Source organism: Tachypleus tridentatus, chromosome 5 (genome assembly GCF_004210375.1).
Source record: "Tachypleus tridentatus isolate NWPU-2018 chromosome 5, ASM421037v1, whole genome shotgun sequence".
NCBI lineage: Eukaryota > Metazoa > Arthropoda > Merostomata > Xiphosura > Limulidae > Tachypleus > Tachypleus tridentatus.
In genome coordinates this window covers 50,193,031-50,254,435 of record NC_134829.1, presented here as the reverse complement: position 1 = coordinate 50,254,435, position 61,405 = coordinate 50,193,031, and the positions used below count along the sequence as shown (strand labels likewise).

The 61,405-nt window shown below is 35.5% G+C and overlaps 1 protein-coding gene across 1 annotated transcript; it reads left to right on the top strand.

Moving 5' to 3' along the window:
• The first annotated feature begins 28,039 nt into the window (after positions 1 to 28,039).
• LOC143250357 (plexin-B-like) lies at positions 28,040 to 56,104 on the top strand. Its single transcript, XM_076500802.1, has 9 exons — positions 28,040 to 28,180; positions 35,710 to 36,995; positions 44,263 to 44,439; positions 48,458 to 48,586; positions 49,693 to 49,793; positions 52,281 to 52,422; positions 53,534 to 53,693; positions 55,141 to 55,237; positions 56,014 to 56,104. The coding sequence occupies exons 2-9, from the start codon at positions 35,766 to 35,768 to the stop codon at positions 56,102 to 56,104; spliced, it is 2,127 nt and encodes a 708-aa protein (XP_076356917.1). The 5' UTR covers positions 28,040 to 28,180; positions 35,710 to 35,765.
• The last annotated feature ends 5,301 nt before the right edge of the window (positions 56,105 to 61,405 follow it).

Here is a 61,405-nt window from a genome sequence, read left to right as displayed (position 1 = left end):
GAAGGCAGCTAGCCATCACTACCCACCGCCAACTCTTGGGCTACTCTTTTTACCAACAAATAGTGGGATTGACTCTCACATTATAACGCCTCTACGTGTGGGTGAGCATGTTTTGGTGTGATGAGGATTCTGAACCCACGACCATCGGATTACGAGTCAGTGCCTTAACCGCCTAACCATCTCGAACCACACCTTCAACAGAGAAACCCACTTTAGTTGGAGATAATACAAGTAGGTTGTTTTACAGAGGGCGCGCTTTTTAGTTTCGTAACTAAACGTCTTGTTTATCAATTACAATTTTACTATATAGGCATATTTTCACGACTTGTATAGATGCAAACTAAATATGAATATAATAATTAGAAAAAGCTTGATTTAAAAACCATGTTTTATAAATCTTTTTACGAAAACAGTTGTTTTATTTTTCAAGAGAAAAACTTGGGGTAAAATGTTTGTTTGTGTTTAAGAGCACACATGACAATGCACTTGATACTTGTGCTGTGTCCCGGATTTTATCATTATGGATCTTTGAGCTTCCCTACGCCACCGAGAGAGGGAGATCAGGATCTCTGTAGTAACTCGATGACGAACTTTCATTAACTCTCATTATACGTGCACGTATAAATTTTGATTAGAAAGTCTACAAACCAAAGGCCCGGCATGGCCGGGTGGTTAAAGCACTTGACTCACAATCTCAGAGTCATGGGTTCGAATCCCCGCTCAGCAAACATCTTTGTCCTTTCAGTCGTGGGGACGTTAAAATATATAGGTCAATTCCACTATTCATTGGTAAGAAAGTAGCCCACGAGTTGACAGTGGATGGTGATGATTAGCTACCTTTCGTCTAGCCTTACACTGTTAAATTAGGGATGGCTGGCTCGTGTAGCTTTCGCGAAATTAAAAAAAATAAAGCGAGTGGCAGGTTTCATCACGGACTCCATTATCTTTTTAAACTTAGTCTTGTGAACATTTCTAGTGTAATAGCTTTCACAGAGGATATTATTATGTTGGAGGGTAACGAATGTTTATTTTGCTCTTTTATTATGATTTTATAAATAGTAATTTTATATTGTTTTCTTTCTGTTTTTAAATAACAACGAAACTCGCTTTGCGTCTGTGAAGATGGAAAGTGATTGTTACATTTCATCTTATGACGGGTTCTTTCGCTAATAACTTTATAAAAGCACTTATTTCATAGAAAAATATTTGTAAGACGCGTTCAAGGTTTAAATGAATCTTTAGCCACGTTTGTTTAAAGAAAAATACGGTAGGTCAGTAAGTGATCTTGACCGCGTGTTTAGAAATGATCGCTTTGTTAGGACGCATGCGGCTTTACTATTTTTGTTCGTGATGTCAGAGATAATAGGAGAACCTATCCTGTCTTGCCCGTATGATATGCTTCATCTGAATAATAACTACTGACAATATCTCGCTCTCTTTTCACGTGTTATTATAACGTTCTAAAACCTGTACTGTTTTCAACCCTTTGATATTATTCTTGGTGAAACCCTTATGTCCAAGAAAAATTCGATTTACAATGGTCTGTTGTTTCGTGTTTCTCCAGCTCGTGTTTTCCCCTCTCCATCTTCTTTCAAGAGAGGTTTTGTTTGTTTTGGAATTTCGCACAAAGCTACTCGAGGGCTAACTGTGCTAGCCGTCCCTAATTTAGCAGTGTAAGACTAAAGGGAAGGCAGCTAGTCATCACCACCCACCGCCAACTCTTGGGCTACTCTTTTACCAACGAAAAGTGGGATTGACCGTCACATTATAACGCCCCCACGGCTGGGAGGGCGAGCATGTTTGGCGTTCAAGAGAGGATACCTATAATAAGAACACAAGCTGGAAAGTAATAGGCTAGGTGTGAGGAGACCGGATTGTTGGAACTTCATTATTACAGCTGTGATTTAAGTATAGGATTGTAAACACCAATTTTCGTTATATTTTCTTTTTCTTTCGGACAACGCAATATTGCGTGCCAATAGCCTCCATTACACTATTTTGACACTGTGAAATTGCCTATTTCTAAGGGAACCAAGAAGGCTACTGAACCGTGAGTTGTAAAACTATTCGGTTCTCACAATTCGTGGTCTATTTAATTGACACGATTCTGAAATTTTAGCTGATTTATATTTTTTTTGTATCCACAAAAATTTGAGCTGTGCATTGAATTTTGAGACTTCACACGTCGCACATGGATAACGTTCATCACGGTTTTTCTTTAAAGTTTTTTTTACTCAACAAATTAAATGCTGAGATAAAAAAAATAATTGAATCGTAACCATGCGCGTTTGTGCGTGAAGGCTGATATTTCAAATGAAGGTAATAGATTTTCATCTTCAAAGTCTTATATGCCATCTTTTTATCGAAATCTACATCAAACGCCCGTATCTTAAACTAATTTGTATTTACGCAAATCTCAGGGTGTCACTCCTAGCGGGGGTTTGGAGAGAAGCCCCCAGGACCTTCGAGATTATTGGAAAAAATTATTTATATCATAACTTTTGAAAGCCTTAAGCTCTAATTTCCCAGTTCCTTCCCTATTAGAAATATTAAACATGTTTAAACTGTATACAGAATAGATATAAATACTCAATCTGTTTAAACTCTATAATGAACAGTCAGTAATACCAAACGTGGTTAAATTGCCTCTGAACATGCAGGTAATGCAGTTACGTAATAAACAAGGTACAGAACGTACAATAGTGAATGTTATGCTTTGTTAGTTTTGACATAAGTAACTTAGTAATAGCCGACAGGAAAATATCATACAACGAAAATAATTATTGTTATCAGTACGATATGCAGACATATCATGTGTTTCCAGTTTTCTGTAGCAACACAGAATTGTTCCATATTCGGGCTTCTACATTGTCATCCCAGCAGCACGTGGTTTAACATTGCTAACAGTACCTTATTCTTGTCGCCTCATTTCTTGTTCCCCAATAGATGACGTCGCCCTGGGGATATTTCAGTATTGTATATAGAATCTGGATTGAACGAGTTAAAAACAGCCAATTGTGACGTTGACTGAAACTGATAGCCAACAAATGTTATCAAGATACACAGGTAATTATGAGACGCCGTTTGCTGAACAGAGAAAGCAAATTTACACTTTTAATGCATGTGCGCTTTCTTAGTTCATTTCTCCATTAGTGATCTACCGATGTGGTCTACCTTTTTTGTTTTCTAGATTATCATGTTTGTTTGGGGGGTGCTTCCAGTCTTGAGAGAGTAAAGACAATGAATTTAAACACTAGCTATTGGAAGAAGGACTGTCTGTCGTCTGTGAAGGTGCGTGGACTATTGCAGTATTGTTATTTTTTTTATCAAGTGTAACAAAGATTTAATTTGTTAAGTACGTCTAGTCGTACGCTATCTTTATCTCTCTCATGCACAAAAATATTCTGAAACTAGTGAATGTCACGTCATTTAATAACTAACTGTCTTCGTTTGGATTACACATATCTACTCTTCGAAACTTTCAAGTATATATCAGGTTGTCCAAAATAAATGTTGTTTTTAAATTGAAGTTTGTAAAAGTATAAACCAGTGTTGTAAAACATGCTTTAACCAAAATAAGCACCATTTGCTTCAACACACATTTACCAACGTGTAACGATGCTGTTTATGCCCCTCCTGTATAAATCAGGATTTCTATGGTCAATGAACTCCCTGAAAGCTTCGTCTGTACCTGTCTGGTTTTGAAAGTGTTTATTGTTCAAAAAGTTGTCAAAGTGCTTGAAAAAATGAAAATATGTTCGGGGAAAGTCTGGAGAATAAGGTGGATGAGGCAGAACCTCAATTTCCAATTTATTCAATTTTGGAGCGTCATCCTTAACAGGTCTCATAATGCTGATTTTGTTGATCTTCAGTCAGCTCAAACAGAACCCACTTATCAAACTTTTTCGTCATTTCAATAGCACTCAGGTGGTTAGCAATGTTTGATGTTCTTGTGCCTAGCTTTTCTGCAAGCTCACGTACTGTTGTGCGAAGGTCTGTCTCAACTGCTCCTTTAATGTGTTTTCATTTAAGAATGGCTTCCTTCTACGACCTTCGTGGTCTTCAAGACTTTCATCTTCATGTCGAAACCTTTGAAACCGACGATGAATTGTATATTTAGTAACATATCCACAGCCGAATTCCTGGTTGATGTTTTGTTCAGTTTTGGTAGCTTTTCGTCCAAATTTGAAGTCGTAAATCAGATGAAAGTCCTTCTTGTCCCTGCTGCCTTGGGGTTGCGAACCTTATTCTAAATAGATTTGAAACATCAGATAATTAAGACACCCTTTAAGCGACAAACGTTGGATTAAACCAACCAATCAACAATAAGTTACTCAATATTCATCTTCTTAATATATTTGTTATATACAGTCAAGTAAGTATGGTTTAGAAGGCAAGCGTTAGCTTCGGATTCACGTTTTAATTTTTCTTCAGGTACCACCTGTTAAATCACCCAATGCTTCTTATTAAACAGCAGTAAGACATATCTGTGTTTCCAGGTGGTAACCATACATGTATTCAGTCATATCCGTCTCTCCAGGTGACAAGCGTACGTATAGCCGGTCTTCAAACCCAAGCTAGAATACTTGTGGCTGTTTGCTTGTTTTGAATTAAGCTCAAATCTACACAATGGACTATGTGTGATCTGCTCACCACTCAATTTCTTGTGGTATAATTCCGTGCTACTGTGCTACTGGGGATATTTGTGGCTGAAAGTGTATGGAAAGAAGTTTAAAGATATTTCGGCCCTGACGTGTGGCAGGTCAGTATTTTCATTCTTATGATTCGTCACTGTCGTTCGACTCATTACGTGCAACACTCAGTGTTTATACACTTTAGACAGTAATTCTCATGTTCATGTTTGCTTTTCTTTACATTCTAAAAAATCAATAAACGATAGAACTGTCTCCCATTGTGTTTTTCATCTGTGGAACTTTAACAGCGACGTGTGTTTATACTGATCAGTGAAACGACACCACGAAATTTGTTTACTGATCTCGTTTAACATAGTCGTCAGGTAATCCTCAATTATTGAAAATGTACCATTCAAGTGAAGGTTTCTGACCTTGTAGCTCTTTCCAAAATTAACTTAATTACAAAATGAGCTCGTCTTTCGTTGTTTGGTTGTCCTGACGTCGACAGTTTCGAACCGAACGCCGGTTTTCTACTGTATTCAATAACCAGTTTTGTATTATGCTAGGTTTCGGGTGACCAACGAAATTCAACCTCTACTGACGCTCTATCCCCTGGCAAACAAAAGTTGGGCGCGGTGATATGTCTGCCACAATTTCTAGTTCAACACCTTCTGTTCAAGAGATGGTGAACAAGAATGGGAAAGAGCACGTCAAGGACATTATGTGCCAGAAAGATCAAACCGATCACTTGTTACACACCGCGATGCGTGATGCAGTATTTCACGAACACAGATATACAAGTCCTACCTGGAACATTACTATCTGGTTACACAGATATACAAGTCCAACATGGAACATTAATATCTGGTTACACAGATATACAAGTCCTAACTGGAACATTAATATCTGGTTACACAGATACACAAGTCCTACCTGGTACAATAGATGACTTTGTCTACTTATAGGTACGTGTTTTTTTGTGTGTAGAAAATTGTATCAATCAAATAAATGATAGGTAGGAAGGAAAGCTAGTTTAACAGAGGTACATAAGTCAGAAAACTTGCAGGTAGAAAGTATAAGTTTGTTTGTTTTGAATTTTGCGCGAAGCTACACGGGGTTATTTGCGCTGGCCGCCCTAATTTAGCAGTGTAAGTCTAGAGGAAGATACCTAATTATCACCACCCACCGCCAACTCTTGGGCTGCTTTTTTACCAGCGATTAGTGGGATTGACCGTCACATTATAAGGCTTTCACGGCTGAAAGGGCGAACACGTTTAGTGAGATAGGATTCGAACCCACGAACTTCAGGTTATGAGTCGAGTGCCCATAACCACCTGACCATGCCGTGCCGACATAATAAATTTATGTTTTATACGTACATAAGACGTGGCTTTCTACAGAACACAGGGGCCCGGCATGGCCAGGTAAGTTAAGGCGTTCCACTCGTAATCTGAGGGTCGCGGGTTCGAGTCACCGTCGCACCGAACATGCTCGCCCTTTCACCCGTGGGGGCGTTATAATGTGACGGTCAATCCAACTATTCGTTGGTAAAAGAGTAGCCCAAGAATTGGCGGTGGGTGGTGATGACTAGCTGTCTTCCGTCTAGTCTTACACTGCAAAATTAGGGACGGCTAGCGCAGATAGCCATCGAGTAGCTTTGCACGAAATTCAAAAACAAACAAACAAACAATTCTACAGAACACGTGACAACTGAATATTATGGGCACTCTTCAAATGGCATCTTGAATATCTATAAGCATTAATATAAACTAAGTTGCTGTCAGGTTGGTCATACGAATATATGTATGATTCGATCGTGTATTTATATAGACATTAGTTAAACAAAGTGCTTTAATGAGACTTCCAGCATTATTCACTGAATAATGATTTATCTTTGGAGATTAAGTAAAGAAGCTGGATTAATTCAGAAACGTGATAATCACGTGTTCCAAAGTGCAATTACTATCTGGTCAAGATATCCACAGAGATTTCGTTTGGTTTTATTTATTTTAAATTTCGAGCAGAGCCACACGAGGGCTATCTACGCTAGCCGTCCCTAATTCAGCAGTGTAAGACTAGAGGGAAGCACCTACCTACTCATCACTATCCCCGGCCAACTCTTTGGCTACTCTTTTACCAACGAATAGTGAGATTGACCGAGGCATTATAACGCCCCCACCGCTAAAACAGCGAGCAAACTATGCATCAAGTAGATATTACATTTCGCTTTTTTAGGTAAAAAAACAAGTATTTATTCAGTGAACGTTCTACCACTTTCCTGTTTAAAACACTGTTTGTTTGTTTTTAATATAGTTAACAGTCTGGTCAGGCTTACGTAAATTCAAGTGTTTCGACGCTTAAAAACAACGTATACACACACACACCAAAAATCACGCAGTTCCTTGCATTTTTTCAAGATATCGTGAAATATCGGATCGCGCGCAGATCACAGACTAAATATTTTGTCTGTAAGAAGCGTAAAGAGCAATAAAGTCGAAAAAAAAGAAGTCTCGAACTAGTTGTATATGTATATATATGTACATAGATGTATATGCATATGTGACACGGTTTGCAAAGATCCAACGTTATTAAAGTTAAACTCACGTATTTGGGTGTAGCTTTCGTTGACGATTGTTGCCGATAAGTAATGAAGTTATGCCTTGTTGTCGCAGTAATATGTCTAGTTGTATATAATGATTCACGTGCGGTTTCAAAGACACATGCGCATTACGCATAATTTTAAATACAGTGGGCTTCATACGATACATAATTTCCGACAACGTAAACCATGAGCAGTAATTACCTCGCATTGTGGTTAGACATTTAAACAATGTGACGCACGATGCGTGACAACCATGTTATTTCATGAAAAGTCTGGGGGCAGGTCACATCTGTCCTGGAACAATTTTTAACATTTAACGCTATGGAATTGAATCTTGAGTCATTTTAACTTCAAATTCTGCATAGACAAAATATAATGTATTAATTTTGTAAGTTTTGTAAGTGACAACATACCAGATATTGCATTTTCAATAACAATTAAAAAATAAAATAAAGTAATAAATGTTTAACATTTCATCCTGGACAATGTTTGTAGATGTCGGATTTTATAATGTTTTTCTTTTCCTGGTATGTATTCAGTGTTATTATTTTTTACCTCGATACTCGAAAACATAGTTTTTTCCTCTTGCTCATTTAGTACCTGAAGCCTCTTTGTTGTTATTTAGATACACCAACCTTCTGTTGGCAGAGTTTTAGTACTATTTCACTTTGTTGGTAGAGTTCACTGTTGTTTCATTCTGTTGGCAGAGTTTTAGTATTGTTTCTTTTTGTTGGCAGAGTTTTAGTATTGTTTCAATCTCTTGGTGTAGTTTTACTGGTGTTTCATTCTGTTGGTAGAGTGTTAGTACTGTTTCATTATGTTGGCAGAGTTTTAGTTTTGTTTCATTCTGGTAGTAGAATTTTAGTTTTGTTTCATTCTTTTGGTAGAGTTTTAGTATTGTTTCATTCTGTTGGTATAGTTTTAGTATTGTTTCATTCTTTTGGTAGAGTTTTAGTATTGTTTCATTCTGTTGGTATAGTTTTAGTTTTGTTTCATTCTGTTGGTATAGTTTTAGTATTGTTTCATTCTGTTGGCAGAGTTTTAGTTTTGTTTCATTCTGGTAGCAGAATTTTAGTTTTGTTTCATTCTTTTGGTAGAGTTTTAGTATTGTTTCATTCTGTTGGTATAGTTTTAGTATTGTTTCATTCTTTTGGTAGAGTTTTAGTATTGTTTCATTCTGTTGGTATAGTTTTAGTTTTGTTTCATTCTGTTGGTATAGTTTTAGTATTGTTTCATTCTGTTGGTATAGTTTTAGTTTTGTTTCATTCTGGTAGCAGAATTTTAGTTTTGTTTCATTCTTTTGGTAGAGTTTTAGTATTGTTTCATTCTGTTGACAGAGTTTTAGTTTTGTTTCATTCTGGTAGCAGAATTTTAGTTTTGTTTCATTCTTTTGGTAGAGTTTTAGTATTGTTTCATTTTGTTGGTATAGTTTTAGTTTTGTTTCATTCTGGTAGCAGAATTTTAGTTTTGTTTCATTCTTTTGGTAGAGTTTTAGTATTGTTTTATTCTGTTGACAGAGTTTTAGTATTGTTTCTTTCTTTTGGTAGAGTTTTAGTATTGTTTATCTGAACTGGCGGAGCTTTAGTATTGTTTCATTTTGCTGGCAAAGTTTTAATACTGTATCATTCTGTTGACAGAATTTTAGTAATGTTTCGTTTCTTCTCTTATAAAGACCCAACATCAAATCCTATTGCAATTATTATTTTGTCATCATTTTGATGATGGAAAATACATGTGTAATAATTCTACAGATGTGAATTTACTGTGTGAAATTATCATTCAATGACATTTTGTACACAATACTCGAAGATCTCAATAACGATGAATCTGTAGCTTTCTGCTCTACCTTAAATACGCCATTTAATACCTTTATCTAAAGACAAGGCTTATGTGTGAATGAGTGAATTAAAATAACCTCTAATTTAAATGTATCTCAGAACGGTTTTTATGGGTATTAACACTTTTATAAATAAGGAGAGAGCAACGTTTCGACCTTCCTAGGTCATCTTCAGGTTAATAAGAAGAGAGTTCGAATGTGACCGTTGACGAACACATGTCTTAGGGACGAGAGTATAAACGGGTACGGGATTGTAGGGGGGCGATGCAGGTAGAAGGTAGATGTTAGGTTATTAATTAGTATAGAATCTATAGATATAAAAGTGTTACTTTATATTGGTTTAATTTTGGTTTCAGTTGCTGTATAAGTAAGGCTTCTTTGATTTTGCGTTTGTTTATATTTGTTTCCTAATTTAATATCTGGGTGTTTTCTATGGTTATGTTGTGTTTATTTGATTTGCAGTATTAAAAAAATGTGTGAAGGTGTTTTTATGTTTTTTTTATATTTAAGTTTCCATTTTTCTGCTTGTTTCTCCAATACAGAAGTTGTGACAGTTGTTGCATTGTATTTTATAAATTATGTTGGTGTGGTGTTTATCAGTGTAGTTTTCATAGTGTATACTTTAGTTTTGTACCTGGTTTTTTGAATAAATTCGGTGTTCACTGGAATGTTATGTTTTGTTATAAGGTTGGGAACATATGATATGCAGCAATATAAGGTTTTGTATCTTGAGATTTACTGTTGTTTGTTTGTTGTTTGTCTCGGTGTGTGCGTATAATTTTTTCCACGGTTTGTTTGAGGAAATTTGTTGATGTTGATGAAGTGTTGTTTTATTTTGTTGATTTCATCGTTAATTTTATCGGGTGAACATTGTGTTGTGGCTGTGTTTATTTGATATGTTGAGTTTTTGTTTTGTTTCATGTGCTGAGTCCCAGGGAATTTATAGTCCAGTATGGGTGATTTTTCTGTGGAATATTTTTGAGTTGTGTATCAATTCTAATGATTCTGAGGTTAAGAAATGCTATTTGGTTAGTGTTTGTCCTGTTCACTGGTGAACTTAATGCTGGGGTATATCAAGTTAACGTGATTGAAAAACTAAGTGTGTATTCTGTAGATGTGAATCCAGCCTTGAATTGTATGATCAACATACCTGTACGAGAACAGTGATGGGTGTAAGGCTGAGTTGGTCGCTTGCGATTCAGTCTCTGCCATAAAAAATGTTGACTAGGGCTGGTGACACGGGATTCCACATATTTAGGCCATTTATTTGTAAGTAGTTTTGGTTATTGAACATAAAGTTAGTTTTGGCGGTAGTGAATTCTATAAGGATTGCTAATTATTTGCTGGGGATGTTTATCAGTGGGTTGGGGTCTTAAATATAAAGTTCTAAAGCTTCAATTGTTGGGACTTCTGTGAAGATGGAGATTACATCAAAACTGGTCATTTATTTCAAGTGGGTTTCACGGCATCAAGAACCTATAATTTAATTTAGCTAATATGATTACGGCAACTTCGGGATGGCATGTATTACAAGTCATCCATTTTCAGGCGAAGTTACCTTGTCTTAACAATATTTTATAAATATAATTGCAACTTAAATTTCTGTCGTTATGTTTGTTTGTTTGTTTTGAATTTCGCGTATATCTGCGCTAGCCATTCCTAATTTGGCAGTGTAAGACTAGAGGAAAGGCAGCTAGTCATCACCGCCCACCGCCAACGAATAGTGGGATTTACCGTCACTTTAAAACGCCCCCACGGTTGAAAAGGCGAACATGTTTGGTGCGAGGGGGAGGCGAACCCGCGACCCTCAGATTACGAGTCGCACCCCTTAACCCGCCTGGCCATGACAGACCCTGTCGTTATGATGTGATAAGATTGCTGAAAATTTGAACACTCATGTAATCATGACATCTGTCGGTATATACATACTATGGAAACAAATTCGATTATTTACTATCGTAGACCGTTTTCTAAAATGTTCGTTTAGTTTTTCCTGTCATTTAATACCAGTTAAAACTTCTGAAATAAGTGAAGAATATGACAATTTGTTTGTCAGAAGTCGGAATATCTGTAAGATCTGTTCTGTAACAAATGTACGCAGGCGCAAACTCCGTTCTTTATAGGGTGGTTTTGATATTTCTAGTACATCTTTAGTTATATACTAACCTAACTGAATATCGCAGAAGTCCTCTAACAGAGGATTTGTTTGTATGTTTAATGGTGATTTCGTGAAAACTATATTAATATATAACCTGTAATAAATGGTAACCTTTTTATATAGGTATTTCATGGTGAATTCCCATGTACTAATGAAGGAACGCCAACATACTAAAAAACGGCGAGCCATCTAAAACTCTCATGTAGATAACAAATATTTAGCCTAAACATGAAACCAATATCAAGATTTATTGACCGGTTTGATGTGTCATACAACGAGATATTTATGAAACGATAATATTAGTGTATTTTCTCCAGTCGTACGTTTTGAACTTTGTTTTATCGATTTGTTTAATTAACAGCTTAAGCCTAGCATTTCATGAATTACAAGTAACCACGAGAGTGAATGAGAGGAGAGTTTAAGAAGGTTTTAGAGAAATTAGACGACCTGTGATCCGCTATTCTCTCTTGGCCGTAATGAATATCATTACGACAACGTGGGGTACTGGTATGTTAGTATAGTTCAAACCGACTTCTAGAATAACCTTCGTCATGTGGAGTGTCACGACCTCTGTAGCCGATTCCCGATAGTTCTTAAAACTGGGTTTCGATATTCCTGGTGGGCACAGCACAGATAACTCATTGTATAGATTTGTGCTTAAATACAAAGCTAAATCTTGCACACTTAATTTTCAGAGAATTATTTGGTCGGATGTTTTTTTTTTAAATGAATGCTGATTAGTTTTATAGATCTCCCTTAGAGGGATAGCTGCAATTTTACGAACTTGGAATTTGGGTTCGATTCCACACGGTGAACACGACGTTGCTTTATTTGAGAGAAACAAACAAGTTTTATTAATTTCTCTTCACGGGATAATAATAGGTGTAATAAACCTCTATAAGGTGAGAATCGCATATTTTTATCCAATTCTCACGGGATAATTTGTCTGGTTGCTACAAGATGGCTATCTGCACTAGCCGTCCCTAATTTAGCAGTGTAAGACTAGAAGGAAAGTAGCTTGTCATCACCACCCACCGCCAACTCTTTTACTAACGAGCAGTGGGATTCACTATCACATTACAACGTCCTCACGGCTGAAAAGGCGAGCATGTTTGGTGTGACGGGGATTCTAACCCGCAACCCTCAGATTGCGAGTCGAACGCCCGAACCGCCTAGCCATGCTTTCATGATGTAGTAATAGTTTTGATAAATCTATTATACAAAGTGAAGGAATCTTGGAAACATATTCATATCTGTGAAAATTCTAAAAACGTACGAATGAAAGCAAAGAAACATGTGTAACAATACGTAAACTAAATTATGTTTCGTAAATCCGGTACTGATGGGTCTTTCTCTCAAACCGGGTTCTGAGAAGGCCTAACAATTAGGATGATTGACCTGCAATTGAAACTCGTGCCTGAGCGTGCTTGTTTTTGGATATATTATTACATGTAGTCAAGCCTCCTATCCCTTGGCAAAATATAACCCAAGAGTCGGCGGTGTGCGATGCTGACTAACTGCCTTCCCTTTAGTATATCACTTAAAAGTTGTAAACATCAAGCTGAGATAACTGTAAATAGTTTTACGCGAAAGTTAACGAAGTAAACACGCGCTCATCTACTACTGAAAAATGGGAAGCCATTAAAACATAAACATCACTATTTCCAGTCAGACAATATTTTAAAAATCAAATTGCATGACAATAGTTGTCATGGTGTGATTTACATTAAACTTGGCGTATTGTAATTTTCATGCATTTAATTTGCGTAACTTGGAAACCTGAATTAGGATAATAATAAATAACATAATATTATTTATTTATTTTAACACCAGTTATGTATTACTTATATTTTACTTAAGTTTTATATCATTTATCATTAAGTCCAATATTAACATGACTTTTTTTTTTTTTTTTTTTTTATAATGGCGCTGACAACCTTGTGCTTACAAAATTTCATGCTGTAGCTCATGGTGTAGAATAAATAATATGTGTAAATCAAACACAAAAATCTTTATATTCGTTTTAACAAAACAAATAATAGTGTTAATGTTAATTTTTGTACTGATGAAATCGATTAAGTTAATTACCAAATAGTAACACAGTAATAATAGTATTTCTAATTGTATCAATAGATAGAGAAGGAAAAAACTGCTGGGAATATTTCAAAACTTCAAGATTTATGTAAAAAATAAGTTAATTAATCAGTATTCTAGTCAGCTGCGACTACTTTGAATGTCCTGCATCACAGTAAATATCATACTAACTTTTACTAGGAATTGGCCTAAGTGACTGAAACTTAACTAGTTTAATGACAGAAAGTATATACTCTTTAGACGTTGTCTGTTAAATTTACACTAAAAAATACAATAAGAACCAATCTGTGGAATTTATCATTCTTTTTACGGAGAAGGGGAGGGTTGGTTTCTTTTGAAAGATTCGTTATTTCAAGAAACCAGCACAATAACAAGGTAGACCCTTGGGGAACTATTTTCCTCCTCGTAGCCTGATTGTAATGGTTCGAGTACTCTCATAATGTAGAAGGTTGAGAAAAAATTCTTTTCACTTCTATCAATTCTTACTGTTTCTGAAATAAATTCTGTCCTGTCCATCATTTACGGATAAACTTCATAATTTGTAAAACACTAATTCCCGTGATAGTTTAGTTTAGTTTCAAATCTTACCGTTTTAAATTATTACATCTTTTTTATGCTAGCAGTCGAGAGAAATTCAGTGAAAGTCAAGATGATTTACAAATTAAAACAGTGACAGTAAACATAATATATTAACGCTTGCAATGTATTATGAATAGTTTTAACGCGATTATATAAAAAAGCTGTTACCAGGAGAGCAAAAATTGTCCAACAAGATTTAAGCAGCTCAGAAGAAATTGTAAAAATGCGGTTTTTACTAGTAAAGTTTACCTGACAGGTATTCTCCATTGAGTATGATTTTTGTCCCTGAAATTCACTCACGTATTTCACGTGTCACATTATCAGGTTCTACGTAAATTATATTTAATCTTTCTATAGAACCATTCAAGTTCTATGACAACGTCTGCCTTTAATTAACATTTCGACCGTCTGTTTATATTGTTATCAATGACCTACATCTTCCTCAGACTGGCATTGTCGAAGGGCTAGCTGTAGCATGCTATTGTTTCACCTTCTGGGTAGTTTCATTTGTTAAGCCTACTCAAATTTGAGCTTGTGAATTAGTTTTTCTTTTTTTTTCTTCCTCTCTCTCTATCTTTCTACTTTTTCTTGTCATTCGTTTGCTTGTTAACCTCGAACCAGGCAGGATGAAGGTCTCGGATGACAGGTGGCAAGTGGCCGAACCATCATTGCGGATCTTGTTTTCAATATTTGTTCTTTCATCGTTTTAATGACGTGAAATTACGAGAGTTGGAGTGAGTATTAGAAGCATGAACATTAGATTCGATTCAGCGAAAACAGAGTGAAAATATATGTTGTGACACCGAGTAAAGAAATTCCATTTCTTCTGTCCCGTATATACTTGATAAACCAAAGTTTAGCGTGTACTGCGAGATTTTAAAATAAGTTCCTTCAAAATATTTCTTGTTTATGAATTCTTGAATGTCATACGACATGATACTATCTGGTATTTTTTTTTACCGATGCAATATATTAGTTGTAGGTTTAAACAGAAAACAAATATTAGTTTCATAGTTAAACACAAAACAAATATTAGTTTTATTATTAAACATAAAATAAATATTAATTTTAAAGTTAAACATAAAATAAATATTAATTTTATAATTAAACATAAAACAAATATTAGTTTTATAGTTAAACACAAAGCAAATATTAATTTTAAAGGTAAACTCAAAATAAATATTAGTTTCATAGTTAAACACAAAATAAATATTAGTTTTATAGTTAAACACAAAGCAAATATTAATTTTAAAGGTAAATTCAAAATAAATATTAGTTTTATAGTTAAACACAAAATAAATATTAGTTTTATAGTTAAACACAAAATAAATATTAGTTTTATAGTTAAACATAAAGCAAATATTAGTTTTAAAGCTAAACTCAAAATAAATATTAGTTTAATAGTTAAACACAAAATAAATATTAGTTTTATAGTTAAACACAAAATAAATATTTGTTTTCTGACGATGACAATGTCCGAAATATTGTATTATGTATATATCATTGTATATATTGTATATATATATCATTGTTGTTATGGATCAGAAGTTTCATACTTGTATTGAATATCTCTAGAACAGAAACATACTATTCCACTCAGAAGTTTCATACTTGTATTATGTATATATATTGTATATATTGTATATATATATCATTGTTGTTATGGATCAGAAGTTTCATACTTGTATTGAATATCTCTAGAACAGAAACATACTATTCCACTCAGAAGTTTCATACTTGTATTATGTATATATATTGTATATATTGTATATATATATCATTGTTGTTATGGATCAGAAGTTTCATACTTGTATTATGTATATATATTGTATATATTGTATATATATATCATTGTTGTTATGGATCAGAAGTTTCATACTTGTATTATGTGTATATATTGTATATATTGTATATATATATCATTATTGTTATGGATCAGAAGTTTCATACTTGTATTGAATATCTCTAGAACAGAAACATACTATTCCATTCAGAAGTTTCATACTTGTATTGAATATCTCTAGAACAGAAACATACTATTCCACTCAGAAGTTTCATACTTGTATTGAATATCTCTAGAACAGAAACATACTATTCCACTCAGAAGTTTCATACTTGTATTGAATATCTCTAGAACAGAAACATACCATTCCACTGTGAAGGTTTGTTCTTGCATTTAGGTATCTTTAGAATAGAGATACTATTTGAATGTGAAATTTTAGTATAGCCCCTGAATATCTCTAGAACAATGTGTGTGTGAGAGAGAGTATTACAGTGTGAAAATTTATCGTAGTATTTGAGTGTTTCTAGGACAGATAATATTACAGTGTGGAGGTTTATCCTTGGGTTGAGAAGAGAAAACACTATGAATGAATATTGTGTTATGCGGATGTTCTCTTCATGGCTCATTGTTGATAAAAACTTTTTTGTTTTTCTGTTTTAAACATCTAATACTCGAACTGAAATATTTAGATAGTTAAGTTTATATTAATAATCTGTAAGTTCCTAAAAATGATAACCTATATGAAAGTATAGAATTGTCATTGATGGGAAACGTTTCACTTGAGATCGAGCGTTGCCAAGTAATTAGTGGATCCGAAATCTGAATCCGAGGATTTATAGTTCGTGCCACGTTGCAGCAAGAAACGTGCTCCTAGTTTTTGTGGCCGTTGATGTGTTTTAAGAGTAACAGTCAGTCAAGAGTTTTCAGTGGCTGACGTTCGTCAGTTGCTCTCCCTCAGCGAGAAATAAAACACAGGTAGCACTTATGTAGCTTTGGGAGAAAATTCTAGAAATCAATGAAAAACAAATGTATGAACGTACAATTTCGCTGAGTGTTACCAAAAACTTTGAATAATTATTTAACTAGAAATAGGTTTTATTTTAAAAAAATCTTCATAATTACTAACGTTTATTGAAACGTTTTAGAAAATATGGATTTTTAAAAATGGGAAACAAATGAATAACTTTTTTTCCTTCGAATTGGATAGATAAACGGTTAGACAACTGTGCTGTGAAGTTTGGGATTGCTGTCAAACTGTTAATTCAGAAATGTTACGACCTGTCACTTGTTAAGTGTTTGTGTATTTATTTTGGAGGGAAAGCAGTGAAGAGGGGGAAGAGCAAAGCAGGAACATTTTGTTTACCTGCCTTTCAGTCAGATTATTGATATTGCTAGACGTGGACCATCATAACAGTTCGCTAGATTATTTGTTGAGGGAATCACTATAAACGCAGTTTAAAAATTTGCCCTTTTCATAACCTTTTGATTTTTCTGTCCCCCCTCATGATGGGCAACTGACGGTTCAAATATTTGTTAAGAATTGATTTGTCTCTCGTGAAAGGTGACGTTTGTGATGCGTAATAATCATGTCAGTCTCAGCCTTTATTGGAAAAAAAGATTTCTAACATATTTGTAACATATAGACGTACATAACGTCGCTTATTTCGTGTGGCCTCTCACGTGGGACTGATTTTTCGTTACCTTGTTAACAAGCGATAAGCACTTTTCTTCACAAACTACATAATACCATTTGAAAGCGGTGCTTGTTGTAGATAGTGCATGAACGTCGTGTGACGATGCGACACCTTTATTGCTCGAAAAACAAGAACAATAATTAACGTTTCTGTATGCACTTAAAAGTGTCTAGACTAGTATGTGTTGTTGTTTTTTCTAATAAGTTAAGATTTTGATTTATCCATCCATATTACAGATATTAACAAAAATAGACACAGCTTAGGCCATGTCTGTGAATGCAGATGATATTTTAGAACTTGTCTTTTCAAGGCTATATAAAATTCTAAAATGGAAAACCAACTTCATCTTGATGAATTTTAATTTCTGTGCAAGCAGCCAGATTGTTGGTTAAATATCATGATCTGAGAAAGTATGAACCATGAAATATAAATGTAACATGTAACGCTAAGTTACGTCTAATAGTGAAAATGTCTTGATTCTGAACATATTAGTGAAATCACCCTGGTATCACACCGATTCTTGGATAAATTTACTGTTAATAACACACGACATAACGACAGAAATACCAACCATTACGAGTTGAGCGTAATCATTACGATTTTGGTGCATGCATTACGACTATACGCTCATACAGACAAATATTATGACTTGTTGCAACTCCCAAATTATTATATATTATATAGGCCTATACAATAAAGTGATAAATTGTTCCCCCAGGACTTGAAAGGGGTGAAAAGAAAATTTCTAGTGAGATACAAATAAATTTTGATAATAAATAAAAGACATAGTCCAAATGGCTATTTGCGATAACAATGTTTGTGCTTGAAATAATAAAAAATATTTATATCTCCGACGTCTACCAATAGTTTGCGTGCAGTGTTTCTCCATACTGGGTACGTGGGGGAATCCATAGTTACGTCATCAGTGCTTATCAGCCAATCAGCGCTCGCGTAGATGGGTATTTCTCGTTTTCTAAGCGGCATAGAAACATCAATGCGATCGTTCACAAGACGGAAAAAAAAAGAGGCCTCGTTCACCAGATAGTCTTGTTTCTGGTAAATCTAAAAGGACTAAAACTGTGAAAGGGTTCTGTTTACAGTCATTTGAAATAGTTGACATCTCTGTAACTACAGTAATAAAGAGACAAAAACCTCAGTACGGTGGTGAACACACAAGATTGATATCAGTACACATAACCTCCAACAAACGACGTATAAACCAGTCTTCCTTTGGGTTTGCATCTGATACTAGCACAAACCTACACGTAGACAGTTTGTGCATGGCCGTCCCTAAAACTGGTAGGCTATTAGAAAAGCAGCTAGTCAGCAGCGCCAATCGCCAGATTTTGTGCTACGCCAATAAAAAATAGTGGGATTGACAATCACTCTTATAACGTATCTACAGTCTTATACTGAATGTGGCTTTGTTTTCCCGTAATGGGAACGCAAAAAAAAAAAAAAATCTTGGATCTACAATCCGGCACGTTACCCACTACGTTCCTCTATACCAAAATTATATTAAACGTACTCGATTCTGGCACGCTATTTAGTATGCTATACCTTGTTCAAATTTTCTTAAATCGACCCACAGTCCAGCACACTCTCAACTATGCCACCCCTTTCCCAAATTTTATTAAACCAACCCATAATCCGGCACGCTATCTACTGTATCACTTCCCATCTAAATGTTATCAAACCATCGTAGTATCACATAATGTTTATTAACTGCTCTACGTTAGCGTGAGTTTTAAAATCTTTTCATCACATAATTACTTAAAAATAGTAAATACATAATAATACTAAATATATATATTTTGTATAATAATAGTAAAAACAACCACCAAAACTAACGTGTTTTAAATTATTTATTTTTCCTTAATTTAGAAGTAATTTACGTAATAACAGTAGATATACGTTTCCTTTGACGTAGCATACAGTGTGAAACAAATGTTCAGATTGCCTGTTGCTTACTAGTGGTACATCTGGACTCAGTCATAGCGATTAGGGAGCGACAGATGACTTAAAGGGCATTACAGGTTAATTACTAAACTGTCAGGCTAAAGGACTGAGATAAATTAACATGGCTAGACGAGACAAACTACCTAAACACAAGCCCACTTTGTTTAGTGTTCAGACCATACTAAGAGTTCGTCTAACTGTCATCACAATTCATATTCCAGTTTGTTACTATTAGTCTACCTGTCGCCACATATATCATAGTTTGTCCACCAGTCGCCACAAACCATAGCCTAGTCTGTTATTGTTAGGCTAACTGTCGCCACAGATCATATCTAGCCTCTTACTGTCTGACTGTCGCCACAGATCATACTCTTAAGTCTGTTACTGTTTATCTAACTGTCGACACAGATCATACTCTTAAGTTTGTTACTGTTTATCTAACTTTCGACACAGATCATACTCTTAAGTCTGTTACTGTTTGTCTAACTGTCGACACAGATCATTCTCTTAAGTCTGTTACTGTTTGTCTAACTGTCGACACAGATCATACTCTTAAGTCTGTTACTGTTTGTCTAACTGTCGACACAGATCATACTCTTAAGTCTGTTACTGTTTGTCTAACTGTCGACACAGATCATACTCTTAAGTCTGTTACTGTTTGTCTAACTGTCGACACAGATCATACTCTTAAGTCTGTTACTGTTTGTCTAACTGTCGATACAGATCATACTCTTGAGTCTGTTACTGTTTGTTTAACTGTCGACACAGATCATACTCTTAAGTCTGTTACTGTTTGTCTAACTGTCGACACAGATCATACTCTTAAGTTTCTTAATGTTTGTCTAACTGTTGACACAGATCATATTCTTGAGTCTGTTACTGTTTGTCTAACTGTCGACACAGATCATACTCTTAAGTTTCTTAATGTTTGTCTAACTGTTGACACAGATCATATTCTTGAGTCTGTTACTGTTTGTCTAACTGTCGACACAGATCATACTCTTGAGTCTGTTACTGTTTGTCTAACTGTCGACACAGATCATATTCTTGAGTCTGTTACTGTTTGTCTAACTGTCGACACAGATCATACTCTTAAGTTTCTTAATGTTTGTCTAACTGTTGACACAGATCATATTCTTGAGTCTGTTACTGTTTGTCTAACTGTCGACACAGATCATACTCTTAAGTTTCTTAATGTTTGTCTAACTGTTGACACAGATCATATTCTTGAGTCTGTTACTGTTTGTCTAACTGTCGACACAGATCATATTCTTGAGTCTGTTACTGTTTGTCTAACTGTCGACACAGATCATACTCTTAAGTTTCTTAATGTTTGTCTAACTGTTGACACAGATCATATTCTTGAATCTGTTACTGTTTGTGTAACTGTCGACACAGATCATACTCTTAAGTTTCTTAATGTTTGTCTAACTGTTGACACAGATCATATTCTTGAATCTGTTACTGTTTGTGTAACTGTTGTTATCACCATAACACGTGTTCTTTACTGCACACAATATTCACTATTCTCTTGACCGTAATTGTTCAAACAGTGATATATGCAGCATGTTAACTGTAACTTGATTGTTGAATCATCCTGACACATTTCGCTATACAATGTTTTTGTTCTCAATGTGTACTTCACATGAACAATGTCATGTAACCGTGTGACGTGGTGTCATGCCTTGCTCAGTGTAACCATGGTCTCCAACTCAGTTTTCTCGAACGCCTAAAATTGTAGGTCAAAGCTAAGGTTCGATGTAAGTTTTTAGCACTCGTTCAACAAATCTTTGTTTATTAACGAGTTTTCGTTTTTAACTTCATATGAGTTAGTGCTTTAGTTCTGTAAAGAAAGGTGTGCACCTAACTGAGGATGGGGACAATTTATAGCACCTACGTACTTTATATTTGACAGCAATTATATTTAAATATGCAATATAATTTTCTACACCTTTTAGTTAAACAGTTTTTGATAATTCGTGTAGTTTAGACTCCAACAAGTAAAATAAAATACACACATATTGGTTTGTGGGTTTGAAATGAAATATTTGGCGATTACTGCATGAGAATTTAACGTGATGCAAAAGGCAGACGTCGTGACCGTTTTTTGAATTTCTCAAATTACGAGAGATGTCAAAAACGAGCTGCATTGTCGTATGAAATTATCCGGTTTTAACGTCTGTTTTTCCTTAAGTTTCCGTTACGAATCGGTGTGACAGCATTCGACACCGAACCTCATGATTTGTCACTGAAAATTAAAAATGTGTACTCGTGTGCACCCTTCACCATTCTTCGAGAGTTCATTCTGACGTCAAATGTTGTGCCTCCTTTTACGCCACTCTTGAGGGCGTTTCGTTATATCCCTTATTACACTTCCATGGTTTCAAGTGCAAAGCAGTTGTTAACAACAATGAGTCTCGAATCTGGATTCCCCAAATTCACCAGTCTAAACCCATTAACCACTGAGCCACAACTAGTTAAGATTTGTTAATATCTAAACCAGTAGAAACGTTTATATTCATTGTAAATTCACAGTCTAAACACATTAACTACTGAGCCAGATCTAGTTAAGATATGTTAATATCTAAACCAGTAGAAACGTTTATATTCATTGTAAATTCACAGTCTAAACACATTAACTACTGAGCCAGATCTAGTTAAGATATGTTAATATCTAAACCAGTAGAAACGTTTAGATTCATTGTAAATTCACAGTCTAAACACATTAACCACTGAGCCAGACGTAGTTAAGATATGTTAATATCTAAACCAGTAGAAACGTTTAGATTCATTGTAAATTCACAGTCTAAATACATTAACCACTGAGCCAGACGTAGTTAAGATATGTTAATATCTAAACCAGTAGAAACGTTTATATTCATTGTAAATTCACAGTCTAAACACATTAACCACTGAGCCAGATCTAGTTAAGATATGTTAATATCTAAACCAGTAGAAACGATTAGATTCATTGTAAATTCACAGTCTAAACACATTAACCACTGAGCCAGACGTAGTTAAGATATGTTAATATCTAAACCAGTAGAAACGTTTAGATTCATTGTAAATTCACAGTCTAAATACATTAACCACTGAGCCACACCTAGTTAAGAGATGTTAATATCTAAACCAGTAGAAACGTTTAGATTCATTGTAAATTCACAGTCTAAACACATTAACCACTGAGCCAGATCTAGTTAAGATATGTTAATATCTAAACCAGTAGAAACGTTTAGATTCATTGTAAATTCACAGTCTAAATACATTAACCACTGAGCCACACCTAGTTAAGAGATGTTAATATCTAAACCAGTAGAAACGTTTAGATTCATTGTAAATTCACAGTCTAAATACATTAACCACTGAGCCACACCTAGTTAAGAGATGTTAATATCTAAACCAGTAAAAACGTTTAGATTCATTGTAAATTCACAGTCTAAACACATTAACCACTGAGCCACACCTAGTTAAGAGATGTTAATATCTAAACCAGTAGAAACGTTTAGATTTATTGTAAATTCACAGTCTAAATACATTAACCACTGAGCCACACCTAGTTAAGAGATGTTAATGTCTAAACCAGTAGAAACGTTTAGATTCATTGTAAATTCACAGTGTAAACACATTAACCAATGAGCCAGACGTAGTTAAGATATGTTAATGTCTAAACCAGTAGAAACGTTTAGATTCATTGTAAATTCACAGTCTAAACACGTTAACCACTGAGCCAGATCTAGTTAAGAGATTTTAATATCTAAACCAGTAGAAACGTTTAGATTCATTACTTATTTTCTTCTGAGAAAGAAAAATGTGCTTATGTTAGTGCGAGAAAGTTTTGTTTTTCAAACCTTCTGAGCTTGTCAAACAAACTGTTCAGTTTACCGAACAAAACTATTAATATTATCACATCAAAACTATGAAATTACCAATATTTGTATTTTGTATCACAGTCGTCAATTTTAAACTGGTGACTCAGGCATCAAAGTGAAACTCGTCACTTTGATAAAGGCACTACAACAACCAATTTAATTACGTTACACAGCTTACAACTACACTTTGAGAGGAAGAAAAAGGAAATTTATGTAACCCTGAAACACTTCTGTTCTTTGTCACTACGGATATGAAAGCTGTTTCTAGAATGTCTGTAGGTGATGAGTAATTTTCTCAACCTCACGGAAAAGTCACGCATGCTCAAATGGATAGAGGGAGACACTGTTCATCGATGGAAAACGTTTTATCAACTCTCGCACGCAGCAATGTAATTCCCATCCAAGAACTTGAAACTAAAGGGTTGTTTGTTTGTTTTTTGAATTTCGCTCAAAGCTACACGAGGCCTAACTGCGCTAAGCGTCCCTAATTTAGAGGAAAGGCAGCTAGTTATCACCGTCAACTCTTGGGCTAGTCTTTTACTAACGAATAGCGGGATTGAACGAACATTATAACACCCCTACGGCTGAAAGGGCGAGCATGTTTGGAGTGAGGGGGATTCGAACCCGCGACCTTTCATAGTACGAATCGAGTGCCTTAACCATCTGGCTATGCCTGACCGTCTAAGTTAGTAAAAAAACAACATTATAAATACAATGTATTCTAATTGTTGTCTTGAGGAAATCACTTGATAAAGGACTGTCGGTATAGTTTGAAATCATCTCTGCAAGGAGGTTAATAGTCAGAGATTCAGGCCTAATGTATCTGTTTTTGGAACAATCCAATGAATGTATTATCTAATCGAACGGTTCTTGTCCACAGGGGTTGTAAACGTTTTAGACAGTCTTATCATATTGCCCTTGGTTTATCACTCAAATACGGTCTTGACTTCAACTGAATTAATGCCAAAAAGTTTTACTTCTGTGTCACTCGTGCGTCTCTTACGTTGTACAGAGGGTTCAGTTCGGTATATCATACGTCTCTGGGCCACCTAAAATCTGGTGAGCGATTTCTCGCGGTGGTTAGAGCAAAGATAATCCATTTTGTACCTTCACCCCTCTCCAATTCCCAGCGGTAGCTCAATAGTTAATCCGAGGGCTTATAACATTATTTCGACTCCTCAGTAGATCAGCAAAAGTTTAAGGACTTACAGTAATAAAATCTGGTGTTCGATTCCCAACGATGAACAGAGTGGAAGCAATTTTGCACCAAAAACAAGACAAAACAATAACGCTATATAAAAACAAAATTTGGAGTCCCAGCATGGCCAGGTGGATGAGGCACTCGACTCGTAATCTGAGGGTTGTGGGTTCGAATCCCTGTCACACCAAATATGCCGTGGAGGTGTTATAACGTGACGGTCAATCTCACTGTTGTTGGTAAAAGTGTAGCCTAAGAGTTCGCGGTGGGTGGTGATGACTAGCTGTCTTCCTTCTAGTCTTACACTGCAAAATTAGGGACGGCTAGCGCGGATAGGTCTCATGTAGCTTTGCGCGAAATTCAAATAAAACCAAAGTTTAAGATCCTTGTTATAGTCCATATCACCAAGTCAGGTCATGCTCCGTATGCTACTTGCTAGTGCTAATTGATTAATTAAAATAAGCATTAAAATCGAATTCACACGATTATGTAGGACGTGCGTTTCGCTTTAATTAGTGCATAAACACTGAGCAACGATTTTGTGTTTCACTGTCAAGTGTTAAACAAACACGTTACGTTTGTGAACTTTCGTAGGCCATTGTGACATTGTAGGTTTGGGGGAGACATGAAGCAATATAAGCAGAGATATTCGCCCTATGATGCGTATCAAACGACTTAGTAAAGTGTTTGTTAGAAACGACGTATTAATACTTTGACAATCAAAGCAATCATTTTCTGTCAGAAAAGAACGATCTCTTAGTCAGTACTAGACGGTAATGAACCATTAAATAGATAATACACAGTTCTAGAAGAATTCAACAAGAGAAAACAGATTTTAACTAATCTTGTTTTCAGATTACTGATCGTTCTTCATATTATTTATTAAGTTAACGGACACCACATGATTTATTAAGTTAATGGATACCATATTAAACTAGTGGACATCACATTATTTATTAAGTTAACGGACACTACATTATTTATTAAGTTAATGGATGGCATATTAAACTAGTGGACACTACATTATTTATTAAGTTAACGGACACTACATTATTTATTAAGTTAATGGATAGCATATTAAACTAGTGGACACCACATTATTTATTAAGTTAATGGACACTATATTATTTATTAAGTTGATGGATATCATATTAAACTAGTGGACACCACATTATTTATTAAGTTAATGGATATCATATTAAACTAGTGGACACCATATTATTTATTAAGGTAATGGACACCACATTATTTATTAAGTTAATGGATATCACATTAGTTATTAAGTTGATGGATACCATATTATTCATTAAGTTAATATTGATGCATGGACAATCCATGAAATAAAAGAAACTGACCCATTACTTGCCATTGGTCGTTGTTATCGTCTTAATATTTTTTATTCACCCATGAAAGAAAAAAATTCATAAACCAAAGGACTGGAACCACAACGTGAAGAAATCCAGTCTCCTTATATGGTAAAGGAAGTGAATGTACGTCTATTAAGAACTCTATTTATTGTTTAGTTTTCTAAACAAAATTGGTGTTTTTCATTTTTATCAATTGAGATTTTTTAATCATAAATAATAAAATTCCACTTATTGTTCCTCACTTAATTTTTTGATAATTTGTTCTTGATTTTGAACAAAAAGTTGTTGATTTCTTTATATTTTATCCCATAACATGATAATTAGGTTTTACCTTCGTAGTTTATGAAGAAAACCAGTTCGCACTCAAAACATTCATTTTGGATTTTGCGGTCAAATTAATTAATTTTAGTTTTTTCTTCTTCTAAAATTCATTTCCATGTTTTCCATCTCTCAACGCAGTTTTTAATTTGTTGTTCGATATCTCAGTCTTTCTCCCCGGTGAATCTTGCAGGCCTCATTACTCTAGAATTAGGAGTCACATCCTCACAGCGGAAATATATAAATTGACCTATTATTCAAAACGCAGTTTAACCAAATATACTGGAAGAAACGTAAGGGATCGATATAACAGTAAAACAATGATGGCAAATGTGTAATATTACATGGAAAATTGGTTTGTTTAGAATTTCGCGCAAAGCTACACGAGGGCCATCTGCGCTAACCATCCATAATTTTGTAGTGTAAGACTAGAGGGAAGACAGCTAGTCATCACCACCCACCCTTAAACTACTATTTTAACAACAAATAGTGGGATTGACCGTCATATTATAACACCTCCACGGGTAAAAGGGCGAGCATGTTTGGTGTGGCAGGGATTCGAGCCCACGACCCTCGAGTCGAGTACCTTAACCATTTGGCTGAGCCGGGCTGGAAAATTGGGAAGTCATTAGTTGTGTATAATAGGTGACGAACATCATATATGTGTAAAATGTAAGGTTTATATTAAATTAAAACACATCTTAAAATGCTGGCTAAAGTATTAAATATCAATAGTTTCTTTCAATTCATTTCTTCATTTATTGTTCGCATCGTTTTCAACACAAAGTTACACTAAGGGTTGTCTGCGCTCTTTTCATCGCGGGAAATCGAATTTCAAACTTTAACCTTGTCAGCCTGTAAACTTAAACTTACCGCTGCCCCGCTGTGGAGCCTTAAAATTATCAAATTTTGTAAAACCAAAAGTTTATTTTAGCGTAAAAGTACACAATGGTCTAGCTCTGCTGTGCCTGTTGTACTGACTGAACATTGAATTTTATTTTTTTAAGCTTTCAAGCGTCATGCTTTGTCACCGAGGATGGGGGGCAAAACCAGATGGTCTGCAAGAGAGATAACATGTTACACGCAACTTAAACCGTAAACATTTGATGAAATATGACTGATATCGATTTTTGCCTTCCTATTGAAACAAATGAGCTGTAACTTATTTGCGGTCGTTGATTTGGCAAACAACAGTTCGGACAAACGTTAAAGTATAGAACGTCATCTGGAGTTGTTTTTTTTTTTTTTTCTTTTAATCGCAGTTAGAACTTTTAGAGTTCATCTTAAATTTTACTTAGCGCTAAACTGAAATTTAAGTAAAATCATAATGGGATGAATAAAGAGAGGCCTGTTTAGACTTCCGAAAATAACATTACGAACGACTGTTTGTTTGTTTTGGAATTTCGCACAAAGCTTCTCGAGGGCTATCTGTGCTAGCCGTCCCTACGTTAGTAGTGTAAGACTAGAGGGAAGGCAGCTAGTCATCACCACCGCCAACTGTTGGGCTACTCTTTTACCAACGAATAGTGGGATTGACCGTCACATTATAACGCTCCCACAGCTGGGAGGGCGAGCATGTTTGGCGCGACTCGGGCGCGAACCCGCGACCCTCAGATTACGAAGCGCACGCCTTAACGCGCTAGGCCATGCCAGGCCATTCGAACGACTGAAAGAAAAACTAATTTGGAAAGGAATTAGCGATGAAAATTGGTTTTCAAAATTGAAATTAACAAAAGAGATGGAAAGAAAATACTTCTAGAGTCGACATTACGGACAGCTGGATTCAAATCAAAATTGAACACATATTATAAAGAGAACGAATGATTAAAAATAAAAGAAATAAAGAGAAGCAGTTCTACTGGTTTCCTCTGGAAGATGGCGCAGCAACACAAGGAATAACCTGATTACTTCAAGCCAGTGTTCTAACGCTTTACAACGTTTACAAGTGTTTCGCGCGCTTCAGTTTCATTCCATGTTCAGAAATTGGCGTATGAGGACGTTAGGTTTCCGGCAATCGCAGTGTCTGGCCGGCGTCGTTTCGTCTCCCTGGATATCTCTCTACCGCTACAGTTAAACGTGCTTGGGATGGTAATTAGCTCTACTACCGTATTTACGTCATGCAGTTTGTGCATAAGTTTTTTGTTTTGTTTCTTAAATTCTTTAATAGCTCACAGTTGTTTGATACGTGGCGATGTGGACGCCATAGTTTGAGTTAACTTAATCTAAGACTAACTTGGTTATTTCAGGTTCAAAAAGTAAAACTTGCGAGATAAATAACTGGTTTGTAAAGGTGAATTATTGTGATTTTCCTTGTTAATATAAAATAGAATAATTCAACAATATATCTTTAATGTGTTTCTTTTCTTCAGGTTTATAAATTTTAATATTTCGATATAACGGAGGTTCTATCAGTCGCCATTAATCTAAATAAATGCATGTTTAATTCAACTGTCATACATTTAGAATGCGAAACATGTTGAATTCATCGTTTGTAATCTGAAACATATTTTCCATGTTAAATTCAGTCGACAGACAATACGCGTTGGATGACGCAGGACAACATGCTATTGTTTGTTACTTATTAAAACATAGTATAAACACGTATTTAACAGGATAATATTGTCGAATGGAGGTTCGGGCGTAACTTGTAATGTATCCAGACTGTAAATCAGAGATTCTTAGTTCGCATCCAGTTGCTGAACAAACGTACTTCGCACTGTAGTGTATTCGTTAAACTCCAGTATTCGGTCAGACAAGAGTTGGCGGCGGGTGCTTGTTGACTAGTTGCCTTACCTGTAATTTAACGTTTCTTAACGTTTTTCATATCAGGAAGCGGCTCGCTGTTTCCTTAAACTGTTGCGTACCGTTAAGAGGCAAGTACAGTGTTAACCCATTATATGACTAATACATCGGTTTTTGTTTGTTTATTCGTGTCGGGAGGAAGTTAGGGAAGACGATGCACAGGTATTTCTTGTGTAGCTTTGCAATAAAAAACAATAAACATTTTAACACCGCGTTACGTTGTTGTACTTTCAAGACTATATTATGCAGATGTAATTTCAGGAGTATGATATTCCGCTATAATTTCAGGAGTATATTGACGTGTCATAACTTCAAGATCTTATTATGTTGTTATGTTTTTAATATTACATTGTACGTTTCGATTTGGAATATTATATTATGCTGTTATAACTGCAGGCGTTTATATTGTTATACTTACGAGATTATATTATACTGTTACTGTTACAAGATTGTGGTATTTTGTTTTAACTTTTCCGGACAACGTATCCAACTTTATAGACTTCTGGTTCATTTTTATTAGTGAAAGAGCAAAACTACCTTAATTATATTAATTTATATTCCAGTCGTTAGCTTTTTCTGATCCACTTGTTAATCACAAAATATTTGCAGAGGAGAGAGATAAAAAAAAAACAAAAACACATTGGCCGCTACTTCTGCTGGGAGTCATATGCTATAGTGTAATTTGGAACTGTGTGTAAACCTGATCAGGTTAAAAATGTCGAAGAAATTGTTTAACTGAAGATTTACATAAAATAGCTTGTAGAATGTTTTCATTGAGTATTTACAAAATTATAACTTGTAGAATGTTTGTTTGTTTTTTGGAATTTCGCACAAAGCTACTCGAGGGCTATCTGTGCTAGCCGTCCCTAATTTAGCAGTGTAAGACTAGAGGGAAGGCAGCTAGTCATCACCACCCACCGCCAACTCGTGGGCTACTCTTACCAACGAATAGTGGGATTGACCATCACATAATAACGTTTCCACGGCTGAAAGGGCGAGCATGTTTGGCGCGACGGGAATGCGACCCTCGTAGCTTGTAGAATGTTTTCGTCGAGTATTTACAAAATCGTAGCTTGAAGAATGTTTTTGTTGATTGTTTTAGAAAATTATAAAGTATAGAATATTTTCATCGAGTGTTATTGCAAATTATAGTTTGTATAATGTTTTCATTCAGTAGTTTAGAAAGTTAGCGTGTGAAATGTTTTCATCATTTGAAGGTTTACTTACTGAGGGATTATAATGGTCTATAATGTATAACTAAGAGCTTCTTTGATTTTGTTTTTACATTCTCTGGGTCACTGTTAACTGTGTAGTAACAATGTGATTACCATACTTTGTTTTAGTTTTGCATCTTTCGATTCACGTTCCCTGCTCTGCACTGATCAATTATATTTAACTCCTACATATGTTCTAGATGCAAAATTCTGAACATATTAAGACGTTCTATTTGCACTTTCCCAACAGAGATATTTCATAAGGTCACTAAACTCAACCAGTTTCCTACTATTAAACTTTTTTCTTAAACGGAACCGAAGACATAATGAAAAGTATTTTATGTGTGTTTCTTTTACTTAAAAACAAATGTACCTTTTATTGAAGTTGATGGTGATATCTCTAATTATTTGATTCTTTTTTTTTCTTATTATACAAACTAACAACTTCTCTACTTTGGCTTTTTGTTTTTTATTAGAAACATTTTGGAAGTAATGACAGAATAGTGCGAAACAGTCAGATGATTACTTGATGACGAGAAACCCATTTGAAATATAAATGTATATTAGAACGGTTTTTATTGGTATTAACACTTTTATAAATAAGGAGAGAACAACGTTTCGACCTTCCGAGATCATCTTCAGGTTAATAAGAAGAGAGTTCGAATGTGACCGTTGACGGACACATGTCTTAGGGACGAGAGGATAACGGGTACGGGATTGTAGGGGGCGGTGCAGGTAGATGTTAGGTTATTAATTAGTATAGGGTATTAAAGTGTTCCTTTATATTGGTTTAATTTTGGTTTTAGTTGCTGTATAAGTAGGACTTCATTGATTTTGCGTTTGTTTATATTTGTTTCCCTACTTAATATTTCGGTGTTTTTTATGGTTATGTTGTGTTTATTTGATATGCTCTGTTCAAAAATGTGTGAAGGTGTTTTATTTTTTTTTATATTTTAGTTTCCATTTTTCTGCTTGTTTCTCCAATATAGAAGTCGTGACAGTTGTTGTATTTTATTGTATTTTATAAATTATATTGGTGTTGTGTTTGTCAGTGTAGTTTTTACATAGTATGGACTTTAGTTTTGTACCTGGTTTTAGAATAAATTTGGTGTTTACTGGAATGTTGTGTTTTGTTGTTAGTTTTTTCCATATGTTTATTAATTTTTCGCTGATGTTCGGAACATATGGTATGCAGCAGTATAAGGTTTGTAGTGTGTTGTATTTTGGGATTTACTATTGTTTGTTTGTTGTTGATCTAGGTGTGCGACTACATTTTTTTCCACGTTTTGTTTTAGGAAATTTGTTGATGTTGATGAAGTGTTGTTTTATTTTGTTGACTTCATCGTTAATTTTATCGGGTGAACATAGTGTTGTGGCTGTGTTTATTTGATATGTTGAGTTTTTGTTTTGTTTCATGTGCCGAGTCTCAGTTCTAATGATACACAATTCTAAACAGAAATCCACAGAAAATTACCCATACAGGATTGTACATTCTATGCTCACCCTTCAACATCAACAACATTTCCGTTTAATGGTGTAAAACGATTAGAAAATTGACTTTTATCTGCATACCAACAGTTTCATTTAACAGTGTGAACAGATCAGGAGATTAACTGTAGTTACATGCTGATTGTAACGATTGACAATGTGAAAACAATCAGTAGATTGGCTGTATGACCCATCGTTCCGACTGTTCCATTTAACACAATGGTTTGTTTTTAATTTCGCACAAAGTTATTCGAGAGCTATCTACGCTAGCCGTTTCTAATTTATCAGTGTAAGACTAGAGGGAAAGCAGCTAGTCATCTCCACCCACCGCCAACTCTTGAGCTACTCTTTTACCAACAAATAGTGGGATTGACCGTCACATTATAACGCCTCCACGGCTGAAAAGGCCGACCTGTTTGATGTGATGGGGATGCGACCCTCGGATTACGAGTCAAGTGCCTTAACCACCTGGCCATGCCGGGGCGCTCATTTAACACAGTGTTTATTTTTGTTTTTGAAAGTTCATCTGAAGCGACTTGAGAGATATCTTTTGCTAACCGTTGTTGATTTAGATTTAATATTCCAAAGGGAAACAGACAGTCAATACCACCCACCGCCAATTTATAAATTTCGATTTAAAGCTTTTGTAGCTTTGAGTTAACACAGTGGTTCTTAACCTTGTTGGAGGTACTGTACCAGACCAGTGGTTCTTAACCTTGTTGGACGTACTGAACCAGACCAGTGGTTCTTAACCTTGTTGGACGTACTGAACCAGACCAGTCGTTCTTAACCTTGTTGGACGTACTGAACCAGACCAGTGGTTTTTAACCTTGTTGGAGGTACTGAACCCCAGAAGTTTCGTACTTGCATTCACTGAACCCTTCGTAATTGGAAAAATAAAATATTATTTTTTTTCAAATTCAAAACATAAGTAGATATTTTATTAGTGCACAAAATGAACCATGCATCACTTGCACACAATATAACTGTGTTCAAAGAACAAAACCAACAAAACATTAATTTCACACAAAACAAAACTCAATGAATATTTACTACAAATCAATGTGACTTTTGCTGTTGCCTTTCAGAGACAAGTTTAGAAATGCGCGGCTTCACCTTGGCAAGTGCCACTCTCATATCATTTTCGCAACAAAGTCTGTTCCTTTTCTTCGTTTTTATGTCTACCATTCACGTAAAGGATTGCTCGCAAAGATACGTTGTAACAAATGGTGTTAGTATCTTAAGGTCTTTCTTAGTATTAAGAGGGTACGCTACGATTTGGTGACACCAAAACGTTGAGAGTATTGTTGTTCTAAAAAGTTGCTGTTGAATTTGGCTCTGCTGAAGTTCAATGATTTCGTCGAGGTATTCATCATTGACATCTGCTGTCGCAATACTAAACGTGAATGGCTGTCTCACCCATGCTGGATGTGACTCTCTGGTGGGAAGTATCTGTCGAGAGACTTTGCGAGGATGGCAATTGCTTCCTTCAGTTCCCCGGGTACAGAAATGTCTCCGATTTCAGACACATCTTCGATCTTACTTACACAGTCGTCCATCAGGAGAAAGTTTGCGAAGTTATCATTCTCTGTTCATCGTTTCCATAACGGTAGCTTTGTTTGAAAAACCTTCAGGTTTTCTTCCGCTTCGATGATGTTGACTCCACCTCCCTGCATCTGTTGATTGAGATGATTGAGACCATTGAAGATATCGGCCATGTACGCCAAAATGAGAATGAACTCAGATTTTTCGAAGCAATCTGCATGACAATGTTGGTGATCTCGCAAAATAGAGCTAATTCCACACGTATGGCAAAACACGATTCAACACCTTTCTTTGGGATAACCACCGAACGTTAGAATGATACAGAAGTACCTCGAATTCAGAGCCCATTTCATTACACAGCTCTTTGAAGATGCGGTGCTTCAGGGCACTATTTCACACAAAGTTCACACATTTTACTACAATTTTTAATACTTCTGCCAGTTTTGAAGGCAAGGATTTTGTTGCCAACGCATGCCTGTGCAGAACACAGTGCGTTACAATGATGTGTGGTGCATCGGCTTTCACCAGCGCACCAAAACCAGAGTTTCGTCCCAGCATGACTGGAGCTCCGTCCCAACAAACTGTAGAAACCATATCCCACGAAAGATCGTTGTCTCTGAAGAAGTTATCCACAATTTCTTCACGTCGGCTGCCTTGGTTGTTGTTGTAAGAGACTTACAAAATAAAAAAAATCTTCTTTCATCTTGTCGTTCTTCACATAGCTCACGAATACAACAAGTTGGCTTAGATTGGAAACGTCGGTGGTTTCGTCGAGTTGAAGGCTGAATGTTGCTGGTCTTGAAATCAGATCTGCAACTACTTGAGCTAAGGTGTCATCGCTCATGCCATCTATTCTGCTGCTGATGGTGTCATTTGAAAGAGGAATTTGGGATAACTTATTTTCAGCAGCTTTTCTCAGCATGATATTCGCCATCTTCAACGCAGCTGGTTTTACGAGTGCTTCACCAATGGCGTGGTTTGCCCTGCTTTTCGATCAAATATGCAACTTCGTACGATGCTGTGAGGATCGGTTTGTCGATGGGTACAAAACAGGTAAAGTAGCCTTTTCATCGAACCTGGCTCTCTTTACCTTGAATTCAGCAAACGTTGTGTTCTTGTATTTCCCATCTCCATGCAGCTTTAGGGAGTGTTCTCTTAGCTTTGCCGGTGCTAGACTAGAATTGCTCAACTTGGCATTGCAAATCATGCATTGAGGACGCTGACTCCCATCATGTTCCGTTATACACGTGAATCCATATTGCACGTATTCGTCCGACCACTTTCTGTTTTGCTTGACATAGTTAGTATGAAGGGATTGAAAGATTAAGAAAAAAATCACAATTACTACAGTCACAAGTCGACTGCTAAGCGCACGAAGTTCCTTGCAGCACAGACATTAAGGCCAATTGATGTGACGTGATCAGCCGCAGCCAATGATGGCCAAGTGGAGCATGACGTCACGAATCATACGAGTGGTGCGAACGTAATGGACACACACACACACACACACACACACACACAATGTGTGTATCTTTACCTCCGCCGAACTCCTGAGACTGATTCACCGAACTCCTGGGATTCGATTGAACCCAGGATAAGAACCACTGAGTTAATATAAAAATACTTCTTGTTACAAAAATTTTGTTTTTGACACGTTAGACAGTAAAGCGTTTATATATATTGTAGTGACTTGAACAGTTTTCACTGTTGTAAATATCTTTGTAAAATCACTAAAAAATGTATGCATTAATTATATATTTATTATAATTTCATCTGTTTGAGTTTTGTTAACTACCGATAAATTAGACAAATGGAGAAATCAGCTAGGAAAAGAAAAAAAAACAAAAACAGTTGCAATTATCAATATAGAATACCTCACCCAGAACACGTGCATTCAGTTACTCATATCACGGTGGGTCATTATTTTCCATTCTTCAGTAAAACCTATGAGCTTGAAGGTAAAAATATGCTTGACTAGCTCGAAGTTAGTCTTACGGAAGCCTAAAGCGCCAAGTGGGTAAAAAAAAAGGTCTCGTTAGTACGAGATGATAACAAAATGATGACGCAAGCCTTTAGCGTTATGTTTAAACGGATTTAATATGAGTGTTTCCATTACTATTGTAAATTATATTTTATCCTGTGATTAACGCAAAACACAGAAATCATCTGTGATTTTTTATATATATGTTAAATAAGAACATTAAGAAAGAATTCCGATAATAAGAAGTTTTTAGTGTTAATGTATATTTTAACGTAATCACTTAGAAAGACTGTCTTAGCAACAAGGTAAGTGGTCTAACAGTGCATTGTTGTCCGTTACAAGTTCCGGTAAAAGGACAGAAAGCTCTTAATAAAAGTATTTTAACGTAGACAAAAATCGTTTATAATTCGACATATTAATTTACCTACGTTATGAGTCTTAAACAAATAAATGTTTTGTTGTGTAATACTATTAATATTCTAGTTTTACTGCTGAGATTTAAGAACCAGTGTACTTGTATGGTTGTTGTTCTTCAAGTTCCAATACTGTTTAGATTTTCGTATCAATAAAATCGTTTTGTCTCTTAGATTTGGCCGGGAGAAACTTCTACTGACACCTGAGATTTCATCCACAGTCCCTCGCAATGTCAGACTCGTGGCGTGAGGGCGCCCTCTCTCGTATGGTCAAAGTAACGCACAGCGGAGTGAGGATACGAAGTTACTGGGGGTGTGGTGTGTTTTATGTTCTGGAGGTGTTGTATCTGCTGTTGTGTTTGTGGTGCAAAGCTGAAGTTTCGAGAGACAGCAGTATCTATAAAGTCTACAGAACATTTAACAGAACTGTCAACTTTACTCACATCGCGGTGGACTTCCATTCTGGCCGCGTGTATTTAGGAGCCACGAACTGGATATATCAGTTCAACAATTCCTTAATCATGGAAGCTAAAGTTCAAACGGGACCTGTACTGGACAGCGTCCAGTGTTCCCCAATCTACTGTCGTAATCAGGAGAAGACGTACATGGCTAACTTCAATAAAATTCTAGTCATAGATGATAAAAATAGTATGCTAATAGTTTGTGGGAGTGCTCACCAGGGGGCGTGTCGACGTCATCAGTTGATAAACGTATCACATTATGAAGATCTAGTTCCAGTTCCTGTAGCTGCTAATGATGGAAGTTCTTCCACTTACGCCTTCATAGGTACAGCTCCTTATCTTGACAATATTTCACGAGTCCTTTACGTAGGAGCCACCAACAGTCGATTAGGGCCATACAGAGATATGGTTCCTGCTATTACTAGTCGTAGCCTGGCTGACGGACCAGACAAACCTTTTGGGATCATTGAAAAGTCTTTTTCCACTATTTCTCGAGTTGACATTAGTTCACACCTTAGGGATTACTATCTCGTTAATTACATCTATGGGTTCTGCTCTGGAGATTTTGTTTACTTTTGTACTGTTCAAAGAAAATCTCACTTGAGGGCGCTGGAGGAATGGGGATACGTCACGCGTCTGGCGCGTGTGTGTGCGTCCGATGCTGGTTATAACACTTACACAGAAGTAACGTTGCAGTGTGTTAGTAAAGATGGTACCGATTACAATATACTTCAGGATGCAAGTATTGTTGCTGCAGGCTCCAACTTGGCAAATAAGTGTCAGATCCCTACAGGAAGTGATGTTTTAGTCGGCGTGTTTAGTAAAGGTGCTACTGACCACACTTTTCAACCTGCCCGGATGTCAGCCATGTGTGCTTTCTCGCTGGCAGAGATAGAGCAAAAGTTCACTGAAAACATTCACTTGTGTTATAATGGAAGTGTGGTCACTCGCAATATGGATTACATCGCCGGGAGCATAAAGGATTGTCCAGGATTAGGGGTAAGCATGTTCATGCATTAGTAGTTAATGCGTCACTTGTAAGACAAGACGGTAGAGGGTGATAAATGCGTATTGACCTCAAGCAATAAGGGAGGGAATGGGTAAAGACAGTGATACCATCCGAGTAGTGAGCGTTGCTAGGTTCCCATGACGGGTAAATATGACGGTGGAATGCCACAGACGATTACGTAGTAGATCCACGAAGTGGAACCAGAGGACACTGGCTTCATGAAATAATGTCATGAAAGAGGGCACGTTGCTAGGCCGCCATGACAGACGAACATGACGTCAAAGACAATGATGCACACGAGATGTAACAAAATATCTCGAGGCGGGAAGATTTAAAACACTGATTCATTAGTTCTGTATTTAATTTTTCTGTTCGGAAATACAAAAGTTGTCACATGGGAAGGGAAGACAGAAGAAAATAAGATAGTTAGAAGAACAGAAAGGTCATACGTATACATGACAAAGGACACTTCCTAGTTGGCCAAGTCTATTTTGCATAAAATGAAAGTAATTTATAACACATTGTCTACGCATATACAGTATAGTTAATATTAAAAACAAATGCTTCAAAGTTTACATATTTAACACTCACCATCTTTTAACTAAAAATTTTGTATATTACTGAATTTGAAAGTCAGTAAACACAGTTCTTCAATTTTACATTGTGATACAGAACACTAAATATATTTTTCAGTATTTGACGGGACATTCTAGTTAGTGTAAATTATTGTATATTGTGCCTGACATAAGGTCAGATATTAAGACTTGTCAATTGGTTTAGAAAAATTTTCAAAATGACGGATCTATTCAGTTATACCTTTTAATATCTACTTGCGCATGACAATGCACAGGATTTCGTTATACACTGACGTCTAATTATTGTTTTATGTAGTTCATGTTAAAATGCTTCGAAACTGGCGCATAATTTGAATCAGTGTTGTTATATCTTAGACGAAGATTTCAAATACTGTGTGTTAAGGTCATTGACAGCTACACGATAAAGGTCAGCTCTGGTTTATTTAACAGTAGTGGTAGGTTTATTGTATGGCACTTTTTAAATTAGTGACAGAACGTAGGTTGTTATGATTTATTGTACTGACATCCAATATCATAGTCATTACATACAGAACATACTAAATATCTGTCATATCTTTGGGAACACAAATCACCATGGTGACATCGTGTTCTTCATAAAAACATTGTGTCATTATTATTTTACAAACTATAGGCCCGGCATGGCCGAGCGCATTAAGGCGTGCGACTCGTAATCTGAGGGTCGCGGGTTCGCGTCCCCGTCGCGCCAAACATGCTCGCCCTTTCAGCCGTGGGGGCGTTATAATGTGACGGTCAATCCTACTATTCGTTGGTAAAAGAGTAGCTTAAGAGTTGGCGGTGGGTGGTGATGACTAGCTGCCTTCCCTCTAATCTTACACTGCTAAATTAGGGACGGCTAGCACAGATAGCCCTCGAGTAGCTTTGTGCGAAATTAAAAAAACAAACAAACAAACTATGATTGATTCAGTTCTAATTTTACTATTTATGGTATTTACTTAAACCTAAAATTACATGAATATGCGAAATGTATGAGATTTCTTTCATTATACAGTACAACACATTATATATTTGATTGGTTCATTTGTTTGTTTTGAATTTCGCGCAAAGCTACTCAAGGGCTGCCGGCACTAGTCGTCCCTAATTTAGCAGTGTAAAACAAGAGGGAAGGCAACTAGTCATCACCAGCCATCGCCAACTCTTGGGCTACTCTTTTACCAACGAATAGTGGGATTGACCATCACATATAACGCCCCCATGGCTGAAAGGGCGAGCATGTTTGGTACGACGGGGATCCGAACCCGCGACCCTCGGATTATCAATCAAACACCTTAAACCACCTGGCCATGCCGGGCCGTTTGACTGGTAACAGTGTGTTATTTCCAGGTGATTTAGATAAATTCGTTTACAACTTTGGTTTTGGTTTGTTTTGAATTTCGCGCAAAGCTACGCTAGGGCTGTCTACGCTAGCCGTCCCTAATTTGTAAGTGTAAGACTAAGGGAAGGCAGCTAGTCATCACCTCCCACCGCCAACTTTTGGGCTACTCTTTTACCAACGAATAGTGGTAGTGACCGTCACAATATAACACTCCCCACGCATGAAAAGGCGAGCATGTTTCGAACCCGCGACACAAGTTCGGACACATTAGGCTAATTTTTACTTAAATATTAACAAATGTCCAATCATGTTTGTTCATTTACATTTCAATCTAAGAAAACGTACTCTTTCAAAACTGACGTAACATAACTCGTATTATCTTTTTTACCTAAATATCGGTGCAAAAACAAATTATATGTACATTACTCTTTCTAAACCTGTTTGTTTAACAAAACATAAAATACATTTTTCAAAAATGAAAAATACCGAAAGATAAAACAGTCGTAATCGTGGGAAAACCTTTTGTCAAAAACCAAGTGAATATTTTTAGATAAATACAAAAGAAGTATTTCCTCACATAAAATTATACTTCATTAACAGAACATAGATAGATAATTAAATGTATAAATTATAAATCAGTATTATGTGAATTTCTTCACACGAAACTCGAATCTCATCACATATCGTATCTTTAGTAGGTAAAATCTCGGACTTAGTTATAACATGCTTTGAAACACTTACTAACAAAACTTTAAAATACACAAAGATTCTGCTCATAAAAACATGAAATACTCATCTGTACGGGTCTACCTTAGTGTGTTATGATAAATTGAGTTTCATTACTATCAATTCTTTTTTAAATCTCAATTTATATACTCTTCAGAAAAAGAAACGCAAAAGGGATAGTTTTTGTTATTTTAAAGAGAAATATATGTAATAACGTTACAAGCTCAGAGTATGTGATGTTACACGTGTTAAGACACTGATTGTCAGACCAAAATGACAATAAAAGTTGTGCACTTTGAAAACTGAGGAAAACATCGGATTTTTCGCCAAACGCATTCGTGTCCAATAAATTTGTTTGAGAGATCTGCATGTTCTGCAAGTGCAACATGTGCAAAATCCCTATAAAAGTGACGGGTTCTCGATTTCCATAGCTCAGTGTTAAGCCACCGACACGCAATACAGTTACGCCAAGACTGACTGAAGCACAACGCAACAACGCCATCGGTCGCTTGGAAGCAGGCGAATCTCGATCAGATGTTACCAGAGCTGTGAATGTCCATCCAAGCACCATCACAAGGCTATGGAATCGTCACCAACAACATGGATAAACTCGTGACCGTCCACGATCTGGCAGACCTCGTGCGACCACGCCCGCACAAGATCGCAACATCCGGTTACGTCACCTTCGGGATAGGACTACCACTGCGACGTCTATTGCCTCAACCATACCAGGGCTGCGTAGGATTTCCGATCAGACCGTACGCAACCGTCTACGAGATGCAGGAATCCGACCTCGACGTCCAGTCAGACGCGTCATCTTCACCCAGCAACATCGTCAAGCACGGCAGCAGTGGACTCGGGCACTTCGGGTATGGCCTCATCGACGATGGAGGCATGTTTGGTTCAGCGATGAATCACGTTTTATGCCTCGTAGGCAGGATGGAAAGACCCGTGTTTACCGTCGCCGAGGTGAACATTTTGCAGCAAACTGTGTGCAGAAAATTGACAGATTTGGTGGTGGCAGCGTCATGATGTGGGCTGCCATCGCCTACATTGCCAGAACAGACCTCTTGCACATTCGAGGGAATCTTAGGCTCAACGATACGTCGACGAGATTCTTAGGCCCCATGTGCAACCCATCATGGTGAACGTCAACGACGTTTTTCAACATGACAACGCCCGCCCTCACACAGCCCGACTCACCACTGTCTTCTTGAGACACCACAGCATCAACGTTCTTCTCTGGCCCTCCAGATCACCAGATTTAAACCCCTTCCAACATCTTTGGGACGAGTTGGACCGACGTCTGCGACGGCGACAACCTCAACCGCAGACTCTACCTCAGCTTGCAGCACCTTTGCAGGCTGAATGGACAGCCATTTCACAGGATGTGATTCGTCATCTTATCGCTTCCATGGGCAGGAGATGCCAAGCAGTTATTGATGCTCACGGGGGTCATACTCGTTATTGACGTTGAGTGACGTTAAACTTCACCTAGTGAGCGTGGACTTCGCCTTTGCAGACTTTGGATGTTCAGCAGTGAATGTGCAAAGTTTCACACATGTCATACAGAACTACTCGGAATAAACTTGTTAATAATTTGTCTCAAATTTTGCCTTTTGCGTTTCTTTTTTTTTAAGAGTATATTTGATACAACAAACTCATGTTACGTGATGAATCAGTGTAATATCATTAACATATGTAAGCAAAGCCACATATTAACAAAGCATCTAAGATCTACTGATATGCCATTTATGAAAACACCTTAGTTTATATAATACTGATTTACAGTGCAATGTAATAATTCCCATGTCATATATTTGTTATAGGTTTCTAGCATTTCTATTAGTCATATCGAATAAATTAACGTAAGTGAAATATAACTAATGAAAGTTTCCTTGTTCCAGAAATTATACAAAACGTGTCATATACTTGAAATATTTAACTAAACATTAAACAGACGGTTCTCCATGGTACAGATCATTAGATCTTTACTCTTACATGACTATATACATTTAAGTTAAGACTTCTAAAATATTACACATGCTGAAATACTTTCAAAATGTATAGATGTGATTGTCATATCTATATAAGTCATTTCTATATAAATGTTTCACTTATGCTGTCATGTGATTAAACAGTGTGATAACTAATGCAACTGTGGTACAAAGAATAAAGGGCCATGTTGAAAGAGAAGAAATGAAAACCGACAATGGTATTGAACAAGTATATTTTTGGTGTTAACAATACTATTGTGAAGTTTGTAAAATAATAATGACACAATGTTTTTATGAAGAACACGATGTCACCATGGTGATTTGTGTTCCCAGAGATATGTCAGATATTTAGTATGTTCTGTATGTAATGACAATGATATTGGATGTCAGTACAATAAATCATAACAACCTACGTTCTGTCACTAATTTAAAAAGTGCCATACAATAAATCTACCACTACTGTTAAATAAACCAGAGCTGACCTTTATCGTGTTGCTGTCAATGACCTCAACACACAGTATTTGAAATCTTCGTCTAAGATATAATAACACTGCTTCAAATTATGTGGTAAGTCAACGGATTTACAACGCTAAAATCAGGAGCTGGATTCCCATCGGTGTACTCAGCGAATAACCCTATGTGGGTTTACTATAAGCAAACATGGTGACAAAGAAAGGTGCCAAGGATTGACGAGAAAGGTGTTGCTTGACGCCAGCAGAGAAAGTGTTTGAAATGGGTGGAGAAAAGGGTGTTGCTTGAGGCTAACAAATAAAGGTGTTAAGGGTGGACTATAACAAAGGTCATCTTTTAGTTTCATTTTGAGTTTATTTTCTGATTAATATATAATAATCGAGTATATTTTGTTACAATTTACATTAAGAAATATCTCAGTTTAGAACAGATACGATGTTTCAATCACTGGGCCTTTTACGGTAAATTACGAGGAGCCTATAGTTGGTTTAGTTTGTTTTGAATTTCGCGAAAAGCTACACGAGGGATTGACTGCCACATTATAATGCCCCCAGGGCTAAAAGAGCAAGCATTTTTGGTTCCACAGGGATTCGAACCCGCGACCCTCAGATTACAGTGAAGTATTGATAATATACATTTATTGTTGTGTATCACTATGTAAAGTGGAAGAACTGTGTTTCCTGACTTTTAAATTCAGTAATTTACGAAAATTTTTGTTGAGAAAGATGGTGACAATTAAACTTGTATAGAGTTTGAAGCATTTATTTTAATGTAAATATAAATTACTTTTATTTTGTGCAAACTAAACTTACCCAACTGGGAAGTGACCTTTGTCTGTGCAAACTACACTTACCCAACTGGGAAGTGACCTTTGTCTGTGCAAACTACACTTACCCAACTGGGAAGTGACCTTTGTATATGGAAACTACACTTACCCAACTAGGAAGTGACCTTTGTCTGTGCAAACTACACTTACCCAACTGGGAAGTGATCTTTGTCTGTGCAAACTACACTTACCCAACTGGGAAGTGACCTTTGTCTGTGCAAACTACGCTTACCCAACTGGGAAGTGATCTTTGTCTGTGCAAACTACACTTACCCAACTGGGAAGTGACCTTTGTATATGGAAACTACACTTACCCAACTAGGAAGTGACTTTTGTCATGTATATGTATGACCTTTCTCTCCTTGATATATCTAATTTTTCTCTGTCTACCCTTTTCGCGTGATGACTTTTGTATTTCCTAACAGTCAAGGGTTAGGCAGTTTGTGTCCAGATTGTGCGTATGATATTTCATAATAGTGTCTTATTGTTAGTTTCATGAAATTTCAGTGGAAAATGGTTGAATAAAGAGCAAGTCATCCCGTCAATACCTTTTAATTGTAACAAAATGATCTTTAGTTTAATTTCAAATAGAATCTATTCGTTCTAGAATCTTATCCATTTCTCGTGATATTGTGGAATGATGAGAGCCACCTGGAAGCAAGCTGGTAAACAAATTAACTGTGATTGGTGCTGTCGCCTGTCTTGTGAAGTGTTTGCCAATAGATAATCAATAAAACCATTCTAAAGAGAGTGATTGGTCTTTTATCTGAATATTTTATTAACAGTTAGTGCATGTGTTGTTTCAAGTTATTAAAAAACCTTGATTTCAGAATTGTGATAAGAACATTTTTAGAATTGCTGTGGGACATTTTTTCTCATCCATTTAAAAAGATTCCTTTAAGAAATTAAATCATAGGTGTTCAGTGGTCAACGACTGAATGAATTATGCTACATAAGAGCTCTCCTTTTGGTCATTCAGGACAATGATAGAACTACTTTTTATCAGGACATTGACTAACAACTCTCTCTTCTATTGCTTCACGTCCGGTAGTGTATGTAAAAGTAGCTGTTGAACCAACTACCACATGGGAACTAAGTGACCAAGAACCACAAGGTTCCTGACAGTACACTTTAGTACTTTGTAAAAACGAATTGTTCTTTTTCAGACCAGAACAACATGTCCAGTTGTATAACTAACCACTATACCTATTATTTTATAAACATTTGCATTAATTGCAATATTTAACCAGAAAAGAATGGTTTAATTTATGAACACCGAAATGTTTATAATTTAACTTCATTTTGCAGGAAGGGGGTAACGTCTTCGACTTTTGTGGGGAACCCCTTAAGATCAACGGGTCGATTCCTCTGACTGTGTTTGCTGCCATTGAAGACAGAAACGTCACTTATAAAGCAGTAACCACCACAACAACAGCTGAGCACACGTTAGCCTTTGTGGGAACAGATGATGGTCGTTTGAAAAAGGTGACAACGGAAATCAGTATAGTTTCACTAAATCATTGTGGCTCTAAAACAGTGTGGAAAAGTAATTTTATGCTAAGTATTTTACACTTGTCCCAATTATTCAATAAATACATATTTGAAAAAAACATCTAGTTCCAGAAAACATCAACCAGTTCTAGTGATAGAAAATACTGACCAGAAGTCCTTAATTTTATCGTTCAAGACTACTTATACTTCAAGATGATACATACCAAGAATAGTTAATTTTACAGTACAAGCTCATTTATAATGGAAAAAAACACCCAGCAAGAATTCTTACTTTTACTTTGAATGGCCACTTCTAGTGCCAGAAGACACCCAGCAAGAGTCCTTAATTTTACTTTGAATGGCCACTTCTAGTGCCAGAAAACACCCAGTAAGAATCCTTAATTTTACAGTACAGGGTAATTTCTAGCATTAGAAAACACCCAGCAAGAGTCCTTAGTTTTACAGTATTGGGCCACTTCTAGCATCAGAAAACACACACCAAGGGTCCATCTTTTGTAAGAAGTGAAATTATTAATTGGTTTTTGTCGCTGTTCATTTGTTTTATCGTAAGTTGAAACACTGGATTGTCTGCATTATACTCAACGCTTGGATATAACATTGAATTTTAATATTGTAAACCCTGGTCCTCATAAAGTTTATCGCTGAGCTACTGGGGCGGGAGAAGTGTTGCTGTTTACTGTAGTTCCGAATACGTTAACTAGAATTTATCTGTGGTATAGTAATATTTGTCATACTTGTATATATATATATATAATTGCGAGGATCAGTAATACAATGTTCAGGGCATTGCAAAAATCAGTGAAGACTATCCAGAGCAAATGATGCTTGCAAGGACTTCGGTTAGGGATAGGCTTAATAAGAGGATTAATAATGAAGGAACACCCACTTTGAAACGCCCTCTACCGTGACCAAACATTCCCGGATAAAACGTATGATTATCTGTATACCTAAGGTGAAACTCTGGTCGTCATGAAGACAGAGCTTTGTTTTGGTGTAATAATTTTAACTGTGTTTTTCTCTCTCTTTTTATAATAATCATGCATATTACACTTAGAAACAAGTTCTTGGTATAGAAAGACAATGAACAACCTTTCCTCTGACCTTTAATAAAACACTAATATGTAAACACAAGAACAATCGCTATATAAGTCTTGTACTAACCCTAATATAACTGGTTGGTGCATGTACTGCAATGAAATGCATTTTTTGGGCGATTTAATTAGTACTTTTACTTAAGGCTTAACGAAACAGACTGTTGGAACTATCAGTGAAAAATCACCGTTTATAAAATTGTCTACACACATTAATACCCACCGTACAGGCTCGGCATGGCCAGGTACGTTAAGGCATTCGACTCGTAATCTGAGGGTTCGAATCCCCGTCGCACCAAACATGCTCGCCCTTTCAGCCGTGGGGCGTTATACTGTGACGGTCAATCCCACTACTCGTTGGTAAAAGAACAGCCCAAGAGTTGGCGGTGGGTGGTGATGACTAGTCTTACACTGCTAAATTAGGGACGGCTAGCGCAGATAGCCCTCGAATAGCTTTGCGCGAAATTCAAAACAAACAAACACACCGTACGACTGCATTTCTTACATATATTTAAGTAGCTTATGGTCGATCAAAGTGAGTGATATATACATTCTAAAATAAATATCCCACTTTACCTAGCTCAAATTATTTTTCTATTGTTTCTAACCCGGAAGTTCAACAACAAACACTAATAGAATTAAAACTAGAAAGTGCAATAGAGGGAGGTTTCAAGTTAGTTAGGATTACAAAAGACAGTGATAATAATATAAATGAAGATGTTGGTTTGTGTTTGAATTTCACGCAAAGCTACTCGAGGGCTATCTGCGCTAGCTATCTATAATTTAGTAGTGTAAGACTAGAGGGAAAGCAGCTAGACATCACCATCCACCGCCAACACTTGGGATACTCTTTTACCAATGAATAGTGGGATTGACCGTCACATTATAACGCTCCCACGGATGAAAGGGCGAACATGTTTGGGATTCGAACCGCGACCCTCAGAGTCGAAGTCGAACTCCTTAACCCACCTGGCCATGCCGGGCCCATATAATAAAGAACAAATTGTTTATTTTATAACGCATTATCCTGGAGTTAAATTAATAATAATAATTTCGATAAAAAAAAAGTATTAAGAATCTCGGATAAAATTCCACAAACTAAGGTTGAAAATAAACAAATCATATTATAACGAAGACAATCCAAACATTTATTTGATATCTTAAATCAAAGAAATGAACTAGAGAAAACTAAGCAGGTGTTTTTCATGTAATAAAACAAGTTGTTGTGTATGTGGGAAAGGTTATATTACGTAAAGGAAATATATATTATTAGAGGCTCTACTGGAGAGAAGATAGTTTTTGTAAAGTTTTATATTTAGTTATAATTCATGTAATGTTAATTGTGTATTATTTTGTATTTATTGTAAGAAATATACAGTATGCAGAAGAAGTAAAAATTTTATGACACGTAAATTTCATATCAAAAATACAAATAATAGCTCATTATTTGTAAAAACACATTAATAAATGTATCGTGGAAATGTGTTACTTTAGAAGTCCTTTTTTTTCATACATTTCCATTGTGGTGTACTTGAGGAAAAAATAACATATTTTTCTATGAACATTTTTTATTCATAAATTTATAACAACGTTAAATATTACACACTTTAACCAATAGAGGAAGTTTAAAACATAAATCTTTAAGGCTAAAAATGTGGGAAATTTTGCACTGTTAAGTAGGCCTTATTTAAAAAATTTGTCGTTGAAACTGATAATGTGAAACCGGTAGTTTATGCATATATGGTTTATTTATTTCTTTTAAATTAACAATAACAAAAGTTTATAAGTAGTTGAAAGTCACACATATATATATAAAATGAAATAAATATCTTCAATAGTATTAATTAAATTAATTTTTAATAGACGGTTAAAATCAGAACTAGTTGTAGTATAATATAAAACAATAATGGACTTAACATACATCAAGCAATAAGAAAATTTTAGTAAAGAATCCACTGTCAATCCAAGTTGTCACCTTTAAAGTAATAACCGATAATGTCTGTGGTAATAGCTTTCGAATGTGTTGAGAATATCCCATTAGTTAAATAAAAATCCAAACGTTCATATTATGCTAGTCAGTAGTCATGGAAAATTAATTGTTTGTTTGTTTGTTTTTGAATTTCGCGCAAAGCTACACGAGGGCTATCTGCGCTAGCCGTCACTAATTTAGTAGTGTAAGACAAGAGGGAAGGCAGCTGGTCATCACCACCCACCGCCAACTCTTGGACCACTCTTTACCAATGAATAGTGGGATTGACCGTCACATTATAACGCACCCACGGCTGAAAGGGCGAGCATGTTTGGCGCGACGGGGATGCGAACTCGCGACCCTCTGATTACGAGTCGCACACCTTAACACGCTTGGCCATGCCGGGTCCCGGAAAATTAATTAAGGGTATGGAGTTGAGTGCAGTTCCTACTGCCTTTTACTGTGTGCAGCCAATTATGGGAAGGCAGTTAGTTACCTTTAAATGTTTTTTGTAATTCCTAAAGTAGAAATGAAACCAGCCTAACATTTCTATTGTAAACTCATATAGTAGAAATGTTATTGTGGTTTTATTTCTACTTAAGACGCTTATATCTAGGGTTTGGTTCCCCGTGGTATATACAGCAGATAGCCCAACGTAGCTTTACTATAAAATAAACAAACAAACAGATCTTTTGTTTTATTGATGTTGTATTTTTTGCGCATTTTGAGTGAAATTTTAAAGTAGATATTAGACGTTGAAGATAAAATTTCGTGCACAAGTGCAAACTTTTGTTACAGGATACTGAAATTCTTTCTTCTCTAACGCTTGTTAGGTTGTTACTTTACTAACAAAATAACGCGAGTCATTTGGTTTGATTTTACGTACGTGTTGATTATATGACGTCACTTTACGTGATACGTCTTGTTTTAGATGCTCCTCAGCAGCAAAGATATGGCAGAAGAATTTGAAGAGGTTTTTATTGATCCAGGACATCCAATCCTCTCAGACATCCATCTGGATCCAACCGAAAAGTTTCTGTACATTGCTTCTCCTTACACGGTAATTGATAAAAGAAATGACTTTTTTATTTGACTAATTCATTTGATGTAGAAATGTGTGTTAACAATATTTTAGTATTGTACACCATAAGGTGAGAGAGGTCAAACTGTGTTGTGATTAAAATTAAAGAAGCAGTTGGTTTGGCAAAAAACACACAACAATACAACAACACACTATTGTCGTCATGAAGCAAACATGATGTAATAGTCAACGTTTTAGAAACAATGGCAGTTAATTCTGTTAACAATATTGACTGTTTAGTTTTGTGAGTCCATTTATTGCGTGTTAGAATTGGCAGTAATATGTTTAACGCTATTGTCGTAAAACCTATTGTTGTAAAGTGATGACTAATAGTGAAAGTTATTGTTGTGATCCGGCGCTCATTGTTATACTTAACATTGAACCAAAACGTAATGTAAAGGGTGTCTGAAAATAATGGGACCATAGGTACTTCAATTTTACATAATCTGCTCCATGCTGTCCTTGTAAATTGAAATAAGTTTGCAGACGGTATTTATCGTCTCTTTGCACACTGCAAAGCATATTCGTTACATTCTCAGTGGTCCGACACTCGTCGTAAATTCGATGTCTCAGATGTGTGGTGTGCTAATTTTTTTCTTTGTATATACGTGCTTTGAGTAGTTCCAGGCAAAACAAAGAGAGAGAGAGAGAAGAAATTCGTGGTTGCCAGATCCGGAGATTTGTGGCCTATTCCTGAGGATCGTGTCTCTGCAAATTAAATGTCCTGAGAAAGGTGTCATTCAACGATGCTTTGACTTTTCAGCTGCAAATCACCTGTGGTTCCAGACTTTTCGGACATCCTGTGTTGATACACCAACAATAAACACTTGGGAGAAGTGTGGTTTATGTTCTGAATTATTACGATATGAAATCAACGGAACGTTTTACTAACGCAATTGATGCTATTACATTATTATCATCAATGAACCTTTTATTATTCTACAATATAAATCATGCGAAACATCAGAAAACATTATGTATTATTCTAATATTAAAAATTCTTTATTTAACGACATAAAGTCTGATTATCTGAACAACAAGAACAGAAAAAAATGATTTGCTCAAATTATTATTTTTACAAATAGTTGAGTAAAGTAGTGATCGACAGATGTCAGCAGTATACCACGTGCGAAGGGTGTTTAGAGTCCAGAAATCCCTACTGTGGCTGGTGTTCTTTGGAAAGAAGGTTTGTGATTAAGATAAAAACTAAAATAATTAGGGTTTCTTCTTACTGATCACAATCTTAGTTTTAAGTTCGATTAAAATAAAACTTGTTTCCGTGTAAAATGTGTGGCGAATTAATCATTTGCTCAAATTAAGAAAAATATTAGTTCACACATTATATTTTTAGTTTTACGAAACTGAAATATAAAAAATAAGCCATTTTGTATTTTTATTGTAGACGTTTACGAAACTAAAGTACGAAAAATAATTTATTTTTTTTTGTTTCCGTTGTATTTGTTTACGAAGTTAAACTCGGAAAAATAAATTATTTTTGAAATTATTTGAAATTAAAATACAAAAAATATTTTGTTTCTGTTGTGTTCTTTTACAAAGTTAAAATTGGAAAAATAATTGTTTGTTGTTAAGCGTATAGCTACACAATGGACAATTTGTGCTGTACCCACTATGGGTATCGAAACGCGAAATTTTGGGAATGAGGCACCTCTTAGAATGAAAATTTTAAACACACGAGCTGTACTTACAAAAAAATCCGTTTAACCACTTTCTTTCATTTATTGTTAGAAGGTTATACTTTTTTCTTCTGCTCTATCATTTTCTAATAAGATATATTAAAAGGGTGATATATATATATATATATTTTGTTTTGGCGTACTCCTTTGGGTTGAGTTACATCATTTCTAATGGTGACTTCCATGGTTTACCCAAGACAGAGAAAAACAAAAATTGAAACAATTTGTTTGTTTTTTAATTTCGCGCAAAGCTACTCGAGGATAGTCTGCGCCAACCCTCCTTAATTTAGCAGTGTTAGACTAGAGGGAAGGCAGCTAGTCATCACCACCCACCGCCAACTCCAGGGCCACTCTTTTACCAACGAATAGTGGGATTGACCGTTACATTATAACGCCCTCACGGCTAAAAGGGCGAGCATGTTTGGTGCGACCGGGCTTCGAACCCGCGACCCTCGGATTACGAGTCGAACGCCTTAACCCACCTGGCCGAACTTAGAAGAGAAAACGAAACAAGATATGTTTATTTAATCTTTTTATTACATTTGCTCTCACGAGAATTTGTTTTTGTCGTACTAGTCTTACGATTGCTTGCTCGTTATTGTGTCTCGACCAGAATTTTATAGCAACAAAAACACAATATAACGCAGCTGTGATCTCGTTATAAGTATTTAACTTTCAAAGTCATTCAGTGGATTGCTATAATCTAAAAAATATCACGTAAATGTAAGTTATGAGTTGTTTAAGAGAGAAATGTGATTGTATCAACAATTCTAGAACAGTCAACAATAAAGTTAGTGATAGTTTTATTACTCGCATTAAAAACGAGTGAAATTTATCGCAAGACAATGAGTGAATGAGGTCAGGTTTTATCTGTAGCATTTATTGTCCACTTAAATTTATATTTTTCTAGTATCTGTAGATTCACTTGCACGCTATAGTTATAGTACTTTTCAGACCCCTATCTTTATCTGATTCGTCAGCACGTATTATGTTTGACTATTTGAGTCTGACAGTAACGCGAATAAAACCGAACTTGCTAAATGGATTGTGGCCATTAGCTGTTGTTTTCACGTGTTCAGTTTTTAGAGTGACAAAATACGAAGTGTGTGACTACGTTAGCTATTCCATAATTGGTTGTATTTTATCTTGCGAGTTATTTGAAATATTTTTGTTAAATAATTAAACCAAAAATGTTACGTTTTTAATAATAATACGTGTGGGTTTGACCCTAACTGAACTATTTAATTTCTGATATAAATGTTAATGACAGGAACACGCACAAAAATATGTAATGAAACAACAACAGAAAACTCGAGCACTTTAATTTGGGTGACTGTTCTCGTTAAGGGGGAATATTCGAAGTTAGACAAAATCGTCGTGGGATATGATTGGGATTTGTGACCATAAGAGATAACCCATTGTGTAGCTTTCTTTTTAATTAGAAACAAACAGACAAAAATAAACAACAACAAAAGATTAGTGTGAATGTGTGAGATCGAATTTTGCTGACTCCAATTTTATGTCAGTCATTAAATTGCTAACTGTGTATTTCCAGGTATTATTAACACGTTTTTTGAATGTAGACCATGAGCTGAAAGTCCTGGGTACTTGAAAAGACATTGCTATTACATACTTCAAAATTTATAAGTATGTTTAAAACATTGCGTTATCGACTTCACCAAATTTGCTCAAAAATTTTTAACGTTTGTAAATTGAAATGTGTTTAAAGTATCATAAAGTTATTGAATCTGTGGTCAAGGAAGTCCCATGCATCAACGTCTAGCGCGTGCGTGTCTTTTCAAGATGTGTTAATATTTAGGTTAGAGTAGGGTTCTCTTATAAAAGTTGGGTGGTAGGTCACTATTGATTGGCTGTTTTCCCTCTGGTTCGTGTTTCAGAGTTAGAGACAGTAACAAGAAGGCTTAGATGCTTTGTCACAAATATATAAATACAGTTGTTGTTGTTTTCTTGACGTACAGATGTACGGTGAAGATGGAATGCCAAAACGCCACTTTGACCTACGGATATAAATCAACTCGATGGTTGTCCATGGAGACTCAAAAGTGTATAGACGTCCAGTCTGTAGATCCAGACATGATTCCTTTGGATGCCATGGTTGAGGTAAATTTTAACCAACCGGTATCAGACAGTTAATGAATAAGCTTATACACTAACTTTATCGTTTTAACCATCAGACAAGAAAAGCAGCTTTAGTTTAACACATTCACTCCTGCAATTGATATTTAGGATCGAGCACTAACTCCATATCTAGGTGTTTGGGTACATAAATTTGTATACCCAGGAGGGTCAGGTACACTAGAACTAACTATGACTGTTATTTGCTTATTTTGAAGTTCGCGCAAAGCTACATGAAGTCGCTCTTAATTTAGCAACATAAGGTTAGAGGTAAGGGTCATCACCACCCGCCGTCTACTCTTTTACCAACGATAATAGGATTACTGCACATTATAACGCCCTCGCGGCTAAAAGAGCAAGCAGTTTGGTGTGACGGGAATTCGCACCCGCAAGCCTCAGTTTGCGAATCAAGCGCCCTAAACATTTTGTCATGACTTTTGAGAAGTTAACAAGTTAATCGCTTCACATCAGTTAAAAAACAATATTTGTTGTTTAAAATCTCAACTCCTAAAGTTAGGGTTATGTTCAAGCACTACTTTGTTTAAAAGTGAATTTGCCCATTTGAGGTGAGGTGTCAACCATTTTGTGATTATTGTTTGAAACAATAGAGTATACAACATGCACACTGTCCTGCAAAGTTTATATACATATATGGATACACACATGTAGATGTCAGTGTGCAACATAGAAAATGTTCTGCAGAGTTTATATATATATATATATACACACACACACAAAGATATTGGTGCACGATGTTCTGTTAAATTTAGACTACTACAGCGGTATATCTACGGATTTACAACGCTAAAATCAGGGGTTCGATTCCCCTCAGTGTACTCAGCAGATAGCCCAATGTGGCTTTGCTATACGAAAAACACACACATAGATATCAGTGTACAACGTGCAAAATATTCTGCTAAGTTTAGATATTTATAGACACAAACATATATCAGTGTACAACTCGCACAATGTCTCTGCTACGTTTAAATATAGTGTATGGGCATATAGGTCTTAATAATTAAATTCCGTTTTGTTTTAGTAATGCTTAATTTGAAATACTGTAACTCCTTGTCACATGTATGTTCACTACAAACAGATTAAACTGGTTATCAACCAACTTCCGAAACTCCCTAACGATGCACATTATTTGTGCATATTTGGGAACAGCACACCCACCACCGCCAATAGCATAGAATCTGGTCTTTCGTGTAGAACACCTTTGTTGAAGGAACGTCCTGTAGTTCAACCTGGAAACGGTAAGTTATTTAACACGTTTTAGCACGGCATATTGGCTTCTGAATCATAACTGATATGAAGACAACTGTAATTAAAACTGGTTGAAACAAAACTTAAATATATTGTATAAGTTTACTTCAGATATTTGGTAGAAATCTAGTTTCATATTCCATCTTAACTTAAGGCTTAGATTATCAAAAGCTGTTGAACAAAGTCTCATCTTTTGTGTTCATGTATTTAACTATCACACAGTCGATTCCTGTTAACAGTGAAATTTACAGTGTTTATTAATTCACTTATTATTGAAAAGTTTCTCTCTTATTCGTAAGAAGAGAACAACTAATTTAACCTGAAGATGACCTAGAAAGGTCGAAACGTTGTTCTCTCCTTATCAATAAAATGTTAACATCCATACCATCCGTTCTGAGATACATTTTTATTTCAAGTGGGTTTCTTGTCATCAAGAAAAGTTTATTCGTTTAAAGTCTGAAGTTAATATTGTTTTGGTATAACAGAGTTTCTCTGTTTAAAGCCTGAAGTTAATACTGTTTTGGTATAACAGAGTCTATCTGTTTAAAGCCTGAAGTTAATATTGTTTCAGTGTAACAGAGTCTCCCTGTTTAAAGCCTGAAGTTAATATTGTTTCAGTGTAACAGAGTCTCCCTGTTTAAAGCCGGAAGTTAATATTGTTTCAGTGTAACAGAGTCTCCCTGTTTAAAGCCGGAAGTTAATATTGTTTTGGTGTAACAAAGTCTCTCTGTTTAAAGCCGGAAGTTAATATTGTTTCAGTGTAACAGAGTCTCCCTGTTTAAAGCCGGAAGTTAATATTGTTTTGGTGTAACAAAGTCTCTCTGTTTAAAGCCGGAAGTTAATCTTGTTTCAGTGTAACAGAGTCTCCCTGTTTAAAGCCTGAAGTTAATACTGTTTTGGTATAACAGAGTTTCTCTGTTTAAAGCCTGAAGTTAATACTGTTTTGGTATAACAGAGTCTCTCTGTTTAAAGCCTGAAGTTAATATTGTTTCAGTGTAACAGAGACTCTCTGTTTAAAGCCGGAAGTTAATATTGTATTGGTATAACAGAGTTTCTCTGTTTAAAGCCGGAAGTTAATACTGTTTTGGTATAACAGAGTTTCTCTGTTTAAAGCCTGAAGTTAATACTGTTTTGGTATAACAGAGTCTCTGTTTAAAGCCTGAAGTTAAATTGTTTCAGTGTAACAGAGTCTCTCTGTTTAAAGCCGGAAGTTAATATTGTATTGGTATAACAGAGTTTATCTGTTTAAAGCCGGAAGTTAATACTGTTTTGGTATAACAGAGTCTCTCTGTTAAAAGCCTGAAGTTAATATTGTTTCAGTGTAACAGAGTCTCTCTGTTTAAAGCCGGAAGTTAATATTGTTTCAGTGTAACAGAGTCTCTCTGTTTAAAGCCGGAAGTTAATCTTGTTTTGGTATAACAAAGTCTCTCTATTCAGATCATGTTATTGTGGACCTTGCAATCCGTTCCAGTGAAACCAATACAGATTTTCTTCATATCCCATTCAAGCTTTATGACTGTAGCGTCCATAAAACGTGAGTGATAATCTGTACTTAAATTAATGAACCGTAGATTAGGGTTAGATAAGATTTATATGTTTTGAAGGTATTCAAATAAAAAAAAACAGTAAGTAATTAGTAACTATGATAACACTATGTAACAAAATGTTTACTTTTCTTGTTCCTGGTCAGAAAGTGTTATTTCCCAATTCCTTATGTCTAAAGTGAGTGGAAAAGACCTATTTTTCTCTTCAAACTTTGCCTTTGTGACCTGGGAGTGTTTTACGAAAACATGATGGGAGACTATAAGTGGGGGCTGATACGTAGAAGTGATTTACATTACAGTCACAAATCTCGAAAAACTACTCACTTCTAAACATTTCTGAATAACTTTAGTATAAATACATGTAAATCTTGATTCATATGTTGTTTTATTCAGACCTTATGTAAATGAAAATGTGCCAATTTGGCCGTTTTTACACAGAAAATAGGTTAATTTCTAAATTTCATTATCCAGGTCACGAAAGCAAAGTTTGAAGGGAATAATGGCCATTTTCTATACTTTAACAACATAAGCAATTAAGAAATAACACATACTATCCAGGAACAACATTTGTGTTACATAGTGTTATTATATACAGTTATAAGTTTTGATTGCTTTGAAACACAAAAAATAGTCCAATTTAAAAATATATATTTTATAATAAAATATGTAGAAGTATAAATTTAATGCATAGTAAGTATAGCGTTAAAATAAAGTTTAATGTTTATAACCTTAAATAAATGTAGTTTTAGGCATAAGTATTTCACAGGTGTATGAAAGAAATCATTGATGTAGTGTGGTATTCAGTTAAACGATTAGAAACCAAGCTGCGACTTTCAGTTGACACTCTAAATGACTAGTTTACTGGGAAGTAAACCAAGCTGCGACTTTCAGTTGACACTCTAAATGACTAGTTTACTGGGAACACATTTTACTCGGAAGTTTTCTTTCACACTCATTTAAAATTCTGAAAACTGTATCTACCCTTAACATCTATATGTAACGGATGCTCCGAGGGTGTGATTATCCTTTTGTTATCTCCTCCCAGATGTTCCAAGCGTGTGATTAACCTTTTGTTAACTGTCTTCAGATGCTCCACGTGTGTGATTAACCTTTTGTTAACTGTCTTCGGATGCTCCAGGTGTGTGATTAACCTTTTGTTAACTGTCTTCAGATGCTCCAGGTGTATGATTAACCTTTTGTTAACTGTCTTCGGATGCTTCAAGTGTGTGATTAACCTTTGTGTTTTCTCTCTCCAGATGCTCCAGGTGTGTGAATAGCGCCTGGAAATGCAAATGGTGTATTCACCAGAATGAGTGTATTCGCAGCACTAACTCCTGCCAGGGCACCGTTGTGAAAGTAGAGATTCACGTAAGTAAATATAGACAAGTTATTATGGAAACACAATGAATTATAGACACTGTAAAAAGTGTCTTTTTAAATATACACGTATACACAGTTACGTTAAAAAACATTATCTAGGTATCAATCTAACATATGTTTTGATCCAGTTGTAGAAACAGCAGGTTCAAGAGATTGTTATCATAGTTTGTAATTTTTCATTTAAACCCAAGTTTGTAAACTATTCAACAAAGTGACTGTAAATCACAGGATTCGGATCTTGGCAAGAGCAAAGAACGTAACGGATGCCCAAGGTTAAACTTAAAGAACGAAATCTTGATATCCGATGGGAGGATCGACGGATCGAACTGGATGTTCAGCACGTTCCGATATTCATGGTACGTCTCTACTATGAAATTTGTTGCGAATAATTGTATTTTGATATGTGAACTTACACAACTTGTTTCACCGTTACAAATGTATAGTATTTTTATGTGTGAAGTTACACAACTTTTTTACCGTTACAAATGTATAGTATTTTATGTGTGAACTTACACAACTTGTTTCACCGTTACAAATGTATAGTTTTTTATGTGTGAACTTACACAACTTGTTTCACCGTTACAAATGTATAGTATTTTTGTGTGTTACACAACTTTTTTTACCGTTACAAATGTATAGTATTTTTTTGTGTGAACTTACACAACTTGTTTCACCGTTACAAATGTATAGTATTTTTTATGTGTGAAGTTACACAACTTGTTTTTACCGTTACAAATGTATAGTATTTTTATGTGTGAACTTACACAACTTTTTTACCGTTACAAATTTATAGTGTTTTTAATATTGTGAACTTACACAACTTGTTTCACCGTTACAAATGTATAGTATTTTTATGTGTGAACTTACACAACTTGTTTCACCGTTACAAATGTATAGTATTTTTATGTGTGAACTTACACAACTTGTTTCACCGTTACAAATGTATAGTATTTTTATGTGTGAACTTACACAACTTGTTTCACCGTTACAGAATGTATAGTATTTTTATGTGTGAACTTACACAACTTGTTTCACCGTTACAAATGTATAGTATTTTTTATGTGTGAACTTACACAACTTGTTTCACCGTTACAAATGTATAGTATTTTTATGTGTGAACTTACACAACTTGTTTCACCGTTACAAATGTATAGTATTTTTATGTGTGAACTTACACAACTTGTTTCACCGTTACAAATGTATAGTATTTTTATGTGTGAAGTTACACAACTTTTTTTTACCGTTACATGTATAGTATTTTTTGTGTGTGAAGTTACACAACTTTTTTTACCGTTACAAATGTATAGTATTTTTATGTGTGAACTTACACAACTTGTTTCACCGTTACAAATGTATAGTATTTTTATGTGTGAACTTACACAACTTTTTTTACCGTTACAAATGTATAGTATTTTATGTGTGAACTTACACAACTTGTTTCACCGTTACAAATGTATAGTATTTTATATGTGAACTTACACAACTTGTTTCACCGTTACAAATGTATAGTGTTTTTATGTGTGAACTTACACAACTTGTTTCACCGTTACAAATGTATAGTATTTTTATGTGGGAACTTACACAACTTGTTTCACCGTTACAAATGTATAGTATTTTTATGTGTGAAGTTACACAACTTTTTTACCGTTACAAATGTATAGTGTTTTTATGTGTGAACTTACACAACTTGTTTTTCACCGTTACAAATCTACCGTTATAGTATTTTTATGTGTGAACTTACACAACTTGTTTCACCGTTACAAATGTATAGTATTTTTATGTGTGAACTTACACAACTTGTTTCACCGTTACAAATGTATAGTATTTTTTATGTGTGAACTTACACAACTTGTTTCACCGTTACAAATGTATAGTATTTTTATGTGTGAACTTACACAACTCCACCGTTACAAATGTATAGTATTTTTGTATGTGAACTTACACAACTTGTTTCACCGTTACAAATGTATAGTATTTTTATGTGTGAACTTACACAACTTGTTTCACCGTTACAAATGTATAGTATTTTTATGTGTGATCTTACACAACTTGTTTCACCGTTACAAATGTATAGTATTTTATGTGTGAACTTACACAACTTGTTTCACCGTTACAAATGTATAGTATTTTTTATGTGTGAACTTACACAACTTGTTTCACCGTTACAAATGTATAGTATTTTTATGTGTGAACTTACACAACTTGTTTCACCGTTACAAATGTATAGTATTTTTATGTGTGAACTTACACAACTTGTTTCACCGTTACAAATGTATAGTATTTTTATGTGTGAACTTACACAACTTGTTTCACCGTTACAAATGTATAGTATTTTATATGTGAACTTACACAACTTGTTTCACCGTTACAAATGTATATTATGTATAAAGTTTTTTAATCATAATGAGTGACTGGTGTTTTTGTCAAAGTAAAAGTTAAAATACAGCCACGTGATCTCTTGAGATACGTTCATATAATTGTACTTTAAAGTTTAGAAATCGTGTTGGTGGATAATTTGATTACCCATCTAACAATTGAATAAGCTAGAACAAACAGAGACAAGTTGAAACTTGTCAGATGGACGTATGATTTTGTAGTCAATTTAGCATCTAGCATTCGCGCATTGTGGTATTAAGACAAAACAAAACGATGAGAGATATTATTTTGGAACTCGACAATGATGTTTTATATCTTCCTTCAGAACGACATCCACTGTGTTATTGAAACCGAAGGTGAAAGAAAACTAGTTGAAGCCCAAGTTCTGGGCAGCCGAATATTCTGTGCGAAGACCACCGTAAGTTGTTGTCCTTGTTTTAATTTTACTCGTATATAACGTCTCAGTTGAAATTGTATTTTCCAACGACTGCAACATCTATTCAATAAGTATTTTTTATCCTCCATTTTATATCCCACCACTATACCCGATTTTGATCATACAAACTTCAATACCACTATGCACGTGTGTAAGACATCCACTCAACAATAAATATTTTCATTAAAAATAAAGACAACGACAAGAAGGAAATCTAAATATTTAGAATGAAACAGCTTTATCTGTAACTGTAGAGGGTTTGAGGGACCCCCGACATCCAGTCCCATGCACAGGGTTAGCTATTTTATGTTAGCCAACCATCCTTATATTTGTTTATAAACAAGTAAACACCAGAAATTGATCTTCCTTGTTAATAGTTTTATGTTTCTTCGATCTGAGATAATATGAAGTTGCTAAGCTACACCTGTGTTGTGGAGATATACTACCTCAATCAATACAGTTTGTATAGAGACATACTACCTCAATCAATACAGTTTGTATAGAGATATACTACCTCAATCAATACAGTTTGTATAGAGATATACTACCTCAATCAATACAGTTTGTATAGAGATATACTACCTCAATCAATACAGTTTGTATAGAGATATACTACCTCAATCAATACAGTTTGTATAGAGATATACTTCATCAATCAATACAGTTTGCATAGAGGTATACTACATCAATCCAGTTTGCTTGCACGGAGGTATACTACATCAATCAGTTTGCACAGAGATATACTTCATCAATCAATACAGTTTGTATAGAGGTATACTACATCAATCAGTTTGCATAGAGGTATACTACATCAATCAGTACAGTTTACACAGTTTGTAGAGATATACTACCTCAATCAATACAGTTTGTATAGAGATATACTACATCAATCATACAGTTTGTATAGAGATATACTTCATCAATCAATACAGTTTGTATAGAGGTATACTACATCAATCAGTTTGCATAGAGGTATACTACATCAATCAGTACAGTTTACACAGAGGTTACTACATCAATCAGTACGGTTTGCATAGAGGTATACTACATCAATCAGTACAGTTTACAGGTATACTACATCAATCAGTTAGATAGAGGAGGTATACTACATCAATCAGTACAGTTTGCACAGGTTACTACATCAATCAGTACGGTTTGCATAGAGGTATACTACATCAATCAGTACAGTTTGCACAGAGGTTACTACATCAATCAGTTTTGGTTTGCATAGAGGTATACTACATCAATCAGTACGGTTTGCACAAAGGTATACTACATCAATCAAGTTTGCATAGAGGTATACTACATCAATCAGTACAGTTCTGCATAGAGGTATACTACATCAATCAGTACATGGTTTGCATAGAGGTATACTACATCAATCAGTACGGTTTGCATAGAGGTATACTACATCAATCAGTACAGTTTGCATAGAGGTATACTACATCAATCAGTACGGTTTGCATAGAGGTATACTACATCAACCAGTACAGTTTGCATAGAGAGTATACTACATCAATCAGTACGGTTTGTATAGAGGTATACTACATCAACCAGTACGGTTTGTATAGAGGTATACTACATCAATCAGTTTTTACAGGTTGTATAGAGGTATATTACATCAATCAGTACGGTTTGTATAGAGGTATACTACATCAATCAATCAGTACAGTTTGCATAGAGGTATACTACATCAATCCAGTGCGTTTTGCATGAGGAGTTTACTACATAATCAATACAGTTTGCATAGAGGTATACTACATCAATCAGTTTGCATAGAGAGGTATACTACATCAATCACAGTTTGCATAGATATACTACATCAATCAATACAGTTTGCATAGAGGTATACTACATCAATCAGTTTGCATAGAGGTATACTACATCAATCAATACGATTTTGCACAGAGGTATACACTACATCAATCCAGTACAGTTTGCACAGAGGTATAGCACATCAATCGTT

What these genes read in the sequence shown, in the direction of transcription:
- LOC143250357 (XM_076500802.1), top strand. Translation starts at nt 35,766, where the DNA reads ATGTCAGACTCGTGGCGTGAGGGCGCCCTCTCTCGTATGGTCAAAGTA. An exon ending in ATGATGGTCGTTTGAAAAAG is followed by an intron (nt 44,440 to 48,457) that starts GTGACAACGGAA and finishes GTCTTGTTTTAG; the next exon opens with ATGCTCCTCAGCAGCAAAGA. An exon ending in TGGTGTTCTTTGGAAAGAAG is followed by an intron (nt 49,794 to 52,280) that starts GTTTGTGATTAA and finishes CTTGACGTACAG; the next exon opens with ATGTACGGTGAAGATGGAAT.